Here is a 72,089-nt window from a genome sequence, read left to right as displayed (position 1 = left end):
CTTCTTCTTGAATTAATGTGCCACGCGAGTGGGTATGCGATGGGAATAGTGCTAGCACAGAAGAGAAAAACGATACTGCATCCCATCGCATATGCGAGTATGACTTTAAACCCTGCTCAGACTAACTACACCACCATAGAAAAAGAGTTGCTTGTAGTAACATTTGCATTGGAGAAATTCAGAGCATATTTGCTAGGAATAAAAATACTCATCCATACTAACCACTCGACGATAAAATATCTGATGACAAAGAAGGACGTGAAGCTGAGATTGATTAGATGGGTTCTCCTCCTCTAGGAATTCGATATGGAAATAATTGAGCGCAAGGGGACAGAGAACCAAGTTGCAAACCATTTATCTGGATTGGAAAATCTTGAGGTTGAAAGCAATCAATCAGAGGTGAGCGTAGTGTTCCCAGACGAGCAGCTATTTCAGATTGAAGAATTGTCATGATATGCAGACGTAGTAAATTATCTGGTTAGTGAGCAATTTCCCGAAGATTATACCGACCATAAAATGAGGAGGCTCAAACATGAATGCAAATATTATTATTGGGATTAGCCAAATCTGTATAAGAGGGGGTCAGACAAGATTATGCAACTGTGTGTATCAGATACTACTCATCAACGCATATTATCGCAATGTCATGATTCCCATATGGTGGACACTTTGAAAGGTAGTGAACCGCAGCGAATGTATTACAAAGTGGGTACTATTGGCCAACACTATTTAAGGATGGCAGAGACTACGTGATGAAGTGTGACCGGTGCCAACGCACGAGTAATATTTCATGGAAACATGTGATGCCCATGAACATCATTTTAGAACTGGAGTTGTTCGACGTCTAGGGCATTGATTTCATGGGACCATTCCCACCTTCTAATGGTCACAAGTATATTTTGTTAGCCGTCGACTACATGTCCAAGTGGGTAGAAGCAGTAACATGTGCCGCAAGCGATGCAGCAGCAGTCTCCAAGTTCCTGAAGAAAAATATTTTCACGCGTTTTGGCACTCCACGTGCCATAATAAGTGATGAAGGCTCCCATTTTGTCAATTACTCTGTCAAAAATCTGCTGCTGAAATATAATATCCTCCACAAAGTGGCCACTGCATACCATCCATAGATGAATGGTCAGACCGAAGTGTCCAACCGAGAAATTAAGTTTATATTGGAGAAGGTGGTAAAGCCTTCGCGAAAAGATTGAGCAACAAAGTTGGACGATGCGCTATGGGCATACCGGACTGCCTACAAAACACTGATAGGCATGTCTCTGTATGCGTTGGTATTCGGTAAAGCATGCCATTTACAACTGGAGCTGGAGTACAAAATGCTGTGGGTGGTGAAAAAGCTTAACTTCAACTTAAAAGCAGCAAGGGAAGCAAGAAAACTACAACTGGTCGAGCTTGATGAGTGGAGAATGCAAGTTTATGAAAATGCCAAAATATACAAAGAACGAGCAAAACATTGGCATGACAGCCGGCTATGTGGCAAAAATCTCCACATCAAACAAAAGGTCTTACTTTTCAATTCACGATTACGACTCTTTCCCAACAAGTTAAAGTCGTGCTGGTCCGGACCCTTTATAATTAAAGAAATATTCTTGCATGGTGTGGGGTGATTTTCATAGAGAAAATACCTCTGTAGACCTGAGAAATCCAAAATGATGGAAAATGGAGTGGCCGCTGTGCTGGCATGCAACAGAAAATCATATGGGGCGCAAGTCTTCTGGAGTATCCTTTTTCTTACCCATGATTCATGAAATCTCACTACTATGATGTTATTTCAATCATCGCATAGTTATCCTCATTTTACTTCTTTAAAAACAGAGAGAGAGAGAGAGAGAGAAATTTTTTTTGTTAACGTCGTTTTTTAATTATTTGACCCTCTCAATGTTTTCTTTGCCAATGATCGAGGTAAACGGTTACAGAGGCACTACACGAAGACAAAGCTACTTTATTTCATCACCGCAATACAAAGAAAGGAGATTGCCACAAAGTAGGATGAGTCAACAAATAATGCGGGCGACAACTGGTGGTTGTATTTTTCCTTGACTTTATTCCAAATTTTTCACTATCGCATCGCATTTTAATTTTGAAAATTTTATCACCGCATCCTCTTTGGCTACCGCAATCATTTAACATTGATCAATTTAGTAAGTCACCACCTGCTTTCTCTTTGCCAATTATGATTTCAATGATAAAACGCATGCTTCTATTTTTTCATATACACTAGAGTCAACGTAATTTTAGGACAGTCACCTCATGAAATATTTCTAGAAGTTAGTGGTTTGCTAGCTTTCTTTCAAATTGACCTTTTACGAAACTTCCTAAGAACATCGTGGGGGCAAGCCAAAACAAAGGCCAGGCACTTGGATCAGCGCAAGGTCACAAAAAGAATATCTAAACTACGCAAGGATAAAAATCATTTTGAAACACCCCAGTTGGAAAAAGTTGTGAAATAAATCATGTGATGTCCTGGAAACAAGTAAAGTCTTTTTGATGGTTAAACCTACGGTCCCTAAGTTTTAGAAATATTTTAGAAGAAACCAGAATAGAGATTAAGAATATTTTGGTTCATAAAATTTGGATAAGGCACCTTGAGAAATCTGGGTAAAGAAAAGGCGGCTGACTCTCTAAAGAAAATCTTTAGTTTAAGCTCGAGAACAAGCATTATTTTAAATTTGGGGGTATGATAACGGGCAGAAATACACGTTATTACAATGCAAAAATATGCAAAATCGTGTCCAAAAGTTATAAGTTGAGAATCTTGCAATTGTATGTGCCCATCGCATTAAAGCAGCTAATTTACTTGTTTTGTGCAGGAAAATACATTGGAGCAAAGCAAATTGCGAACCAAGGAATTCAGCGCCCGAGCGCAATAGAAGATTGCTACCATAAAGCTATGCGATCGTATGTGCTCGCGAAGATCTGCTCAAGAAGGTGGCCACATAAAGACGACGCATCAAGGTGAAAGCATAATAAATCATGATGGACGGAAAGCTAACGATGGTCGATCCGAATTAAGTTAACAAGCCGTCAATGACACACTGTAGCAAGTACACTCAACTTTTCAGTGATCATTAATCGGCGCATTAGACAGAAGATTTAATGACCTCCTATCATTGCAATCATTAGAGAGAAAAGCTTATTCACCGTGATCTTTATGAATACCGAAGGCCACTATCGATAAACAAGCTTAGCCATATAGATAGTTCACCATATAGAAGATAGTTAGCCATTGTTCATAGTTTTCTTACACTTAGAAGAAGGCAGAGGCGAGTGAAAAGAAGATGACGCCGAGAGATCACTATTGGGAAGCTCATAAGACTACTGGGAGGCGCTGCAAACGGAGAGAGGGCCGACACTTGCGAAAGCAAGAACATTCTTTTGGACATAGTAGAGTAAAAGATAGTGTAAAAGCCTCGGGAAGCAAGACATTGCTACTAGGCCTCTTATCCCTACTTTCCATTGTGGTTTTGAATTCTGACTTTAGTTATAAAATGGAGTTTGCATCTCAACATTTGTTCAATATCTTCACATTTCGCATGAGTAACTAAATTTCTGAATGGGTTGAGAAGTACTTAGCTAGCATGACTTGAGATCTTCACTTTATGCAATCATCGTTCTTTACAGATGCTCAGAACGGTGGTTTAAGGATAGAATCTAGGCTTGGGAGAGTCAGATTAGAACCGCATAAGCAAGAGATAGAAACTTAGGAATAAGTTTTATTTGCTATTAACGCATCGCATGCACCTTAGAGGTAGGATTTGATAGTATGTGGTCACCTTGTGTATGTGTGCATCATTCATCATCACATAGACAATAATAGAGACTTAGGAATAAGTCCTATCGACATCATCGTATACAACACATGCGTCCTAGAAATAAGAACTATGGCATTTGCGTTGGAAGATGATTTTCTGTTGTGTGTGTGTAGCATGATCGCATAGCTTGAACACAATCTTAGAAGTGTTAGCTAAATCCCTTCTCAATCCGTTCCCCGTATACTTATTATAACTTTCAATGTCATCAACTCTTTACTCAATTTCGTCGCTTAGAATTTATACTTAAAACAAAATACCAACCAAACTTATTTCATTTTCGCTACTGCAAAGGAATCAAAATTTACCAACGCACAATGTCTCAGTAGTCCCTGTGTTCAACCCTAGGCTTACCAGGAAACCTAGTAGGATTTATACTTGGATTTTACTAGGAAAACTTGCATGTGCAACGCATAATTCACCACCACGATTTCATACCATTATTTCATCACATTTACAGCTCATCAGTTCTCATTGAGAAAGAAGACCAAAGGTTGATCGTATCATATAGCCTAAGGTAAACGATCATTGGGATTTAGCTAAACGATAGTGTAGAAAAGTTATGCGTGATCATGTAGTATTTATTATACGATCATTTAGCATCATAAAGATTTTGGTCTATCGTGTAGCATTGGTTGCTCGATCGCATGGAAGCTAGAGGTAAATGATAACATAGAGCACTTGATGCTCATCGTTTAATAAAAGGCACGTGAACTAAACAATCGTGTAGTTAGCATGCTTCATCGCATAGTCACTGACTACACAATCATTTGGTATGCGATACCTCGCGCTTGCTCAGCAATCGATTAGACGATTCTGCTGCACCACATAGTTGTTGTTTAGTCGATCGCTTAAGGCTTGCGTTGTACGTTACGTGCTGCATGATCGCGTACCTCATGCTTCATCGCATAGCCAAGGTACACGATGGTTGCTATATGATCGTTTAACTCAGGAAGCATTAGTAAACGATTGCATAAAGTGTTTGCTCTTTCATATAGGTAATCACAAGGATTTTGGTACATGATCAAAGGAGATGCGGACTTCGATCGGACGGTTCAAGACCCAGTTCGCCTGCTTAAACTGGAATCTCTTTGTTATTTGTAGTAGTTAGCTTTGGTTTTGAGGATTTGAGGCTAATTATCCTGGTTCATCAACTTTTTCTTAATGTACATGTGATGTTTGTTGGTTTATATGCCATAGTGTATGACATATAGATTTGAAACCCATCTTAGGTTATGCAATTATTCATACATCATATATTATAAGTGTTATAATATAGTCTTTGGCATGATGACATTACAAGAGAGCATGCACATGCATAATGAAATATAAGAGTTATATTTACACATGCATTAAGCATATTCATGCATCATCTTTATATTATAAGAATTATAGTATAAGGGTGAATGGAAGCATGTTTGCTTGGTTCATTGCTTGGTTGTATAAATGTTATATGAAAGTAGCAATGAATGAACAATACATGGAGCATGACATATAGGCTTATTTGTAAAAGTTATGAATGCCTTGTATGTGTTTGCTTCGCATTGTGGATGGTTTTGGTTGTTTCTGTTATAAGCGTTATAATGGAAATTAGAACTAAAATCAATAAGAAAGAGTTGCATGTGGACTTAGGCGAACTCATGTTTTAAAAGGGTTTTAAAATTAGATTGAGATAGACTTAAGTTCAAGGTTCTAATGGGATTAGCAACCTAAGTTTAATATTTTAAATCCGTTTAATAGGATTAAATTGATTAGCATAAAAGATTAAAATTGTATTAAATCTATCCATAAGGGACCTTTTGTCTAAGGCGAGTTTTGTCTAGGCTGAAGTACCTAAGCTGATGGAAACAAAACACCCCTACCTGGGAACCTACCTGGAAAAGTGAATTAGATAGATTTGCTGCAAGCATGAGACAGTTGATCAAAGACTTTGTTAAAGAGTTTTAATGAATGATGATCAAAAGTTGTTCAACTTTCCATGGTAAAAGTTACTCTTGGGAAAACCTAAAAAGTCACTTAGTTAAAATTCTTAGCTGTGTTTTTTTCTAAGGAAACTAAACCCTAGGTTATAAAATACTCAGTGGGAGGAAGAGATATATATGATATGTCATTGATTCCACTCACGTTTCTCACTAAATGTTCATGCCGTGAGATTCATGCTTTGCCTCGTGGTGCCCTGGAAGCATCCCCCTTCGGATGGTGTTTGCATGAGTAAATATCAAGGTGGACGGAGAGAGTATTTATAGTAAGTGGGTGAAGGGTGTGTGCCAACACATCCTGTGGTCTCCTTCATTGGTTCGCACCATGAGATCATTTTTGCACTCCCTCGTGGCGCCCTAAGAGTGTTCCCCTTCGAATGGGTTTTGTGCAGTTGGTCAATATCAAGGTGAACTCCGAAAATGGATAGGGTCACTTTAGTTTTTGCCCCAATCGGATTTTTTCCCTTCGAATTGGCTGCATGGGCGGAACTCTAGGGCTTAAAATGACAGGTCACACTAATGGGAAATTGTTAAGTAAGTTAATAATTTCTTGACCAAATCAATGATGGTTAGTCATTATAGGAGCAAGAGTTGTTATGGTATTAATGGCTGGTTGAGAATGTCACAATTCAGAGGAAGGATAAATTGACCAGCCTTTGGCAACTTTGTCTTAAACCTTTAAAGCGTCATTACGAAACTAGATGTCATACAGGATTCATTTGAGTTTTGCTAAACCATATTGGATATTGTATATTTTTCAACGAGTATTTGCTTAAAACCTAAAGTAGGTCAATGTGTTTCTTTTTCAGAAACATGAATTTTTTTCTGTTAAATGCCTCTAGTTTGACCGATTACATACAGTGGAAAGAGTTTGTTAAAACTTATTTCATGGTACACAACCTCAAATTTGTCATGGTTGAGAAGTGTCCTCAAGTTTCAACCCTTGATGCACCACGAAATGTTCACAATGCATATGAAGTGTGGATGAAGGTTGATTCATTGGCCCGACTTCACATATTGTCTAGCATACCTGATGTTTTGGCCAAAAAGGTTGAGAACATGGTCATTGCACGTGAGATCATGCACTCATTACAAGAATTGTTTAAATGCCATTTCTTACTTTTTGAGCACAAAGGGATGGATGACAAAACCAGTAGTGTCAGTTCCCAACCTCTAGGAAGAGAAAACAAGTGTTGTTGACTCTATTAAAGTTCATCGACGAGGAGTGTTCTCTGAAATGGAACTTGAAGCTTATTTAGGTTCTGATACTGATCCCACTACACTCTAAAAGAGGAGGAAGTCTAAAGACAGTAAATATGATTTATTGGTCTTGAGACATGTTTGGTAGAGAATGGTAATTTTTCCTAGATACTTGATTCAGGTGCTACTAATCACGTCAATTATTTCTACCAAGGATTTAGTTCCTAGCAAACGTTGCCACAAGGAGAGATGACTCTTTGAGTCAGTACTGGTGAGGTTGTTTCAGTTGTTATTGTAGGCAGGCTAAAGTTATTTTTGGACAAGAAATGTTATCTATTACTGGATAATGTTTCTGTAGTTCCTCATATCAAGAGGAACTTAATCTCAGTTTCTTGTCTCATTCAACAAGGCTATACCGTCTCCATTTCTGAGAGTAAAGTATTTATTTTCAAGAATGGTATGGAGATTGATTTTGGTTCAATGGAAAATAACTTGTATGTACTAAGGCTGTTAGTCACAAAAGCCTTGCTTAATACTGAACTGTTCATTACGGCGACAACAACTAAAAGACTAAAGGTTTCTCCTAAGAAAAATGCCCATCTTTGACATCTAAGGTTAGGTCACATCAGCCCAATAGGATTGAGCAGTTGGTGAAATGTGGACTTCTAAAGAGTTTAAAAGAAAACTCATCGTCAGTATGTGAATCATGCCTTGAAGGAAAGACGACCAAACGACCTTTAACTGGAAAAGGTTATAGAGCCAAGAAAACCTTAGAGCTTATACATTCAGAACTCTATGGTCTGATGAGTGTTAAAGCTTGAGGTGGGTATGAATATTTCATCTCTTTCATATATGATTATTCAAGATACGAGTATCTATACCTAATGCAACATAGTCTGACGCTCTTGACAAGTTCAAGGAGTATAAGGCTGAAGTTGAAAACTTATTAGGTAAGAAGATAAAAACACTACGATCTGATCATGGTAGAGAGTATATGGACCTCCAATTCCATAACTATATAATAGAACATAGAATTACGTCCCAACTCTGGGCCCCAAGTACACCTTAGAAGAATGGTGTATCATAAAAGAGAAACAGAACCCTGTTGAACATGATTTGGTTTATGATGAGTTATGCTCATCTTTCAGACTCATTTTTTAGTTTTGCAGTAGAGACTACATGTTATATTCTGAACAACATTCCCTCGAAAAGTGTTTTTTAAACACCTTTTGAGTTGTGGAGAGGCCGTAAAGGCAATTTATGCCACTTTAAGATTTGGGGATGTCCGACCCATGTGATAGTGACTAACCCGAAGAAGTTCGAACTACGTTCAAAAGTTTTCCTCTTTGTAGGCTACCCAAAGGAAATGAGGGGTGGATACTTCTATGATCCGAGTAAGTATAAAGTGTTTGTTTCTACAAACGCTATCTTCTTGGAAGAAGACCACATCAGGGATCATAAACCACGAAGTAAGCTTGTTTTATGTGATACTTCTAGTTAGACTACTGAGGGTTCAATAAGAGTTGTTGAATAGGCTGATGGATCAAGAAGAGTAGTTAAGAATGCCTCGACGTAGTGGGAGGGTTATGAATGAAGGATCTCTTACCTAAAAGTTCCATGAGCGCGTTCGGATCGCTCCAATTTCACAGTGACCGAAATACACCAATATACATTCAAACGCACAGTTATGCAAACAGCAAGTCAATTAAAGGCATGCTTTGAACAAAAATAAACGAGGGAAAGGGTTGCCATACCAGTTGAAGACGTTCTTGAAACTTCGAAACTTAATGCAGCGAAAACCTCTACCCGATCAACCAACGCCCAACAAAAGTGTCGACTACAGTAGCAAACGAGGGAGGAGAAAGACCAGATCATGTAGGCAATAAGCATATGAGAGGGAAAAAGGTGCTATCGTATAGCACAATGCTTATCGTTTAGGATAAACTACATGATCGTGTAGGTTTTACTGAACGATCGTTTATGAAATGGTATACGATTGTTTAGCAAACTCGGCACACAATACGATCGTTTAGGGAAGCTATTCAATAGTGTAGGATTTAGTGTCTGATCGTTTAGGTGCGAGGTGGATGATTAGGCGCAGAGCGACTATCATATAGGCTTTCGATTTACTTAAGCGATCGTTTAGCAAACTTGGTTGTTTTTTTCTCTTTTAGATATCGAGGACAGTTCCTCTTCTAGTGTCCATCTTGGTTGCAGTGGAAACATTTTCCCTTAGCAACCTGTGGATGCCTCCTTAGGGCAACAGGTGGTGGGTTAGCAGGTGCCTTCCCTTTATCCTTACCACCCTTATTCATCCTCCCCTTTGCAGAGTTAGAAATAGAAGGTGCAGACTTCATTCTTGAGGTCGAACCTCTATGGAACGTCCTGGAGGATGAAGCAACATTTGCCTCACCCTTCTACCTCTCTTTAATTTTCAGTAAAGATTGGTAGGTCTGTAACTCATTGTGAAGAGTTGTAAGGTTTTTACTTTGTTAAGAATCACATTGCTAACAAAGTGCAGGAAGCTCTTCGACAATGAATGCAGTATTATGCTGCTGCCCTCATCGATGGTAGACCCATTCAACTTTACCACATTAAAGTGGACCATCGTGTTTAGCACATGTTCACGAACAGAGTTTCCTTCTTCCATTTTGGATTGAATATGTATTTAAGAGCCTCATGCATAAGCTGACCAGACGGTTGTCCAAGCATCCCCTATAGGGACTCCATGATCTCACGCGCTGAGACCATAGGCTCATGTTTCTAGGCCAAGACTTCAGAAAGACTTGCCAAGATGTAGGCTCGGGCTTTCTCATTCACCCATGTCTATCGCTCGTATGCCTCCCGAACATTTCAAGTGGCATTAGAAGCTGGAATAGGAGGACAAGCCTCCGTAAGAGCGAACATGAGAACCACAATGATCAAGATCGTTGTGATAATGTGTTTCCATGTTGCAAAATTATCTCAAGTAATTTTTCTGGCACTTAATAATGACAACGTGGCTGTTGTCATTTTGAAAACGTTGCTGAAAATACGAACAAAAATTCTATTAGATTTTACTAAACCACTTTTAAACCAATCAGTTTTGCAAAACAGTTTCAAGTACCCTAAGATATAGACTTCTATTTTGCAATGATTCCCCAGTGAAGTAGGACAAACATCACCTATGGGGTGATCAGTTGCCTCTTCGTTGGGATGAGACATTTTCAACCATTAGGAAGAACCAACTCTTGGAACTGAACCTAACAACCACCATTTTTCAGTCCAGAATCATTAAACTTTAACTATTCCGCATAAGTGTAACCTCTCACTTTCGGGCTAGAGTCCTGCCCTAATGAGCCCACAGTAGGGAAAAAGCAGATTAGGACAAGAGACTAAGTTACCTTATCCTCTTACAGGAGATCAAATAAAGAAATGTGCAAAACTGCCATCCTTTAGGGGGACACTCCCAGGGTGCCTCGAGGCGATGCACAGTAACTTTATTCAACCTAACGAGGGGACATGCCAAAGGTGCCGCGAGGCTGAGGGTAGATCTCACAGTGTGGACTATTTAGGAGAAACGTGAAAGGTTTAAATGAAGCATCTCATTCCCCAAGTACCTCCCACTAAATGTTCTACCTAGGGTTCATTAACCTAGACAATCTGTCTACTGATTTTAGTCTAAGTCGTCTTTTTAAACTCTGCTCATAAACAACGCTTGTTTATGAAATATGAACAAGTTCAAGTAGTCACATTTAAACACTTTAATGGACTATCCTTAACTTGCATGCATGCATCAAATTTATCTAATTCACCTTTCTAGGTAGGTTCCCAGGTAGAGGTGTTATGTTTCCGTCAACTTAAATACCCCAGCCTAGATAGAACCCACCTTAGACAAAAGGTCCCTTATAGATAGATTTGCTACACTTTAACCTTTTATAGCCAATTTAATCTTATTAAACTGATTAAAAGATTAATGCCTTAGGGTTGCTAATCGTATTAGTACCGTGATCTTAGGTCTATGTGATCCAAGTTTTAAACACTTTAAAATCATGAATTAAACATTAGTGAGCACGCATGTCTTTCTTATTTCTTTTAGTTCTAATTTTTCATTAACTTTTAAAAAGCAACAACTAAAAATATTACGCACAATGAGGCATTTATAACATTTATAAAGTAACCTATGTGTCATGCTTAATGCAATTTCTGGTCATTACTATATATAACTTTTATATAATGTGTAACAACCAAACAAACATGCTATCATTCACCCTTATACTATAACAATTATAATATAAAGATGATGCATGTCAATGCATTTTATGCATACATAAATATAACTCTTATATTATATGATGCATGAGCATGCTCTTACATAAATAAATCATGCTTATCTAAATTATAACAATTACAATAAAAAGATGATGCATGACCATTGCATAACCTAAGGTGGGATTTACTATATGTGCATACCATATGACATATAAAAAACATAGATCGCATGTAATAAATAAAGGATTAATAAACCGGGATGAGCCATTACAAAAATCGAAATGAAATAACCATATCTGTTACATTTTTCATTGAGCAAACCGGTTCACAGGCAAACAGGGTCTTGAACTGCCAAGAGTAGTAAATGCCATAGTAGACGATCGTCCAACGCTCACTAGACAATAGAAGCATAATTAAACGATCGCGTAGACGACGAGGAGGTTGCAAAACCTGATAATCTATGTGATCGCTTAGCGCAACGTTAAACGATTTACCTTACGTTACCAATCGATCAGTTAGGTAGTTACTAAGCGATGAAGCTTGCTAACCTAAACGATCTTCTAGTGCGCGCGTGCGTTAATCGATACGTGAGCATCTCATCATCGACACGACCCGATACTCTGCGATCGCATACCCAATCGTCAATATAATACGGTCAACTCTTGATCATATATCCCATCGTTTAATCGATGCGTTCAACAGCGATCGCGTACTCCATCGTCTTTACGATGCGATCAATAGTGATCGCATACCACATCTTTTGCATGATGCAATCAACCCTAGATCGCCTCCTTCCTTGAAGAACCGCAACACTTACACCAATCTTCTTCTTCGAACCACTCAAAACTTCAAACAAACTTTGAATACAAACTCGATAATGATTATTAATGCACAAAAACGCAGGGCCCTTTACAAACAATCGCAAATGTAAAAAGATTTAAATCAAATCGAGGCTTCCATCCACGAAAACATCCATTGATCCGCACATCCACAACAAATTTAACCATTAAACAGTGTAGAAATGCACCCATCATGAACGTAAATGTCATTTTGTTACAATATATGAAATCGGAGTATCAGAACCTGGCTCTGATACCAATTGAAGGATCTCTTACCGAACAGTTCCATGAGCGCATTCGAATCGCTCCAATTTCACAGTGACTGAAATTCAACAATACAAATGCACAATTATGCAAACAACCAGTCAATTAAAGGCATGCTTTGAACAAAAATAAACGAGGGAGAGAGTTGCCATACCAGTTGAAGACGTTCTTTTAAACTTCGGAACTCAATGCAATGGAAACCTCTACCTGATCAACCAACACCTAGCAGAAACGTCGATTACAGCAGCACAAACAATCGCACGAACACAAAAGTCGTGGGGACGACACCACCATAAAAGAGCCTCAGGTATTCTTGGAGTAAGAACCCAAATCGTGGTCTTTGGTGAATTTGGTAGAGGAAGGAGGAAGACCAGATCGTGTAGGCGATAAGAAAGTAGGAGGGAAAAAGGCATTATCATATAGCACGATGCTTATCGTTTAGGAGAAACTACATGATCGTGTAGGTTTTATTGAACGGTCGTTTAGGAAATGGTATACGATCATTTAGCAAACTTGGTACACAATACGATCGTTTAAGGAAGCTATTCAATTGTGTTGGACTTAGTGTGTGATCGTTTAGGCGTGAGGTGGAAAATCGTTTAAGCGCAGAGCGACTATCATATAGGCTCTCGATTTACTTAAGCGATCGTTTACGATTTCACCAACGCACTCCTTATATTTCTTCTCGGACGATCTTGACGAACGATTCAAAAAAATAAAACCAATTTGATTTTAATTCATCAGTTACAATAACCGACGCATTCCCACTAACCCATGCCCGAAAATGATTTTTGGCTTAATTAAAATATAATTAACTAATTAAAATATAATTAACTAATTAAAATATTAATAAATATAATCATATTATATTTTTACCCTATAGTTTGATATCACATATCTACTATAGTATTATCTCCTATACTTGATATAAATCATATTTCTATCTAATTTCCTCTAAAATTAATGTGTCTCATAAATTTAGCCAATTATATCATATATAATTAACCAGTCCAATTATATCATATATAATCGAACTTCCTCGTGTCAAATGGTAAATTAACCCAAACATTGATTCTCGACTTTATCCAAGCTATCCAAAGGACCTAATAAACCTATGGCTCGAAGCTCCAATGGTCCGTGAATAGCTGACTAAACTCTTTAGCCACGAGATCCACCATCTGTTAACTGTCAGGCATTCCACTAAAGACCAATAGTTGAACTCTTCTTAAGATAGATATATTTTTGTGTCCATCAGATATAACCAATCATAGTACGATGATCCTTCACAGATGCTCGTAAGTACAGCTGGGCCAAATTACCGTTTTTGCCCCTGTAGTTACATCTCACTCCTTAAGTACCACCGACTCCACTAATGAACAAAACAACATAGTCCAACTATGTGTGAACACCTCCCGGGCCAAGAGAAGATGTGTGGCGTCATATCGTTCAAGCCCTGGAATTAGATCTTAAGGGGAATGAGTGAATTCCATGTTGTGTAGCTGAGTTCCTAGCTCCCAAATCAGATGAATCCCCAAAATGGTAGGTTTGAATTGGCGACCTGGCCACTCGCACCCATATAAATTAAAGGACCGCTCTCAATCGCAGTAGTTCCCAACTCATTCAGAATTGAGATTATGTTACCTATGGTCATCATAATGAAGTGAAGTGTCTGTCATAAACGATGTTATATAAAAAGACGTAACACTTCGTGGTCAGGTCTTATACAAACTCTTTGTATAGGACGCCCCCGCTCACATGTCCGCAACACGAATGATCAGGATCAGACCATCTGTGACAAGTCACAACACTTGTGACCATTCCACAAAACGGGCCGCGTTACCAGGATAAGGTTTCCCTCCTATTTCCATATACTACAAACCATTTTGGTTATCACTCAAGACATGATCCACTTGTATGTCACCACATACATGCTTGAGTCACATGTAGATAATCAGGGATTTTATGTTTATCGATTTATGGTAAAGCAAATAAAACAAGTAACTGAGCAAAATACCAAATGTGAAGTAAATATCATATGTTATACAAACCAAACGTTTTTACAAACTGTTTACAAACTACGGAACACGAGACTTTAGGGCATTAACCCCAACAATGAACCCACTGAAACGTTACATGGGTTTGATTGAAGACCAGAACAACATTTCTATTAATGAGGCTGATGAATCCATTGGTTTGTAATCCAATTACTAAACTGAATCCCTCTTTGGCCAATGAGAGGGTGGGGCCCCTTGTTCAAGACCTAGATTGAGTACTTAAGAGAACAACTTTTTTTCTATCCTTAAATCGAGTAGGCGTGAATTCCTTATTGCACCCTATGTCCCCAGTTAACTACCTAGTCTTACCCCTGAAATGAGAGGCTTATTGAGTCGGCGCTATTGAGCCAACCTTCACCTATGTAAATCTAAGGATAATCTCGAATAAATAGAAGTTCATAGTTAGCTTAGGATTAAGATCGAGTTACCTAGGTTATCTAAGCGAAATAGTCAATCTTAAACAGTAAACAATGTTATAAAGTAAGAGTGACTTATTTCTTGATCCAATCTTACGCAAACTCATTGCATAGGACACCCCCACTCCACATGTCAATACATGAATGAATCAGGATCATTTCGTATGTAGAATCTTTACAACAACTTGTAACAACTACAGAGTGGGTCGCATCTGTTAGTGTTACCAGAATAAGGCATCCAACCTTATTTGTATACTATAGATCATTTTGACTATTTACTTGAATCTGATCCACTTTTATGTCTCCACATAAAGTTTTAGTATTCATATAATAATCATGGATCTTAGTTTATTGGATTTAGATTTTATAAGTGCAATTTATAGATTCAATAACAAATTTATTGAAGTAATTTCGAATAACATCTTTATTGATAATAAAATATGTTTAACTTTAAAAACGGTGAGTTTTAGGACATACAACCCAATAGTAAAATAGTTTACAATAGTAGAGGAAATATCAGCAATAGAGGAAATCTTTTGACCAAATCCATCAATCAAGGAAGAAATACCATTCTTAACCACTTGATGGGAAAAAAAAAAAAAGCAAAATTCTTATCCCTTAAAGATATCCATTCTACATGAGACTTCTAGCGTCGAGAGGTTTTCTCCCAACGAGTCCAGACCCAAAACAACTTACTAACCTCCTTGGCACTACAATGCAACTCAATCGAAGTGGTGTGTTTATTTTTCCCCCTTTTTTTTTGTAAATTGTCTAAATGATTTTCTATATTTATAAATTACATAAACCTTTCTATTCATATTTGAAGACTTTTATATGAAATGTTCATTCTACTATTTTAGCCTTTCATTTCCAACCATCTTTAGTGTGGACCCAATTTTTGTATTTATCTTTTGATGGTGACCAGAGAAAATCACAAATGTCTTCCACATTTTTCTAGATAAAGATGAAGGAACAGGGAAAAATTTCAAGTCGTATATCCTAATATTGAAACCTATGAAGCAAAGATACTTCATGTGAGGCAAAAAATCAGTCTGAAACCTTCCGTACTTCCTCCCTTTAATGAGTGACATGCATCACTCATATCTTTATTTATGTAACTTTTTACATGGGTCCACCTTACTTTTAAACCAACAATTTATTCTCTCATTGTTAATTTATATTATTTTTATATGAATCACCTTATTTTGATTAAAAAAGAAAGAAAACAATTGGAAGTTAATTAAAAGAGAGAAAACCAAACAAATCAAAATAAGGTGATGCATCTAAAAAAATAAAATTAAAAATGAGAGAGAAAATTGTTGGTTAAGAATAAAAGAGAAACAGTTGGTTTAAAAAGCAAAAGTAAAAAATTATATAAATAAAAATATACCATAGGGTCACACGTCATTCATTGAAGCAAGGAGGCAGGGAAGATTTCTCTATTACGGTAGAACTGAAAATTTTCTCCAAGGAATAGGGAAGATGAAAACGTAAAAATGAGTATAAATGAATGGTAATTAATGGTAATGGTTAGATCTATGAAGCACAGATACTTCACATGAGGCAAGGAATCCATATCAGATACGTATCAAATATCGATACTTCTAGATACTTCCCAGATATGTATCTGATATGCGATTTGACTTACATTTTTTTAAAGAAAAAAGACAAGCAACTCATCTAATCTTTCTCAATCTAAAACTAGGCAACCTATTTAAAAAGCTCACTACTCGAGTCATGTAATCTTCATCTTGATGGAATACGAGACATATGCAGCGGAATAAGGATCTAATTACACTCTAATTGCTTTTAATTAAAAGGAAAATAACATGCAACCCTACTTAATTAATTAGGATTTTTTTTTGAAGAAATTACCTTTGAAGCTCCCGAGACATTTTCATCTCCACCCGAACACGAACGGACCACTACTAGAGCTGACCTACTATCCTCTGGACTCAGAACCGGGTTGTGGGACCCGATGGATAAAGAACCGGAGAGAGAGAAAGAGATGGAATTAGAAGATAGATTTTGGATTGGATTTGGATTTTTATTTTTCAACCCAATTTTGAAAACTATTTTGGCAAAAGTGGCAAAAGGTTTTAATCTAAATTGAAAAGCCCATATTTACAGAAAAGGGCCATACAAAATTGCATGTAACAAATTTATAAAAATCCAACACCTAGAATCCGCTATCTAAGTGGGCTTAATGTCTCCATTATAAGCCAACACCTAGCCCACTATTTTTTTAGTGGAATTATCCAACAAAAGTTTGGATTTTTCCACTAACTTTAGTCAAAGGGCAAAATAGTCATTTTATCAAAGTCAAACTTTGACCAAAAAGTCAATATTTTGACTTTTTGTGATTTTTTCCATGTTGACTAAGTTTGATCTCCTGAGCATGAATCCGCATTCATTTTCTCGAAATTCAAATCACATTTGAATATAAGGTCGGTCAAAGTTTGACTTTTCAAAGTCAAAAGTTAACTCTTTGACTTTTTATATCTTTGATCATTTCCATTATTTCCGAGCTTCCGAACATGAACATATTCATATTCTTGGTATTTAAATCACATTAAATATTAAAGTTGTATATCTAAACTGAAAACCTGACCACTATATCACATATACTTGTCAGTTTCTCTCTCTTCAACTAATTCGAACAATTCAAATTATTCTATCATAATGTTATAAGTTTATTCCATATGAGCTAGTAGGGGAACCTAATGGACCTATAGATCATGGGCTCCAAGATCCGAGATTAACTGGCTAAAACTCTTTTAGACAGAGCTAATCAACATTCATTAACTAACAGGTCATTCCACTATAGTCCCATAGTTGCACTCCCCTCACTATAGATATATTTGTGTCCATTTGATATAACCATGATTAGTAAGCTAATCCTTCACAAGTTGTTTGTAATCTCGGCTGGGTCATAAAAATCGTTTTACCCCCAAGACTACATCTTGTTCCTTAAGTTCCACTAATCCTCTAATGAAGAATTGGTTTACAGTCCAACCTATAAATCGAACCCGTCTTGGGCCAGGGAGAGGGTGGGGCCCCTTATTTAAGACCTGGATTCAGTACTAAAGGGAACAACCTATCTACTATCCCTATAACGGGTAGGCGTTAATTCCGTCTTGCACTCTATGTTCCTAACTATCCACCTGATCTTACCCCTGAAATAGGAAGCTTATTGGGCCAGTGTTAATAAGTTGCCTTCACCTATGCAAATCTAAGAATAATTCTAAGTGAACAGAAGTTCAAAGTTAGCTCAGGATTAAGATTAAGTTATCTAGGTCATCAATTAACGAAATAGTCAGTTTTATACATAAAACGACATTTAGAACGTAAAAAGTGACTATTTCATGGTTCAGTCTTATGCAATCTCATTGCATAGGATGCCTCCACTCACATACCTCTATATCAACGATTCAGGATCACATCGTTTGTACTAACTACAAAGTGGGCCATAGTGTCCCCAGAACAAGGCGCCCAACCTTATCTCTATACTATAGACCATTTTTAGGCTATATACTCAAACTTGATCCATATTTTATGTCATCACATAAAGTTCAAGTCTACATTTAAATAGCCTCAGGACCTTAGTTTATTGGATTCAAGATTACAATTTCAATAACAATTTTATCGAAAAACAAAACAGAATATGCTTATTAATTTATAAACTACGAGTTTTAGGATATAAAATCCAACACATCTTCACATTTGAGTCCCTAAAAAGTCCACCAAAATATAAACCATTTGGATATCTTCGACAATTCAATGAAGAAATTCTTCATTTATCTTCATACTTCTCCCTCTAATCTTCTTCTTCTTCTTTGTAATATGAGTCACTTTTCTATTGCATTTTATTAACTATTGTACTTCAACATCTTAAATGTTGCTTTTTTGTATTATATTTCAATGTTTATATTCTATTTTGTGCTATGTTATTAACTTGTATGCTAAATTTATGTATATCCTAGATTTTTTTAAGAAAAAAATGTATCTTCAATGTATCAATGTCCTCATTCTTCAGAAATATATATATTAACAAATATATAAAAATGACGTATCCGTATCTTAGTTTTTTAGAAATTGACGAATGGCCATATCCGATCATATCCATATCGTCTAACCATATCTATGTCTGTGCTTTATAGGGTTAGTTGGTTTAACACTAAATTTCTTACTTCAAATTATATAATAATCATTAATTGTCTTTGGTTTCTTTTTTGAACTTTGACTTTAAGTTATGAGATTTTCTTTCGTTTTGTAATTTACTTATCTTTATATATTTACTTTGAGTCAAAAATATTTTTTGATCTTTCAAAAGTTTCAAAAATACTCAAACTAATAGTTTTTTTTTTTAATGGAAACTGCTAGTGTTTCATATAAAAAATACACTTAAACTAAAAAAAAATGTTAAAAAAGTACCTTTACTATTTCCATTTCTTTTTTAATGGAAACTGCTAGTGTTTCGTACATGAAAAAACACCTTAATACTCTTTTACTCTATTTCCATCTTTTTTTCTCTCATTTCTTATTTAATGACCTCTCTTCTTACTCCCTTTTTGTGAATAATAATAATAAATAAATAAAATTGTCTACTTCAATTACGAACAATGACAATAAGAAAAACAACAAGGGATCTTAAAACTTAAATAATTTAACAATGTCGCATTTTAGTAGTTGAGTATGTATTAATAATCAAATACACTTTTTCTATTTGGTTATTTATCATTTTAATATGTTTTAAAGGGATAGTTTGATTTTAAAATTTTGTGAGACTTTATTGGATTTTATATTTTAACTTAAAATTTTTGTTTTTATTTTGGTTACTGAGAAAATTCATATAAGAAGTGATCTAGTGGAAAAAAATGAGAGTATCGAAAAAATAAAACTATATTGTAACGATTATAAGGTTTTCAATCTTTTTAATTTGAGATCCTTAATCGAAAATATATGAAATCCATATCGTAATTGATTTATCTATATCCAAGATGCTAATTGCATCAACCCATCTTTTGTAACATTAGACACTCATCTATTCTAGAATTTGATTATGAAATAACTCATAAACTTGGATAGATAGTCGTGGAGTTAAAACAACCTCAAGCGAAGCCTTTCTACCACTAGCCAACCATGACTCTCTTCCATGTCAAGAAGCTCTTTGGATGGCCTATCAATTTTAAACCCATGCAGCAAGTTTGCTAGCGTAAAATGTATTATTTGAAGGGCGAATGAGATACCAGGGCACATTCTTCGACCAGTTCCAAATGGTATCAATTGAGGACTTTATCCCTTAACATCAATACACTTTTGGCTTGTTAAAAATCTTTCTAGTCGAAATTCACTGGCATGTTCCCAAATAAGTGGATCTTTTTGGAGCTTTTAAACATTAACAATGAGACGTGTTCCTCTTGGGATGTGGTAGCTAGAAATTGTGCAATCTTTTATAGATTCATGAGGAATTAAAAGTGGTCCAGCTAGATATAATTGTAGAGTTTCTTTCACAATAGTTTGGAGATATATTAGATTTTTTACGTCCGTCTCTTTCACTTGTCTTTCTCTTCCAATTTGTTCGTCTAATTCAAGTTGAGCCTTCTTCAATGCATCTTCGTTGTTGACAAGTAAAGAAAGAGTCCATATCATTGTAATTGATGTAGTGTCAAATCCGCCTAATATCATAGTCTGCATTAATTTCAACTAAAATGTTATCTATTTATATTCGATCTTTGAGACCGCCCATAAATCTAAGATGAATTGTCACAAAGTTTTAGGTCTTTTTTTTTTTGTTACGTATTTTTTTCGTATAAAATCAAACATTACTCTGTTTCTAATAATAATAATAATAAAAAAATCATTGAAATTTCAAGTTAAAATTCTATTTTAACGAAGAAACCCGACCACTCTTTAATTTTTCCTATTTGTACAAACTTGTTTTTTAACCAATTAATTTTACATTTTTGAAAATGATGATGGTCTTCTTACCACATCTTTACCGTATAGTTTTATCTTTTTAACCATTTACTAAATACTTTTAGCCAAATTTCAAGATAAAAACAAGTCTTGAAAAATTATTTTTTTTTTAGTATTCAAAAATAAGCTTTATTGTGTAAAATACTCACTAAAATGTAGACAACAAATACACATGGAAATTAATATGTGGAATATGTGAAATTAATATGTGGAATATACTTCTCAAATTCCTTCTTTTGATCACAAAATCGTCCTACCCTATTATAATGTATGAACTTCTTAAATTCTTTTCATTGTAATTACAAAAAAACCTTCCTACTCTTTTTCTTAATGTGAAAAAAAATAATTTTCACCTCAAACTTATCTATTGTATTAATTTTAACGATCAAATTATACCTCCGGATAAATATTATAATTTTAACTATAAACTTTAAGAAAATCTAAAATTATACCTCTAAATATCATTAAAAAAAAATTCCTTATGCAGTTAATGAACTATAAAACATATGTACAATATAAGAAATCAATAATTTGTCGGAAAACGACATCAGAGCTAACTTTTTTTCTAAAAAAAATGTTATGAATTTTAGCAATTACTTTCCACCCTTATTGGACTCTCCGTTCTTCCTTGTTAATATTTGCAAAAATTGAAATATAGGACCTCCAAAAGAACGGGTCATACAAGAAAAAAAATTACACACATAAAATCGAATTCAAAAAATCGGTAAAGCAGTTGCTAAGATTCTCCGACAACGGTACCAATTTATTAGCTTGAATCTGTTGTTGCCTACCAACCATTATTAAGCAAATAGTGATTATACTTTCACCAGATCTACAACTTATACTACAATGTAGTAAAAGCAGTAAGCATGGAGTCGAACCTTAGGGAATCTCTAGCCTATTTATTAATCCGAACAGTAACCAAGGGGAGTTTTGTTGTTGATTTGTTACAATGAAATTTAAAAGCATGAATTTAAAAGTGGAATTTAACTTGATTTAAAAGAATCTAGTTTAGGGATTAGGAATCCTCTTGATTTCTTGGTTAGTCTTTGATCTTTAGTTATATGAAATACTTACTAATTATTATCTTAGCTCATTCACACTACAAGCCTAGAAATGCATGCCTTAGTTTCATGATTAATTCCTTCATAAACCTAGATGGTTCAATTACATGGGTTCGATAGCGTCCATATCAATCAAGCATCTACATTATAGAAAAGTAATCTAGCTAAGTTGAATTAACAAGTCGGAAATATCTAGGTTATTAATTCAATGGTTCTTGAAATTTACTAATCATGAGTGTTGGGAAAAGATTATCCTAGATAACCTAAATCATACACTAGAAGCCTTTAACCTTGCTCTTTTGAGATTAAAAACACCTAGCATGTTAAAAATCCCTAGCAATCAAAGAATTAGAGAGAATTTGCCAAAAATTCATAACTTCAATGCATGAAAGTTGAATTATCATTCAAGAACGAAAGTTACAGCAAGCATTCATCAAAGAATTGAAAATTAAAGTCTCGCCACTAAGAAATTAGGATTCAATCTAAACCTAAACAAGAAAGACTTAGCCTTGCATTCTTACAAGAATCTTCAAGAATATTACAAGTGAATTAAATGAAAGAGAGAAAACGATGAAGAACTAAGACAAAGATCTAAAAGTTTGGTGAAAATCGAGCGAAATCTTCCTATTCTTCTTTTTGATGAAAAATGAACTTTTTCTTTTATAATTAGGGGTAGCGTTGCAATGCTCAATGCAGCAGAGCAATGCTGCTATCAAAGCATAGACCTCGAGGATAAAGGTAGCATTATTTTGCATTGGGCAAGCGTGCATGCTAAGCTTCATTTTTTCCGTCAATATTCGTAAGGTAGCTATGCTATAGTGTGGCGGAATTGCAGCTATTGCCTTCACATTTGCGTAAGGGGATGGTAGCAATGCTCCAATGCGTAGCTACTGCTGTCCTCCAGCTTAGAGTTGTGCTCTCCCAATTGTTGCAATGCTTGATCAGAGGGCATTTTGGTAATAAGCTCTAATTTAACTCTTTTAAGTCTCATTTTTGTTTCAAATGACTTTGACTTTTTTATCCTTTAATTGTTCAATACCTACAAAACGGGATGATAAACATGTACAATTCACAAACAAACCTAAATTAAGCTAATAATTATAGTACTTTTATGGTGCTATCATCCATTCCCTTCCAAAATCTCTATTCCTACAATTTAGACAAATAAAAAGCACTGACGAATAAAACTAAGCAAGAAAACTAACGTATTATATGCTCAGGAAACCTCATCATGAGTGCTTTTCACCGTTAAAATATTTTGTTTATAATCTTTTTTATACATTCTAAAATTGGAAATAGTGATATCATAATTAAAATAAGTGTACTTCAACTGGTCACATTGTATATGAACTTCGACGTAAATATCAAGTTAATAGTAGAACTTTTTTTTAAAATAAAAGGAGTAGTTTTTTTCTTTTAAGTACAATAATTATGAGATGGGAATTCAACCTCCAATCTCTAAGAGGTAAATTCATGTCAATTACACTTACTTGAATAGTTTATATATCGATAATTAATTGATATCTAAAAATTAAAAAATAGAAAACCTTTGTGGTAACTATTTTAATTTTTTACAAACACTCCTGAAGCACACATCCTATCATTAGAGCTAGTGCCATCGATGTGTTGGGTTAACACTATTTTATCAAACTATGAAATTATTTCGAAATATTGATGAAATATATATAAAGGATTATCGATATTCATGAATATTTATAGAAAATTTCTAATACAAAAATGCCTAGGACAAGCATTTATAATATTATTTACAGAAAATAACTGCAATACATGCTTGTTAGGGGAAAAAAAAAAAAAAAAAGGCCTTTGTTCTTTTACGCCTTTTGTATTATTAGTATGTATATATTTTAAACATATATAAAGAATAATAATCAAACTTCCGACTTCAAAATTGACATTACATCCTATTTGAGCTATGCTTATTTTGTATTTTTTCTTTCGTATTAATATTTGGGCACTTTTTTCTTTAGGCCATTCAACAACGTATTATAAGTGGAAAGTTCAATCAACAACTTTTGAAGTGATAATTTATATATATATATATATATATATATTATCTACTAAACCATTTCTTATAGTATTCCATCCTCGTAATTAACATGCTAATTAAATTAAGTTTGTAGAAAATAACAAGTTTTTTTAAGCGGTCTTTTATTCGGGTTTTTGGAAATTTAAAGGTCCAATGGCATTGTCGTAATTATTGAACAGTGGCATTTTTGTAATATCTCTTTTCTTCTCCACTTAGGGTAGAAAATCGTGACCTTTGTGGACTGGAAAAAAGGAAGCCGCCTGAAGCAAAGAAACGCAGCTGCTGAACTGCAAAGAAGAGGGAGCCGCCTAGGGGTTTCGTCTGGTGAGCCGTAACCACTGAAGTCCACGTGCCGCCTGAAGAAAAACGTATGTCGTTGTCCGTGGGTTACGGGATCCGAGTGGGCGAGCATCCGCGAGGTGGCGTGCATGTCCGGTGAGCGAGGTCGACGGCAAGGGCGTGGGTTTCGCGCTGGTTCTTGCGTGGAGCGGCAGCAGTGAGAGATACGCGCGGGCCTGCATGTGATTCGCCGGTCAGAGGCGATAGCACATTATTTTTGGGTTGTTCTTTGCAGCGGGTTGTTCTCAGTTATTAGAGGCGACGTTGTGTACAGATCTCTCGGTATCAATGGATACTAAAATTACAGATTGGTGATTTCGTTGATTATCTGTAATTTGTAAAACTCCGTTATTGCTCATTAATAAATTAATTCAAGTTGGTTCTCAAAGTGGATGTAGACCAAACTGGTCGAACCACTATATATCTTGGTGTTCTTTACTACTTTCGATTTATTTCTACTGATTGTTTGCGTTCTGTTTGGCCATCTAAGTTAGGTTTAGAAACTCTCACAAGTTGTATCAGAGCTTCAGTTGATCTAAAAAGGTTGTGTGGTAGTGTGTGCTGGCATATTCTGTGTTCAGGGATAGTTTTTGTTGGAATTAATTTGACAGATGGCTTCGATGTCTACACGGTTCGAAGTTGTTAAATTTGATGGGAAAGGTGATTTCGGGTTATAAAGAAAAAAATATTAAGGCTATTATGGTACAACAAAAGGTAGCCAAAATCTTAGACGAAGATAACCTTCCACCAACAATTACAGAAGCTGAAAAAAGGGATATGGATGAGATGGCCTATTCAACAATAATTCTATATTTGTTAGATGGAGTGCTTAGGCTAGTAGATGAGGCCACTACTACAGTGGAGTTGTGGAAGAAACTAGAAAGTCTTTATTTGACTAAGTCCTTGCCAAATAAATTATATCTAAAAGAGAAATTCTTTGGATATAAGATGGACTCAAGTAAAGGCTTAGAAGAGAACCTAGATGAATTCCAGAAGATTATAGTTGATCTCAATAACATCGGTGAGAAGATGTCGGATGAAAATAAAGCAGTTATTCTTCTGAATTCTTTGCCAGAATCGTATTGAGAAGTTAAGGCAACTATTAAATATGGACGGGATTCATTGTCCATGGATATAGTGTTGGATGCCTTGAGAACGAGAAATCTCGAGATTAAAAAGGAGAGAGTTACTCATGGCCAGAGGCAGAAATGAGAAAAAGAAGGAAAAGGAAAAGAGTCGAGATCTAGGTCAAAAGCAAAAGGGAAAAGTAAAAAGTGTTTCCTATGTCATAAAGAAAGATACTTTAGAAAAAATTGCGTTTTGAATAAGAGCAACGAAGTATCAAGTAGCAAGCATACAGGGGATTCTAGTGCAGCAAATATTACTTAATTTCTCTGGACGAATTAGATAGAGCAGGTTATTCTTATAAATCTGAGAATGCAGTTCTGAAGGTTATCAAGGGTTCTTTGGTTAAGCTGAAGGGGACCTTGAGGAATGGCCTTTATGTGTTGAAGGGTACTACAGTTTCAGGTAGTGCTGCTATTGCATCTGGGAAAGAAACAGATAAATCTATGTTATGGCATAACAGATTGGCTCATGTGAGTGGAAGAGGTTTGCAAGCTCTTTCACAACAAGGTTTGCTTAGAGGAGTTAAAGACATTGAACTCCCATTTTGTGAACATTGCATAATGGGAAAGTCTACCAGAGTGAAGTTTGGGAAAGGGAAGAATTCTATCAAAGAAATTTTGGATTATATTCATTCATATTTGTGGGGTCCTACAAAGTTACATTCTATGGGAGGTTCGAGATACTTTATGTCGATCATTGATGACTTTTCAAGAAAGGTATGGATGTATCCACTGAAACAGAAGGATGAAGCTTTTAGGAAATTTCTTGAATAGAAAAATCAGGTTGAGAACCAGACATGTAGGGAGGTAAAGTATTTGAGGACAGATAATGGTTTGGAATTTATGAATCACAAATTTGATCAAATTTGATAAATTTTGCAAATCTGAGGGAATTACGAGGCATTTCACTGTTACGTACACTCCACAACAAAATGGTTTAGTTGAGAGGTTCAATAGAATAATTATGGAGCATACAAGATGTCTCTTGACAAATGCTTCATTACCCTTGAAATTTTGAGGGGAAGCTGCCCAAACAGCCTGTTATCTTATTAATAGGAGTCCGTCTTCCGCTTTAGGTCTAAAGACTCCTCAAGAGATATGGACAGGAAAAGCTCCAAGCTTGGATCATCTCAGAGTGTTTGGATGTTCAGCTTATGCTCATGTCAAGGAAGGGAAGCGGAATAAGAGGGCACTGAAATGTATGTTTATTGGCTATCCTCAGGGTGTTAAAGGATATAAACTTTGGTGCTTGGAAGAGGGCATAAATAAATGTATTATCAGTAGAGATGTGACATTTAATGAAACAGAGATGCCATTTCGTGTCAAAGAGTAGCAGAAATAGCATACAGTTGGTCAGGTTCAGGCAGAGGTTAGAATTGATTCTAAAGCACAACCATCAGTTACTTTAGGTGATTCCAGAGATCAGTCATCCAGTTCTGATGGTAGACAGCCTCAACTACAAAGGACTTTGATTGATGAGGGAGCTTTTGGTGAAGAAAGCTCAAGTAGCAGTGACCTACAAATCTATCAGCATACACATGACAGGCCTCAGCAAGTGAGGCAAGATCCTACGAGGTATGGTTATGCTGATTTAGTTGCTTATGCTCTTCCTTGTGCAGTTAACAGTATTCAAAACAGAGCCTCTTACTTTTGAGGAGACTATTGTATCTGATTCGAAGGAACAGTGGAAGGATGTTATGGAAGCAGAGTTGTTCTCGTTGCAGAAGAATCAAACATGGTCATTGGTTCCAAAACCTCCTAATCAGAAACTCATTCAGTCAAAATTTATTTATAAAATCAAGTCAGGTACAGGAGGTGACAGCAAGCCTAGGTATAAGGCTAGACTGGTAGCCAAGGGCTACACTCAAAAGGAGGGAGTTGACTTTCATAAGATTTTCTCTCTGGAGGTGAGGCATTCGTCCATTCGATTAATTTTATCTATTGCTGTTCACTTTGATATGTTTGTTGAACACATGGATGTCACCACAGCTTTCCTTCATGGTGAATTGGAGGAAGTGATCTACATGGCTCAACCTAAGGGCTATGAGGTGAAAGGAAAGGAAGACATGGTTTGTCATCTTCACAGGTCCATCTATGGATTGAAGCAATCGTCGAGACAATGGTATATCAGGTTTGACACCTTTATTTTGAAGCAGGGATTTCATAGGAGCTCACATGATGCCTGCGTGTACTGGAAACTATCTCAGAAAGGTACATATACTTATCTACTTCTATATGTAGATGATATGATTCTGGTATCTAAGGATTCTGAAATCTATGATCTCAAGAAATGATTGAGTAGTGAATTTGAGATAAAAGACTTAGGTGAACTGAAAAGGATCCTAGGCATGGATGTGAAAAGAGATAAGGAGAAAGGTTTGTTAACCATTTCGCAAGAGAGTTATGTGCATAAACTGCTTGAGAAGTATAATATCTCGTTGTAAGGCAGTTTTGACACCCTTAGCATCTCATTTTAGACTTTCTTCATCTCAGTGTCCTGTTATTGAACAAAAAGGGTTAGAGATGGCTAATATTCCCCATTGTAATGTTGTTAGAAGTATTATGTATTTGATGATTTGTACTAGGCCTGACTTGGGATATGCTATGAATATGATAAGTAGGTTTATGTCAAATCCTGGGCTCAATGAAAAAAGCAAAAACATGCGCAACTACATCAAAAACCTCTATTCCTGAAGTAAACTCTAGTCCAAAAGTGCTCACTCATTGAGCCCCAGTAAGGTAATCAGTCGGTGCCGGTGTCAGTGTTAGATAATCAATTAATTACGCACTGTTAGAGGGGATCGAAGGAGACGTTAGGAGCATTGAAATGCAGTTAAATGGGTACTTCGATATTTGAAAGGTAGTGTCAGTGTATCATTGTGTTTTAGCAGGGATTGTGATAAATTAGCACTGTTAGAAGGCTTCACAGATGCAAATTATGTTGTAGACCTTGACAAAAGAATGTCTCTATGAGGTCACATTTTTCGTTTGTTTGGTAATGTGGTCAGTTGGAAGGTTACCCTACAGTCAGTTGTTGCTTTGTCTACTACTGAGTTAGAGTATATTTCAGTGGGTGAAGCTGTGAAAGAGGCAATGTGGTTGAAAAGGATAGTTGGTGAGTTGTTGTCGCAGGAGTTCATTCCTATCGTCCGTTGTGATAGCCAGAGTGTTATTCATCTTGCGAAGAATCCATCTTATCACGAACGGTCTAAGCATATCGATGTCAAATTTCATTTTATCAGAGAAGTTGTGGACCAGAAAGATGTTGAACTGGTCAAAGTTCATACAGTTGAGAATTTATCAAATATGTTAACAAAGGTTATTCTACCCCATAGGTTCAAATACCTATTAGATGGGCTGAATATTAAATCTTGATGATAGGAAGATTGGAGAATCAGCTTGATACTTAAATATTCTTGTTATGAGGGAGATTTGTAGAAAATAACAAGTTTTTTTAAGTGGTCTTTTATTGGGGTTTTTGGAAATTTAAAGGCCCAATGACATTATCATAATTATTGAGTAGTGGTATTTTTGTATATCTCTTTTCTTCTCCACTTAGGGTAGAAAATCGTGACCTTTGTGGGCTGGAAAAAAGGAAACCGCTTGAAGCAAAGAAACGCAGCTGCTAAACTGTAGAGAAGAGGGAGCCGCCTAGGGATTTCGTCTGGTGAGCTGGAACCACTAAAGTCCACGTGCCGCCAGAAGCAAAACGTCCACCGCTGTCCTTGGGTGATGGGGTCTAACGTGGGCGAGCGTCCGCACGGTGGCGTAGGTGTCCAGCGAGATTGATTTCCGTCCGGCGAGGGCGTGGGTTTCACGCTGGTTCTTCCGTGGAACGGCAGCAGTGAGAGATACGCATGGGCCTGCGCGTGATTCGCCGGTCAAAGGCGATAGCACACTATTTTTGGGTTGTTCTTTGCAACGGGTTGTTCTCAGTTATCAGAGGCGATGTTATGTGCGGATCTCTCGGTATCAGTGGATACTAAAATTACAGATTGGTGATTTCATTGATTATCTGTAATTTATAAAACTCCTTTATTGCTCATTAATAAATTAATTCAAGCTGGTTCTCAAAGTGGATATAGACCAAACTGGTCAAACCACTATATATCTTGGTGTTCTTTACTGCTTTCGATTTATTTCTGCTGATTGTTTGCATTCTGTTTGGCCATTTAAATTAGGTTCAGAAATTCTCACAAAGTTTTTTTAATGATTTATTCTATTTACAAAGAGATAGAATTGCAATAGAGAAAAGGGGACTTTGCAGCCTGAAACCAAGGGACAACCAAAATAGGATTCGAGGAGTTATTAATATAATTGTAAGTTTGATAACTCACGTTTTAATTATATTACATATCAAAAAAGTATATAATTTCTAGTACTTTTTGTGTTTTAGATAAATCTAAATATGTCACGGGGTGTCAATTATAGTAGGAAGTATGGCTTTTTCTGTGTCTAAATGGGTCTCCTTGTTTACAAATATATAAGTATTTTTATAGAAATTTAGCTTTTAGTGGACCCAATTTTTGCTTTTATCTGCTGGTTGTGTCCCACAATAGTAAAAAGTCCAATTTTTTATTTTATTTTATTATATATATATATATATATTTGTAAGATAGCAATGTTGAAAAGACTAAAGAAAACCAGAAACGTTATAAAGAATAACATCATTAGCATCCAATTCATCCTCTAAACCTAAAGTCGAACATGTCTTTTGGCTATTATCAATAAAAACAAATTAAAAAGAAAAAAAAAATTTATGGATGAGATTGGCGAAAATGAAATTGTGTAAAGTACGATTACAAAATGAAAATGTGTAAATTACGATTAGAAAATGAATGATGAAAAGATCTTCAATTGACATAAAATAGACATTTTTAAGGTTAAATTCTCCCACTCTAAATTGTTGTGGATTAAAAAAAGATTATGGAAGAATATCTTAAATTTAATTAATAGGACTTCTTCAAAGTGGAGATCAAGGTAAACATATAACAAAAGTATATAATAATGTGTTAATTAGTTGGACTATACTTAAAGTTTGTAGGTTGGTCGACATAAGATAAATAGTAATGAATTGTTAATATTAACTGTTTCTTTTCATAATTTGTAGGTCGATGGACATAAGATAAATAGTAGTGGATTGTTAATATTAATTGTTTCTTTTCATAGTTAGAAAGTGAGAAAATAATGAAGAAACAAGTTAAAAATGATTATCATAGATATCAAAACTATAGGTCAAGAACATACGGCATACATTATTACGTATGCAACACTACCCACTATATGTGGTGTCTAGCTTATGAGATAAGACCAATGAAACACATACACAGATACGATTATACGATACGGATACGATCAAATATGGCGATTCGTCAATTTCTAAAAATTAAGATACGGATACGTCTAAGGATACGTAATTTTTTTAATATATATATTTCTAAAAACTGGGGATATTGACACGTTGAAGATAGATTTTCTTTTTCTTAAAAAAAATATAGGATATATATAAATTTAGGATACAAGTTGACAACAATAGCACAAAATATAATACAAATACTGAAATACAATACAAGAAAAGCTACATCTAAGATGTTTAAGTACAATAGTTAATAAAATGCAATAGAAAAGTGACTCAAATTACAAAAAAGAAGAAGATTAGAGGGAGAAATAAGAAGATAGACGAAGAACTTTCTCATTGAATTGTTGAAGATATCCAAATGGTTTATATTTTGGTGCACTTTGTGGGGACTCAAATGTGAAGATGAAGATTAGATAATTCTAGGGTTTGGTCTTTTATTTATTTTTTCTTTTTAGTTTTGGACTTGAGTGGTAAGCTTTTTAAATAGGTTGTCTAGTTTTAGATTGAGAAAGATTAGATGAGTTGTTTGTATTTTTTCTTTAAAAAAAAAGTACGTGTAGAAATAGGTACGTCAAATCACATGTCAGATACGTATCTGGAAAGTATCTAAAAGTATCGGTATTCGATACATGTCTGATACGAATTCTTTCTCTCACATGAAGTATCTGTGCTTCATAAGATAAGACTATATAAACTAAAGCCCCGTTTTGTAACTATTTGATTTTTTGCTTTTTTGTTTTTTTATAAAAAATTAAGTTTTAGATACTATTTTCACCTCCAAATTTCTTCCTTTATTATCTACTTTTTATCAATTGTTTAAACAATATACCAAAATTTGAAAACTATAAAAAGTAGTTTTTAAAAATTTATTTGTTGTTTTTAAAATTTGATTAAGAATTCAACTCTTTTACTCAAGAAAGAGGCAAATCATTGTAAAAAATGAGAAGAAATTAACTTAATTTTTAAACAAAAAATCCAAAACGAAATAATTACTAAACGGGACTTCAATTTTTTAAAACTAAATTATCTTTTAGAAACTTAGTTTTGTCTTGAAATTTTACTATGAAAGTAAATATACAAAGTCCTAAGTAAAATCTTTCTTTCGAAAATAATAGCCTAGTTGGATACACTAACAAACCAAATTCTAGAACATATATATCTCTTCAACCCTCCTATGTTGTACCAAATCAATCCTTAGCCGCCTCTTCGATATTTGATCAATGTGTTTGGAGATGTTCCAACCCATGACTGTCTTGAACCATGTGATGCCTCATTAGTTCTTCAATTCTATTATAGCCTCTTCCATATTTCTTCAACTATGTGGACTCCTTTTAGGCCTGATATTTTTCATTGAATAAATTAAAACTAAATCAAAAGTAATGTTTCAGATTGAATATTTTATGTGTATCTAATGGTGGAGCCATAAATTTTATATAGGGGCACTATATGCACAAGTCTAACAAAAAAAAATATCTATAACTGAATGTAAAAAAAAAAAAGTATTGATAACTTCATAAATTAATTAATTTAGTACATTAAATTGCCCTCTACAAGTTTTCATGTTTTGAAATCGATGTTTGATAACTTCACTATCTAACTTATCAAATACATTCTTTTCAATATAGGCTATAAAACGTATTCATCCATTGATCTCTCGTCCGATTACACAACCGAATCTACGCAATATGCATAGTAGAAAATGTTCTCTCTACAGTAGCTATGACAACCGTAAAATCAACCCCAAGGTGAGTATTTTGTAAACTAATGAATAGATCTTGTCCTTATTTGTCAGGATCATTTTTACTGCAAGATCACATATGCTTTTTAACTCAACAAACTCAATTCGAATGCATATCAATAATATAATTTTGAAGTTGATCTTCAAGCATAAATTACTTAATTGTTGAAAAGTCTCCTAGGTGAAATTGAGCAAGTTGATTAAGTTTTTTTTCTATCAAAAGAAAATTAATTACCCAGATTTAGACATGTCACACAGAGAAGCAATTAAGTATTTGTTTCAGTTAAATGATTATTAATTTAGCTCTTGAAATTGCATATCATAGAAAACTGCAACGTGATAATTATGTAAATTTGTAATTGGTTGAGATTTTCGCCTTTGTCATCCTCGAATTAGGAATATGTCATCCATTTTAAGAACTTTAATATCATGGCTATGAAAAAAATCATAAATCATACTCAACAACGAATCTCAATCATACTTTTTTCTACAATATTTCTTTACAAAATTTGACTAAATTCATTGCATTCACAATATCATTTTTCTTTGTAATGCTTGGGACAAGTCATTTGTGATTCCCAAGATAATTTTCATAAAATGTATATAACAAACAAAGCTAAAAGATAAGATCAAACTTATTAGAATATTCGCATCATATTTTTGTTCTGAATTTGATCCACCTTGCACAATTTTCTCAAGTACATCAACTACTAAAGTGAACATTGTAATACAACTCGTTGTAGTATATCCAGATGAGTGACAACAAATAATCCTCTAGCTTGAACTCTGAAATTAATTTTAAAAACTTGTACGTATAATGTGAATGTAAAAATAATATGGAAATAAATGAAAATATATAGAACATAATGTGAATATAAAAATTATGTATAAAAAATAAATGATACCTTTTTAATAGAATGTTAAAAAGTGAATTTTAAAAGACAAAGAGAGTTCCTAAACTGTCTCTGTTGCCGATAAAAAAAAAGTATTGTTTGTTATTTATTTACTAAAAAAGGAACATTATATTTTAAATGGCACATTGTTTGTCTTACTTTTCTTTATTAGAATTTAGATGAGTTAGACTTTAAAACTAAACAGGAGTTCATAGTTAACTTAAGATTAATATCGAGTTACCTAGGCAATCTATTCGAAACTGTCAGGCTTAAACAGTAAATAGCGTTATAAAGTAAGAGTGACTTATTTCTTGGTCCGATCTTATGCAAACTCATTGTATAAGACGCCCACACTTATGTCTCTACATGAACAATTCAGGATCACATCGTTTGTACTATCTACAAAGCGGGCCGCATCCGATAGTATTACCATAATAAGGTACCTAACCTTATTCATATACTATAGACCTTTTTGGCTATTTACTCGAACTTGATCCATCTTTATGTCTCCACATAAAGTTCAAGTATTCATGTAATAGCCATGGATCTTAGATTATTGGATTTAGTCATTATAAGTACAATTTACATATTCAACAACTTTTTAATCGAATAAATGTCAACAACATCTTTATTGATAATAGAATATGTTTAACAATACAAACTGCGAATTTTAGGACGTACAACCCAACACACTTCAACAGACTATCGAAGGGAAAAACAACTGTTGAAGATTAACCTAAGAACCCTATTCATTGTTGGAGTTTGCATTGTTCCGACCCCTATGATGAGGCCCTCCGAAGGGATGGTCGCTCTAGGACAACACGCAGGTGAATCACATGAATCTCACGGTGCAACTTAATAGAGGAGACTATGGGATACGTTGACACGCGTCGCTCTCCCACTTACTATGAATACTTTCCCCATCACCTTATTGTTGACCCATGCAAACACTCTCCGAAGGGAAGTCGCTCCCAGAATGACACGAAGTCGAACATGGATCTCACGGTGTGAACTTTTGGGACCGTGAGAGCTTAAAATTTTAATATATCATATATACCTACTTCTTTCTGCTAAAGTATTCTAATATTTTATTAGGACTTTATTAAACTTAGTTAAAAACCCAGCCAAAGAATTTATCTAAGTCCTTTAAATTTGCTAAATATAACATTTATATTGAATAATTTAACAATACTTGATTTCATTTCTTAAACTCCTTTAATAAAATCAATTAGCTATTGCATGCTTATAAAATATTTTCTTAATTCACCTTCCAGGTCGGTTCCCAAGTAGAGGTGTTCCATTTCCGTCAGCTTAAATACCCCTTCCTAGACAGAACTTTCCTTAGACAAAGGTCTCTTATGGGCAATTATTTTATAAATTTAATCTTTTATTGAAATTCATTTTAATCCTACAAATTAAAAAGATTAACCTATTTCTAATCTTATTAAAAATAACATAAGTCAATTTTAAACAATTTAAAAAATTGACTTAAGTATGCATGAATTCTAAATTATAGAATTTAATCTATTTTGTTAATACTATAACTTTCTATAAATTAATGAACTATTAAGTCTATAAACAGATTAAGCATTCACATATATCATTTCACATTTATTAGAACAATTTTAATATGTAGTATAATGCATGGACATGTTTAGGCTAATCATACATCACTAACATAACTCTTATATTATGATGCATGAGCATGCTAATTTAATCATTCACTTAAAACATAACTCTTTATATTATGATGTATGTACATGTTTATCCTAAGGTGAATATTTTTTAATCCATATGACATACAATATGTAATATGAATTCAAAAAAAAAAAAATTAAAATATATATCCAATGGATAATTAAATTAAATAGGAAAAGTTGGACCGATTTTGGCACCCTAATGAAAAATTAATTAATTAAATCAATATACCTATTATATTAATTTAATTAATCAATGTAGAAATAAAATTGCAATAAATTAGGTCAAAAAGCTTCAACCATCATAAGCCCTCGTGTGTGCCGCATTGAGTCTGTCCATCCTGGAGCATCGTAACGCTTCGACTACAACGCTTCCCCTTTTTATTGTAGCATTGCAATGCTGTGATAGTAGCGTCACGACGCTGTGCGGCAAATTGCTACAATTCTCCTCATTTTTGGCTCCAAACTTGCCTCAAACACTTGTATTTGAACCTAATCTCTTCAACAACCATTGCTCTATCAATCGACATGGATTTACAGACTCGAAGCAAGAATTAAAACATCTAAATATACAATGGGTCCTTACAATTTAATCAAATTAATAAGTAATCTTGGAAAAAAATCGAAAACATCCAATTTTGCAAACCAACATTCAAACATTCATAATGCAGAATATTAAACTCACCTCTAAACGATTTTGTTTTCCAAAAATATGAAGAACTAGGATGTAAGGAATTGGCTTTGGTACCAATTGAAGGGACCGTGATTGGATCTCATTTCAATAGAAGCGTCTCTCGAGAGATCTTCTTACATCCCGCGATTCGATTTTTACAATAAAAAAATCGTTGCACTAGACGGAATCAATAAACACGTAAACTAGCATGCTTTTAGAGAAAAGGGTTGTCATGAACAAGCCTTTCCAAGGTTCTCCAAGGTTCCAACAAATAGATCTCTAAATGGTCTTGACCATGAACAACTTCTTGAGCAATCTCGAACACTACTACGAAAGTTATCTTGTTATTCTCTGGGATTCTAATAGAAGGATGGGTGGTATCCAATTATTGGGAGAGGGAAATGAGAAGAGGGTTTTGGAGAAATAAGAGGATTTATGGCTTAGAGAAAATTCTGCACAACAATACTAGGGGAATTGTTTTTTGTTAGAGTTTATATGCAATGAGAAATTTTTATTCAGTGAATACCCAAAGGGCCATGGAGAGGTCTTTATATAGAAAAGGGTCAAGTCCTTTTCCTAATATATTTTCTTTTCTGTAATTAATTAAATAACATATATTTAATTAATTAGTGCATTTAATTGAATAATATTTATTTAATTAATGAGCCCGATTAAATAACAATTATTTAATTTGCACAATTAAATAACACTTATTTAATTTTAATTTGCACAATAATTAAATAACCACTTATACATTAAACCCAATTTAATGTATACATTTAATTGTCATATACATCTCATGTATATGTGCAAGACCTCTCTATTAATTAATTCTTTGTGAATCTAATTCATTTGAATTAATTAATTTGAATCTTATTCAAATAATATTCTCCAATTTAATAATAGATCATATCCATAACTAATTATATATCAATCTCATTAATATATAGCTTCTTGAAATTAATTTGAACAAATCAAATTATCCCCTTTAAGTACCCTCTAGTGAGCTAGCGAGGGAACCTGGTGGACCTATAGATCAGAAGCTCCAAATATATGAGATTAATTGGTTAAACTCATTAACCAAGTTTAATCAATATTCGTTAACTGTGGGTACACTCTATTAAAGTCCCATAGCTGCACTCTTCTCACTACAAATGTATTTTTGTGTCCACAGATATAGACAAATACCAGCAAGTTAGTCCTACATGAGTGTTCGTAACTCCAACTAGGTCAAATTACCGTTTTACCTTGGGTTACCTCTGGCTTCTTAAGTACCAATTCTCCTCTAATGAACAATCTGTTTATGGTCCAACCAATAAACATAAATTCCTCTCATGCCAATCAGAGGGTAGGGCCATTTATTCAAATCGCGGAGACACTACTTAAGGGAACACTCATCTACTTTCCCTTAAGGAGAGAATCGTGAATTTCATCTTGTATTATTATGTTCCCATCTCCTTACTCGATCTTGTCCATAAAATAGTAGGCATATTGGGTCGGCGAACTGGACACCCTCACCCATACAAATCAAAGGACAAACCTTTGTGAACAGAAGTTCATAATATACTCAGGATTAAGACTAAGTTGCCTAGGTCATCCTATTGAAATAGGAACCAAACTAGTCAACGATGTTATATCTAGTGGTTACTATTTCACAGTCCAGTCTTATGCAAACTCATTGTATAGGATACCCTCACTCGCGTGCCACTGATAACGGGTAGAAATACACGTTATTACAATGCAAATAAGTAAAACAATGAGAGAATACGACGGTAAAAATAAACAATATCATGTCCAAAAGCGCAAAACTGAAGAAATTGCGATCGCATGCCCCCATCGCATAAAAGCAGTTAATTTACTTATTTTGTGCAGGAAAAATACGTTGGCACAAGTAAAATTGCGATCCAAGGAATTAGGCGTCCACACGCTTGAAAGATTGCGATCGCAAAGTCATGCGATTGTATGCGATTGTGAGAGGTTGCTCAAGAAGGTGGCCAAGACTGCGCATCAAGATGACAGCATAATAAATCATGATGGGACGGAAAGCTGATGACGGTCGAATCTAAATTTAGTTGACAAGCCGTTAAAGCCACACTGTAGTAAGTACACTCAACTTTCGGTGACCATTAATCGGCGCATCAGAGCAGGAGATTTAATGACCGCCCATCATTGCAATCATTAGAAAGAAAGGCTACTTCACCTTGAGCTCTAGAAATAACGAAGGCCACCATTGTAACAGGGGTTAATAGATGATATATAGATCATATACAAGTCAGAGGGTCGTTAGTTCGCTCATGTACATACTCATACTTAGATTTAGAGGACGAAGATGAGCTAGGAGACGAAGAAGCCGATAGATCATTCCCGGACAGATCGAGAGACTGCTAGAAAGCACTACAATGAGAGAGGGCCAACACTTGCGAGAGCAAGAATATTCATCTGGAAAGAGTTGGAGGCCAGAAGACAGTGTAAAAGGCAACGGGAAGCAAGATATTGCTTACCGTGCTTCTTACCTTTAAATTTCATTGCTATTTTTTACTCAGCACTTTACTTAGAAAATGAAAATCTCATTTCAATCTATGTTCAATCTCTCTACACTTCGCATGAGTAGCTAAATTCCCGAATGGGTTAAGAAGTACTTAGCTGGCATGACCTAAGATTTACATTTTATGCGATCATCTTGTCTTATGTATGCATCATTTACCCTTTAAAGATACTTGAGAGAGTAGTCTAAAGATAGAATCTAGACTTGAGAGAGTCAGATTAGAATCTAGGCTTGAGAGAGTAAGATTAGAATCGCATAAGCATGAAATAGAAACTTAGACATAAGTTCTATCGCTATTTACACATCGCATGTACCCTAGAAATAGGACGTGATAGTATGCAGTCACCTTGTTTTATGTGTGCATCATGCATCATCGCATAGACAAGAATAGAGGCTTAAACATAAGTCTTATCGAATTTTTCATATACATCGCATGTATCCTAGAAATAGGAATTATGGCATTTGCATTGAGAGATGACATGTTGTTGTTTGTGTGTAGCATGATCGCATAACTTGTACGTAATCTTATGAAGTGTTAGCTAAACCCCTTCTCAACCCATTCATCGCATACTCATTGTACATCTCAATTTCATCAACTCTTCATTCGAACTTCGTCGCATAGGACATTTTCTTAATCAAAATACCGTCCAACTTATTTGTTCTCACCATCACAAGAGAATCAAAGTCGTTGTCGCATATTTACTCAGTAGTCCCTGTGTTCAACCCTGGACTTACTAGGAAACCTAGTGAGGCTTATACTTGGGACTTATTAGGAAAACTTTCATCGCATAATACATACCATCGCAAACTCATACCATATCTGTCATAATTCACAACGCATCAAGTTTTTTACGCCGTTGTCGGGGACTACGGTAGTATATATAGTGCTAACAGTAAACCTTTTGATTTTCTTTGTAGCTTTCGACCTCTATGCACTGCCATTCCTTTGGTAAGGGAAGAAACAGCCATCGCATGAGCGAAGGACACGCTTCTGAGCCCAACTATGACCTAGAGATCGAAAGAACGTTTCGAAGAAGACAATGAAAAAACCTCCAACATAAACAAGAAAGAAATCCCATAATGGTGGAAAAACCGGAAGAAAGAGCCGCAAACGCAAACAACATCATGGCAAACCCCAATTTCCTGGCAAACGACCGCAATAAACCCATCTGGGACTATGCGTCACCTAACCTATATGATTTCTCCCCAAGAATTATGAGGTCAGCTTTAGACGAATTGAGGTTTGAGATAAAGCCGGTTATGTTACGGATGATTCAGACAGCTGGACAGTTTGGTGGAAGGCATGGCGAGGATCCGCATGCCCATCTCCGGAGTTTTATTGAAATCTGTAACACTTTTGTGTTCCCAAACATCTCTGCTAAAGAAGTTCGACTCACGCTTTTCCCATTTTCGTTATGCGATCAAGTAGAAAATGGGCATATTCTCTTGAACAAGAGGAGATAACTTCGTGAGAACAAGTTGTCGAGAAGTTCATGAAGAAATACTTCCCTCCTACAGAGAATGTAAGAATGAGGAAGTTAATTACGAATTTTGAATAGGAAATAGACGAATCGCTCAGCGACGCGTGGGCGAGGTTTAAAAGATTAGTGCGAAATTGTCCGCACAATGGATTACCAGACTGTCTACAAATGGATATCTTCTACCATGGCTTGAATCTTGCATCGCAGACGGCTGCCAATACAGCGGCAGCTGGTGGCCTGCTTGACAAAACTTATGATGAGGCGAAGAATATCCTTGATCGCATATCAAAGAATCATGAATATTAGTAGGAAAGCGATCAACGAATAAAACTTTGAGAAAGTAACGCAAATAATGGTGACATCGCATCTTTGCAGAATCAAATGAATGCGATGATTAATCTGTTACAGGGCATCGCAATCAATAACCCTGGAACGCAAATAGGGTAGGTCAACGCAATTGAATAGACGAGCATGAGTTGTGCTACTTGTGGAGAATCGCATCCGATTGAAAAATGTCCAAGGAACCCATAGTCCGTATACTTTGTAAAGAACAACCCTTTCTCTAATATATATAACCCCAGGTGGAGAAACCACCCCAATTTCGCTTGGAAAAATAACCACAACAGAGTTATCAACCTATGGCGCAAAAAGAAGAACCGCTAGGATTTTTTCAGCGAACGAACGATCAACCGCAACATCAAGCCAGTAGCTGGCAAGCACCTCCGCCATCATCCTCTCTGAAGAACCTATTAAAATAATACATTGAAAAGAATGAGATGGTCCTCCAGAACCAGGTGACTTCCATCCGCAATTTAGAGATCCAAATAGGACAGATTGTGGGAGAGCTGAAAAATAGACCGCAAGGGACTCTGCCGAGCTCAACTAAGCTCCCTCGCAACCAGGGGAATATAGGGAAAGAAAAATGCCTAGCAGTCTTCTTGCTAAGTAAAAAGACGAAAGAGGAAGAAAGAAAAGAGCCTAGTAAGACCAATCCAAATGAGATGGAATCCAAGAACCCGTTGATAAAAGATGAATCAGAAGAGCCCGAGACGATGAAACCGGAAGTTGCATCCACCTCCAAGCCTCTAGAACACGAAACAGAGAAGGTACAGTTACCACCATTCCTACAAAGATTGAAAAAGAAGCAGAATGATGAAGGAAAGGTCACTACGGTGGCAGTAACGCAAAGATCAAACACTATAATCCCATCGAAGATGCGCGACCCAGGAAGCTTTACGATACCCTGCTCAATTAGAGGGGTTTACATCGGTCAAGCAATATGCGATCTTGGGGCGAGTATGCCACTTTCAGTCTTCAAACAATTGAATGTGGGAAAACTAACACCCACGACGGAGACTCTCCAGCTTGCGGATAGGTCCCTAGTACGCCCTGAGGGAAAGTTGAAAGATGTCTTGATCACAATTGATAAATTCATTCTACCAACAGACTTCATCATTCTAGATCATGAAGTGGACGAAGATGTGCCTATCATATTGGGACAACCATTTCTATCTACTGGTCGTGCTCGAATTGATGTGCACAGAGGAGAGATCATGATGAGCATCAACAGGAAGAAGCTCGGGATTGAAGCAATCAAGATCCTAGAGGATCAAGAAAATGAGAGAAAACCTCAGTGGACCTAAGGAATCCTGACTAAAGAAGAAACGAGTGGTCCCTGCATTGATATGTGATACAAACTCATCAGGAATGCAAATTTTTTGAAGTAGCCTAATGATATCTTTCTTTCACGAACTTACCTCACTTTTTGTATAACCATCTCTTTAAAAATATCAACTATGTCTTTCATACTTTTACCCTCTTAATATTTAGTAATGATTCTTATGAACGATTGCGGTAGAGCTACGCGATAACATCAAATACACGACCAGTTCGATCAGCCCATCGCAATCGAGGAATCAACCCACCGCAAGCAAGGATGCAATCACATATGATACGGGCAATAGAGCAAGTTTGAGGGTTATATCTTTCTTTGACTCTTTTATTCCAAATTTTGCAACTTCTCGCATCTCATTTTATCATTGCTAAATTTTATTATCGCATCCTCTTTAGTTTGTCGAAATCATTGAAATTTGATTACTTTATTTATTCACCGCATTCTTCCTCGTAGCAATTATGACTTCAATGATGAAATTCATGCCTTTATTTCTTACCACATGTACTAGAGTTAACTTAATTTCAGGACAATCAATTCATGAAACATTTCTAAAAGTTAGCGGTCTATCAGCTTTTTTACTAAACTTCCTAAGAGCATCGCATGAGTTATTTTGTCTATCAGCAATGAGGACATTATTGTGTATAAATTTGGGGGTGCTAGTATTTATTTTCAACCTTGCTACTTTTAGAATTTCATTTCAAAAAAAAAATCATAACTTTGAGATTGGATCCCATTCGTAGTTGGATGTCCGCATGACACCCATGGGGGCAAGCCAATACGAAGGTAGAAATTGTGATCAACGCATAAATGAAGTGATCGCAACTCCGCTGCCAAATAAAATGGGCATGACTTTAGACTGAGAAGGAACGCCTTGCTCGTAGTTGAATGCTCGTATGACACCCGTGGGGCCAAGCCAAAGTGAAGGCTAGGCACTTGGATTAGTGCAAGATCACAAACAGAATATCTAAACCGCGCAAGGATAAAAATCATTTGGAAACACCCCGATTGGAGAAAGTTTTGAAATATATCATGCGATGTCCAGGAAACGAGTAAAGTTGTTTTTTTTAAGGTTAAACTTGCAGTCCCTAGGTATTAGAAATATTTTAGGAAAATATCAGGATACAAATTAAAGAAGGTGTTGGTTCATGAAATTTGAATAAGGCACCTTGAGAAATCTAGATAGTGTAAAAGCAGTTTATTTTTTAAAGAAAATCTTTAGTTTATGCTTGAGGACAAGTATTGTTTTAAATTTAGGGGTATGATAACGGGTAGAAATACACATTATTACAGCGCGAATAAGTAAACCAATAAGAGAATACGATGGTAAAAATAAACAATATCATGTCCAAAAGCGCAAAACTGAAGAAATTGCGATCGCATGCGCCCATCGCATAAAAGCAGTTAATTTACTTATTTTGTGCAGGAAAAATGCGTTGGCACAAATAAAATTGCGATCCAAGGAATTAGGCGTCCACACGCTTGAAAGATTGTGATTGCAAAGTCATGCGATCGTATGCGATCGTGAGAGGTTGCTCAAGAAGGTAGTCGCATAAAAACTGCGCATCAAAGTGACAACATAATAACTCATGATGGGACGAAAAACTGATGACGGTCGAATTCGAATTTAGTTGATAAGCCATTAAAGCCACACTGTAGCAAGTACACTCAACTTTCGGTGATCATTAATCAGTACAACATAGCAGGAGATTTAATGACCGTCTATCATTGCAATCATTAGAGGGAAAGGCTGTTTCATCTTGAGCTCTATGAATACCGAAGGCCACCATTGTAACATGGGTTAACAGATGATATAGATCATATAAAAGTCAGAGAGCCGTTAGTTCGTTCACATACATACTCATACTTAGATTTAGAGGACGGAGACGAGCTAGGAGACGAAGAAACCGATAGATCATTCCCAGACAGATCGAAAGACTGCTAGAAAGTGCTATAAGGAGAGATGGCCAACATTTGTGAGAGCAAGAATATTCATCTGGACAGAGTTGGAGTGAAAAAGGTAGTATAAAAGGCCACGGGAAGCAAGATATTGCTTACTGGGCTTTTTACCTCTAAATTCCATTGCTATTTTGTGCTCAACACTTTACTCAGAAAATGGATCTCTCCACACGTCGCATGAGTAGCTAAATTCCCGAATGGGTTGAGAAGTACTTAACTGGCATGACCTAAGATTTACATTTCATGCGATCTTCTTGTCTTATGTATACGTTATTCACCCTTTAGAGATACTTGAGAGAGTAGTATAAAGATAGAATCTAGACTTGAGAGGGTCATATTAGAATCTAGACTTGAGAGAGTTAGATTAGAACCGCATAAGTAAGAAATAGAAACTTAGACATAAGTTCTATCGCTATTTACACATCGCATGCACCCTAGAAATAGGACATGATAGTATGCGGTCACCTTGTTTTATGTGTGCATCATGCATCATCGTATAGACAAGAATAGAGGCTTAGACATAAGTCCTATCGACTTTTTCATATACATCGCATGCATCCTAGAAATAGGAATTATGGCATTTGTATTGACAGATGACATGCTGTTGTTTGTGTGTAGCATGATCGCATAACTTGTACGTAATCTTATGAAGTGTTAGCTAAACCCCTTCTCAACCCTTTCATCGCATACTCATTGTACTTCTTGATTTCATCAACTCTTCATTCGAACTCCGTCGCATAGGAAATTTTCTTAATCAAAACACCGTCCAATTTATTTGTTCTCACCACCGCAGGAGAATGAAAGTCACTGTTGCATATTTACTCAGTAGTCCCTGTGTTCATGCTTTTGTATTTGGATGTCTTGTAATTAAATTTAGGGGTGTTAGGTTTCCTTTTGTATTTTCACTTCATGCTTTTGTATGCATTAACAATATTATGAATTCAATGTATTTATCTCCTTTATGGGTGCAGTATCAATATTTTTCTCCTTGCATTTGTACTGAGTATTCCTTTATGTGGACTTTATTACTCATTTATCTTGTGTCCTGTCTTGAAACCTCGATGATCACACCAATGTTCAATAACTCAAAGGTCTTTATGATAAGCGTTAGAATTATATGTTTAAAAACTTCTCACAGTAGAACATATCTTTGATTTTTCATGTGTGCAAGCTTCATCTCAAACCTCTTTTTGAAATTTTTTCTATGGCATTCTTATAGTTCTCTAACAGGAATGAGGGTCTTGTTATCCTCCAAAATTTTGTTGAAATATTGTATACTTTCAGTGACAATGTAATATGTTGTTGAAATTCATAATATTCAGAGGCGTTGATTAAAACATCACTGATGGTTTTAGTGATGGGGACGTAAACTTTGTCACTAATAATGATATTCTGTAACTTGGTTTTTAACGTGTTGCCATAAATTATCTTTGAGCAACAAAAATTATCTGAGCCACTAAAGTTTTGTCATTGAAAATCAATTTTCTTGTAATTCCATTTTCACTAAAAAATATATATATATATGTTTGGCCATTTTTCAAAAATATCATTTTATTTTGGCCATTTTTTCAATTGCCCCATAAAAATATGTCATGGCTTCCCCATCGTACTCACTACTACAAAAATTGGATTACTTGACGTTTTTCCAATGTCAAGTAAAGGGTATACTTGACGCTTATAAAAGCGTCGAGTATTCAACTATCAAATATAGTATGATAACTTGACTCCGAAAAAATGCCAAGACAAATATTTCTTGATACAATTTTCGTGTCAAGAAAGATAATACACGTGATATTGGTGGTATGTCAAGTTTATTGATTCTTGACATTGATTACGTATCATATATGATAACTCTTGACGTATTTTATTTGTCAAGTATATGCCTTTGTTTTTTTTTTCTCAAATTAAATGTCCCAATTGATATTCTCATTTTCTGCCATGTATTTCAACAATACAATTACAACAACTAAATAAACATTATACATTTAAGATCTATCAACTCAATATATTCACTAAAAATTCCATATGTTCAACTATGACCTTTCATATGAATACTCCTTACAAATTACAACAATATTTCTCTTTCACATGTACATACACAAAATAAAATCTCAACTATTGCTTTTGTATACAAAACTCAACTTTTAACAAATGCAAAAGTGACAAATTGTTTAAAAGTAACCTCTCAACAAGGTACATTATTTAATCTATACATTGAGCTTTGAAGTCTAAAAATCGATAACTAAGGGCCAGACATATCATGTTTAAGCAAGTCAAACTACAAAATAAAATAAAGGGTGATAACATCAAATTTCAAAATATAAAAATAAGTGTTAAGATACAATAATGACAAAAAGTCACGCACAAGAAAAAAATGTACATGATTGGCTTAGTTTATGCAATGGAAAAATATCATACTCGAGAGTTAAAAAATATCTACAAATTAAAGTTAGTGACTTACTGGGATTTCATTCATTCTCTTTTGACCATATCCAGCCTCAGGAGGAACAATTACCTTTTGTTGCAAAACAAAGGAAGATGGGAGAGATTTTAGAAAATATAATAAAGAGGAAGAAGATTATCAAAAAATCAAGCATATGCTAAAATTTAAAATATAAGAATGCAGATACCTTTCGCGCAACTTTCACAACTTTCACAACTTATCTTATCTACAAGCAATAAAAAATAGAGAATATGGAAAGCTCAATCTTATCTACAAAATTTTATTCAAAACTACAACAAAGTAATCCAATCTTATCTACAAAATTTCATTAAAAACTACAGAATATTAGAAGCCCAATTCTTCAAAATTTCATTCACCAAAATAACCGATTAACTCCAAATAGGTTACCCAAAGTGTGGCTTGATTCGAATGTCACTTCAAAACTACAACAAAGTAATCCAACCTACAAAAAGTTCAATAATAATGGTTACAAAACGCAAATTCCAGCAACTATGTAACAATTTCAAAAGAGTTTCAAGGCCTTAATACCTATCAAAACATCCAAACATTGTTAACTTTGTTGGACAGTGGCTCCAATCCCTTAAAATCTTTGAAATGAACATAAAAAATTGAAAATAACTCAATTATTAGACCAATACTTCAAAGGGTAACAAAGAACTATTAATACTAAGCTCTAAACTTACCAAAACCTTGCCAAGATCGATCTCAAACCTATTGGACAGCAACTCAACTCCTTCCAACACTTCAAAATCAATATCATCATCAAACATTCAAACAAGCAAATCATTACAAAAGATGCTACAAAATGTAACCCAAATCACAGATTCATTCCAATACATCTAAAACACTTACCTGAAGTGTTTGCTCAAATCGACGCTTCACTCAAGCCTCGACCAACTAGCCTAAAAAGAAAAATAAAAGAGGCACAAGAATACTCATAAAATATAAGAAGCTCTTACTTGACAGAGGCAGCACGACTGTACAGCAAATCCGGTGTAGGACTGACCGGATCTGGTGGAGGACTAACCGAATCCGACGTGAGGACTGGCCAGATTTGGTGTGAGGCAAGGCTGGGTGACTGGTGCAGATCCGGTGGAGGACTGACCGGTGGGCGCTATATGGTGGTTGACCAGTGGGCGTCTAGCATGGATCCAATGGCATCTGGTGTTGATCCAGTAGGTATTTAAGATTCACCAAGAAAACCCATACAAGACACCAAAAACTTACCCAAAACGCCGATTCTGGAAAGCGATGATGTCGACGGCAGGTCTAAAATTGGGCGGCGGTAAGATAGAACCACACAATGAGTGATCTGAAAGAGAAATATTAGACGGAGATGGTGAGATTGGCAGTGATGGGTGCACATGGAAGCCGAACCAATGGTGCTCGCAATCGATCGCGCATTGGAGGTGCGATGCAGAGGAGTGATGGGTTACAGGAAAGAGACAAAATCAGTGCAAAGGAGGGTCGTTCGTTGGAGTGATGGCTAAAATCGACGGTAATAGGCTGGGTTACGGGAAGGAGACGAAATGTAGAAGAGGGAGAGAGACAGTTATCGTGAGGGGGATTGTAGCATGAGAAGGAGAATGAGGGGGATTTTCTAATTTGATAACTGTTTTTATTTATTTAAAATAATAAGTTAATTATTTTTTATATTTTATTTGATAATTTTGGTAAGAGGGAAACCAAATTTGACAGAAAAATGAAAATGGGGAGGGAGGAAAATAAAAAATAAAGATTAAAAAAAAAAATTTATATTTTACTTGACATGAAAAATATGTAAGAGCTTCTTATACTTGACACGAAAAACGTGTCAAGCAAGACCTTATATTACTTGACACGAAAAACATGTCAAATAATAACGTGAAAATATCCGAAACATTCTGTCAATCTCTGCTTTTTTTTAACTCTTTTACTTGACATTTTCTTTCCTAAAAGGTCATTACTTGACATTTTTTTCCAAAGAAATGTCAAGTAATTAAAAACTACACGTGTCAAGTAATGTAGATTTTGTAGTAGTGACTATCGAGATTCTTGTCCATCTCTCTTTCGGCTTAAGAAGGCAGTGGTGAGAATGAGGCTTTCTTTTCTTCTAAGAGATTCAATTTTCATATTCGACTATGATCCTCTTTCGGCAGTACAGAATTTCTGCCTCAACGAGTCTCCGACAACTCAACCTCGACTCCTGAATGGTGGCTTAAGGAAGCAAGGAGGCTCACGAAACATAGTAACATCATGCGACAAATAGCTAGATATACAATAAGAAAACTCAACTAAAAAGAATACGGACGGGATATTTTCCTAAGGGAATACAGAAGATAAAAACGTAAAAATGAGTGAAAATGAAGGCTAATTAATGGTATAGATTAGATGGTTTAACACTAGTTTTCTTACTTCAAATTATATAATAATCATTAGTTGTCTTTGGTTTTCTTTTCGAGCCTTGTCTTTAAGGTGTGAGATTTTCTTTTCTTTCGTAATTTATCTAGCGTTATATATTTTGTACTTTTGTGTCAATTTTGTTTTTTTTTTTTTTTTTTTTTTTTTTTTTTTTTTTTTACTTTCAAAAAGTTCAAAATTACTCTTATACTTCAAAAATACTTTTACTATTAATTTATGAAAACTATTAGAATATGAACAAACACCATTAATATTCTATTACTCTATTTTCTATCTTTTTACTCTCATCTGTAATTTAATAGTCTCATTTTACTCTGATTTTTGTATATTTGAAAATAATAATAAATTAATAAATAAAATTGTCCACTTGAATTAGGGTGTATAAACTACATGAACAAGAAAAAGAAAAATGGAAGCCCCAAGGGATCATAAAACTTAAATATTATAACAATGTTGTATGTTGGTGGTTGAGTATGTATTACTAGTCAAATACATTTTTTTTTCTATTTGGTTTTTTACCGTTTTAAAAGGATAAAATTTGATTTTAGATTTTGTAAGGCTTTGTGGGATTTTATGTTTTAACATAAAGTTTTGGTTTTTATTTTGAGTACCGGAAAAATTCGTGTAAAAGCTGATCAAACAGGAGAAGAATGTACGTATCTAGAAAATAAAATTAGATTGTAAAGATTGTAACGTTTCTCCAATTTTTCAATTTGAGATCCTCAATAGAAAAAATATACTGAATTGATATATTTAATAGACTTGTTTGTCCAAGATACATCAAAATTATTGAACCATCTTTTGTAAGTCACATTTGTACCTTTGAAATAGTTTCACACACCTGTTCTAGAATTAGTTTGCAAAATTACTCATAAACTTGGGCGGGTAGTCGTGGAGTTAAAACAACTTCAAGTGGAGCTTTTCTATCACTGGCCAACCCTTGACTTTCTTCCATATCAAGGAGTTCTTCTGATGGTCTATCAATTTTAAACCCATGTAGCAAGTTTGCTAGCGTAAGATGCATTATGTTAAGGGAAAATGAGATGGCAGGACATATCCTTCGACCATTTCCAAATGGTATCAATTGAGGGCTTTGTCCTCTAACATCAATATACTTTTGGCTTGTTAAAAATCTTTCTGGTCGAAATTCACAGGCATGCTCCCAAATAAGTGGATCTTTTTGGAGTTTTTGAGCATTAATAACGAGACGTATCCCTCTTGGGATGTGGTAGCCAGAAATTGTGCAATCTTCTGTAGATTCACGAGGGACTAAAAGAGGTCCAGGTGGATGTAGTCGTAGAGTTTCCTTCACAATAGCTTGAATATATAATAGATTTTTTACATCTGACTCTTTCACTTGTCTTTCTCTTCCAATTTGTTTGTCTAATTCAAGTTGAGCCTTCTTCAATGCATCTTCATTGTTGAGAAGTAAAGAAAGAGCCCATGTCATTGTAACTGACATAGTATCAAATCCACCTAATATCAAATTCTGCATTGATTTGAATAAAAGTTACTTATTTATATTCGATCTATGAGACCATCCATAAATTTAGGATGAATTGTCACAAAGTTTTAAGTGCTATTTGGTTAAATAGTCTATTTTAATTTATTTTTTTTTGAATAATATCAAATTTTACTCTGTTTTAAATAATAATAAAAAAAAATCCTTAAAATTTAAAGTTAAAATTCTATTTTAATAAAGAAATCCCACAACTCTTTAATCTTAGACTTGTTTGTTAGTCATTTAGTTTTAGATTTATATGTTTTAAAATGATGTTTGGTTTTCTTACAACTTCAGTACCCATATAGTTGTACCTTTCCTAACTATGCACTTAAGTACTTTATCAAAATTTCAAAATAAAAATTAGTTTTGAAAAGTATTTTTTTAGTATTCAAAATGAGCTTTATTTTCAAAACACTTACTCGAATGTAGACAAATTAACAAGGAAATAAGTACGTGGAATTAGTATTTATAATTTTAATTTTTAAAAAACCAAATGATTATAAAAAAAACATACACTTCTCAAATTTCTCAAATTCCTTCGTTTGATTGCAAAATCTTCCAATTCTCTTATAATCTAAAAATTTCTTAAATCCTTTCCATTTTTTATCACCAAAAGCCTTCCTATTGTTTTTTTTCTTTTAATGTGGAAAAAAAAAATTAATTTTCAACCCAAACTTATCTATTTTTGTTAATTTTAACGTCAATGAAGATTTTTACAAGGTTATGTTACTATCTAAAAGTGGCTATAGGAGAGAAACATTTGATGTCCCTTTTTGTCCCTTTCAATTGATGGTCATTGAAATATTTTACGTACTTTCACAGTTAAGTAATTAAAAAAAAAAAAAAAAACTCATTTTATCTCTAATATCTTACTCTACATTAAATAAGGGGAAAAGCAATTCTAAAAATCACATTTTATTCTCTAATCTTTAATTCACAAAAAATAAAAATAAAAAAACACATTTTTATCTTTAATAATCTAAGAGAAAAAATTATCTGGATTTTTTTTTTTTTTTGAATATTGGCTTTCATCTACGTATGAAATTAAAAATATAATCAAATTATTAAAAAAAAACAAAACTATGTGAGAGATGATTATCACGAAATTTTTAAAAATAATAAAAATTAATTATTTTGGTTTATTTTAAAGTTTAATGTAATTAAATTATCCAAAAATCAAAATGAATGATTTTTTTTAAAGGTATTATAATTAAACTATGGATTGGGAGAATCAAATCTGTGACCTCAAATTCAATAGTACGAGTACTATGTCAGATGAGTTATACACTTTATCATGAAATTAAAAAAAATCATGGTTTAAATCAAAGTTTGAAATAAAGAAGATAATCAAATAATCAAAATTAAAATTAAAAAAAAGAGATAATTATAAAAATGTTTTTTTTAAAAAAATAGTATAAAATTAAGAGATAATAAATAATACAAATTCCAGTATCAAACACATATTTTTAACCAAGTAACTACGAATTTAAAAATAATAATACTATTATTTTTTATTTGAATTGAAGTTTAAAATTAGAAAGATAATCAAATAAAATAAATTTCTTTTACGAAGCATTATTACAAAATATTTTAATTTATATATTCTTTTATATATGTTTAATTTATATAATCTTATATATTACATTTTATACTCAATTAAAATAACTATTATTTTTCTTCACCCAACTTCCAAAATTTTTATAAATTTTTTATCATGACTTATTTAAAAAATAAAACTCTCTTACTCATAAATTAAACGTAGTATCAAATTAGTATATTAAATTAAGTACACAAGTTAGTGAAAATTGAAACGATCATGGTAAAATGTGCAAGAGTTTAAATTTGGTAAAATTGAAAGTTGAGGACAAAATTAAAACAACGGATCTATTCAAGGTAAAAAAGATCTTTTTAATTTCTATACTTTTCAAATTTAATTCTAATTTCTAAGTTTCCATTTGGTAACTATTTTATTTTTTGTTTTTGATTTTAAAATTAAGCATATGGACATTGTTTCCATCTCATATTTCATTCTTTGTTATTTACTTTTCACCAATTGTTTACAAAATCAAGCCAATTTTTTAGAACTAAAAAAAATTATTTTTAAAAAGTTGTTTTTATTTTTAAAAAGTTGTTTTTATTTTTAAAAGTTTGCTAAGAATTAAATTATTGTACCTTCTAAAGATGAAAATCGTTGAAAAAAATGTGGATAAAATAAACTTAATTTAAAAAAAAAAAACAAAAAAACCCAATAATTATCCAAGAAACCTAAACAACATGTCAAAATTAATTTAGGGATATCAAATTTTTAAATAATTATTTAATTCCAACTTGACAAGTTGATACAGAATTAAATATGTAAATGTCATTTCAGACATTGATTTTTGATCCCACGGACAGGGGGTTAAATAAAAAATTTCAAAATAAGTGATGTCAAAATGATTTATTGAAATGAAGTTTTTATACAAGAGGGCATTAAAACAAAATAATTGAATCTTTTTCAAAAAGGAAAAAAATCAAAATAATTGAAAATCATAGTAGATAGAATATGGCCAAAAAAAAGTGGAGGAAATTACTAAAATGGTAACCTTGTATGGGATTAAAGAGGTCTAGTTTACTTTTAACTAATCTTATTGTATGTCCAAAAAACATTTGTAAATTGTTATATAGGGGTGAGCAAAGAAATTCGAAAAATAAAAAGCCACATGACCGAAATCGGCCAAACCGAGTGAGGGCAAACGAATTTGTAATAGTGTTGATTGATAGTCGATTTGAACTTTTACAAATCGATAAGTCGATTGAACAGCCAAGAAAACAATAAAATTTCAACTACTACAAAAAAAAATAAAAGTTTATATATGATGAACTAAAAGATTACTTCTTTAATTAGCTATAGTTAGTTTGTTAGTTTTGACTTTAACTATAGTTAGTTTGTTAGGATTTGAGTTTTGACTTTAACTATAGTCAGTTTGCTAGGATTTGATGTAACTAGAAGATTTACTTCTTTAATTAGCTTAGTTAGTTTTGAACAAACTTGTAATCCTCCTCTATAAATAAAGCCTCTTCTCTCATTTTGAGAGGAGATTCATTGATTCAAAATATTAGACTCTTGATTCACACCAAAAATTGGTATCATAGCACTTCAAGATTTGGGAACCGATGGCGGGAAGGAAAGCCCATCAACCAATCGAAGGAGATGTTCACGGGCAAGAACAAGAGGTGGAAGATACTCCCACCCTCTCTCCAAGAACCTCAACTTCAACCCGACGCTTGCTGTTCGTTGAGAACTCATTGGAGAGAATTTATGGCACCTTAACAAACCTTCATTCAAAGGTTTGACTTTGTGATCAAACACCAATCAGACAAGGAGAATAAAGTAGCTGATGCTCTAAGTCGAAAGAATTCTCTCCTTACTATCTTAACTACCAAAGTAACTGCTTTCTCTCATCTCCCATGCTTATATAAAGAAGATGTTGATTTTGCTGAGATATGGTATAATTGCACCATCTTTATAAAGACTAATGATTTTCATATAGTGGATAGTTTCTTATTCGAGGGAGAGCAATTGTGTATTCCACACACTTTCCTTCGAGAAGCACTTCTAAAAGAAGCACACTCGGGAGGATTGGCTGGATATTTTTGTCAAAACAAAACTTTTGAACTAGTGACTGCTCATTTTTATTGGCCACAAATTCGGAAGGATACAAATAACTTTTTTAAGAGATGTTTTATTTGTCAAAAGCAAAAGGCACAAGCACTAATGCGGGTCTATATTCACCATTACCTATTCCAATAATTATTTGGGAAGACTTATCAGCTGACTTTGTACTTGGTCTTCCAAAAACCCAACGAGGATATGATGCAGTAATGGTGATAGTGGACCGTTTCAGTAAAATGACTCACTTTCTTGCTTGCAAAAAGATAAATGATGCAGTTTATATAGCCAATCTCTTCTTTGAAGAGATTGTTCGACTTCATGGAGTGCCCAAGTCCATTGTATCTAATAGGGATGTCAAATTCCTTAGCCATTTTTGGTGTACACTATGGAAGAAGTTTGATACAACATTGAAATTTAGCACTACCTCACACCCTCAAACTGATGGGCAGACAGAAGTTACAAACAGAACATTGGGAAATCTTATACGTTGTCTAAGTAACTCAAAACTGAAACAATGGGATTTGTCCCTTGCCCAAGCATAATTTACCTTTAATAATATGAAAAATAGATCAATAGGAAGATGCCCCTTTGAAGTTGTATACACTAAAACTCTAAGACTAACTTTTGACCTTGCTAACTTGCCTTCTGTAGTGGATGTTAGTATTGAGGTTGAAAGTATGGCTGAAAGAATTCAAAAGCTTCATGAAGAAGTCCATGATCATTTGGAGAAGACTACCTTGTCTTACAAAGAATCTAGAGATAAGTCTAGAAGAGAAGTTAATTTTGAGATGGGAGACCTAGTAATGATCAACCTATGCAAAGCTCGATTTCCTACCGGTACGTACAACAAATTGAAAGATAGACAACTTGGACCATTTCAAGTATTAGAGAAATATGGCACCAATGCATACAACATTGAATTACCAACAGATTTGCACATCAATCCAGTATTCAACTTGCCTCGCGGATGAGTCCAATCTTGAGGGAGTGGATTTGATGTAACTAGAAGATTTACTTCTTTAATTAGCTATAGTTAGTTTGTTAGTTTTGACTTTAACTATAGTTAGTTTGTTAAGATTTGAGTTTTGACTTTAACTATAGTCAGTTTGTTAGGATTTGATTTAATAGAAGATTTACTTCTTTAATTAGCTTTAGTTAGTTTGTTAGTTTTGAACAAACTTGTAATCCTCCTCTATAAATAAAGTCTTGGTTCACACCAATATCTCAAGATATTTGTTTTATAGTTATATATTATATTTTAGTTTAATGTAATTAGTATATATTATTAATAGTTATTATTTAAAATGGAAAAGGCATGCTTTATAGGTAATGATATTACTTTTTTTTTTTTTAAAAAAAAAAAAAACATTATTTTCAATTTTTTCCATTAGCATTATTTTACCCTTTTTCTTCTTCTTTTCTTTTCTCTCCCTCATTTCTCTTTCATTCTTTTTTTTTTCTCCTTTTCTTCTTTTTCAACCAATCTTTATTATTATTATTATTATTATTATTATACTATTTATTTATTATTATTATTTTTTTTGCATTTTCTATTCTTTGTTCTTCTCTTCTCTTACCTTTTATTGTGTACTCTTAAGTTTTTACTTGCTTTTGGATTTTTCTTCGTTTTTTTTTTCTACTAGGTCGTTGGAGATCAAAACTAAAAAAGTCGACCTACCCCACCAAAAACTCGGTTGTTTCGTGTTACAAAGTTCATCAAAATCGACGAACATCGACTCACACAAACCGAAACGTCGGTGGTCAACAACAGTCGAGCCAAAATTAAAAATCGAGAATATGAAATAGTTTTTTAAGATATTGATTTCATTGGAAATATTCATGCCTCACTTTTACAAAAATATATATTTGATCAATGTCGAAGTTAAAAAGTATTTAAAAAAATTATAAAAACAAGTTGTTAAAATATATATAAATTATTGAATAAACATTTCACTTTTTCATATGAACAAAAACACTTATTAATTATAGGGCAAATATCAATTTATACTTCTAAACTTTAGTTGTATCAATTTAAACTCTAAATTAATAATTGTATCAGTTTGAACGCTAAACTTTAGGAAATTATCAATTTAAATCCTGAACATTCATAAATGTATCAATTTAAACCTTTCATTATATTATATTGGTTAAACATAGTGTGAGACTTGTAATTTTAACCATTAAACTTCTAAACTTACATAAGTTTAATTGAAAGAATAAAATGTTTTGCATAATATTTTTCAAACTAAATCTAAAGAAAGAAACAAATCGATATACTTATGAAAATTCGTGATTTAAATTGGTACAATTATTAGTTTGAGGTTAAAATTGATGTAATTCACAAAGCTCATGCGTATAAATTGATATTTGCCCTGAATTATATTATATTCATATAATATAATATATTATGATAATTAGAGCATTTAAATAATATGCACTTTACCAAGCATGTTGCTTTAATGATTGTATCAGCATCGTAGCTGAAATGTCCTCCATGATCTTCTTCAACAGCAGAAATCATTACATCCATGAAGTCTTGTTCTTCCATCTCCCCTTTATTGCAATAATATTTCCTCTCTCGATGTTGTTGGAGGAATTTATGGAGGGTCTCGTCTAATATTTGGGCAGTCTTGTTCATGGCTTTCTCATGTCTTCCTATGTCCAACCAACTCAAAAATGGAAACGATTCTGAAGGAATGAATTTTCCAAAGAATTTCAAGAAATCCTTCAACGCCTTTCGACACTTTTCGCTGCCAACATGGTCGTCGAAGGCCGTGGCAAATCGCTTTCCAATCACCATCTTGAAGATGGTGTCAAGGGTTACGTCTACGAACCGCTTCTTCATTTCCACCACAACTTTCTCACTTTTCTTATTGTTTTGGTGGCAGTATAACTCATACAGTTCCTTCATCCAGCAATGAACCTCAGATGCTCTAACTCGTTCGAGTTGCTTGACGCGTTTGTTTGTGAAGAGTCCAAGGGTGGCTAGTTTGCGTATATAGCGCCAGTATGGATTGTATGGGCTGAACCCCACCATGGCATAGTCATAGGCAAGAAGCTTTGACGCAAGCAGCTTTGGACGAGACGCAAATATTCTATCGTTTGTGATAAAACACTCTGCTGCTATTTCCCAATTGCTCACAATCAATGCCTTCTTTCTACCGAACCTAAACGTGAATATTGGTCCATACGCATCTGCCATTTTGGCCAACGTTATGTGAATTGGCTCCTTTGTACTGAGTAGATGGAGGTGGCCAATCACCGGCCAAGTGCCACCAGCTTCCGGTGGGAGTCTCTTCCGTTTATCGAAAGATCTCCGGTGCATAATGAACATGGCATAGAAAAAGAAGACAAGGGCGAAGATTATTCCGGTTACGGCGTGAGTTTGTTCCATTTCTGGTTCTCTAATAATGTTTCCAAGTTTTCAGGGTTTGGAGAATTGAAAAGTGTTTGTTTATATAAGAAGTCATATAGCTTTATGGACTACAAAATGAAATTAAATGGAGTTTGTTCTCTCCATTCTTTTATATATATGCACACATGTTCATTTTAATCGGATAAAATTTTACTCTCTGCAATAATTCATCTTGAATTATAGGGACTAAATAGAAACAAAATGTATAACTCAAGAGGCAACAATATAACTTTGTAAAACCTAAGAACCAAGTAGATAAATTTAAAATTCAAAGATAAAGAGTGAAAATGTTTAAAATATAAAGAACTAGACAGAGTTAGAAAGGGCAAAAACTGGTACTTAAATAAGAAATTTTGAAAAAAAGAAAGTATGTGTACTCATATATTTTGAATAAGAAATGTATATAGTCTTGGTCAAAAATAACTCTTTTAGTTATTTTTAATATTTTTAAGATATATTTTTATCATTAATATCTATTTACATAGCATCCTTAAGACCCACATTTATTTTATACGGTAGTGTGCTATAAGACCCACATTCGTCTTATACGGTAGTATGTTATATTGGTAACTCAATTTTGTGAAATTTTGTTTAAAAAAAATGGAGATAAATAAGAAAAAAGAATTTTGGAAGTTTGAGGTTGGAGAATTATTATTATTATTATTATTATTATTATTATATAATAGAAAAGGAAATAAGATGGAAAAAAATAAGAAAAGAAAATTATAAACGAGAGTTTGCATATATTGGAAAAGAAACCATTTTGAAAAAGAAAAATAAAAGTTTGGCCATTTCTTTTGAAAGAAAAGACAATAAAAGAAAAGACAAGGAATGGATGAGGGCAAGCCACGTTGATACAAGAAAGAGAGAGATACAAAAATAAAAGTTTGGCCATTTCTTCGTAAAAATATTGTTATTAAAATTAAAAAAATAATAATAAGAGAGAATTCTGGAGGAGAGAGGAAAAAGGAAAAAAATAGAAAAGAAAGAAAAGAAGAAGAAAAGAAAAACGAAAAGGAGAGAGAGCTCGAAAGGGGAAAGTTGAAACTCGTCGAAAACTCGCTGGAGGAGAAGGATAACGCCGGAGACTCACCGGAGAAGAGAGATAACACCGGAAAAAGGATGGAGGAGGTTGTTAGGCAAGAACTTTGACCTTTGTAAAGCTCTTTATCTCTTTAAAGTTTGGAGAATATGAAAAGCATACAAGTCTGGGACACACGTCGGGTTTTATATTTGGGACAATTGCAACTTTAATAATAAAATACATTGAAATTTTGAAGCTTGTCCTTAGTTTATGGTTTTTTTTTTTTTTTTTTCAGATATAACAAATCTCACCCCTGCAGTCATGATTTAGTGACTCTCATCTAGAATTTGATTGCTATTTGATTTCTATGTGGTTGTTGTGTGAAATTAATTTTATAAAATTTATAATATTTTCAATTTTTAAAATCAAATTGATTTTTAAAATTATTTGATGAAAAATTAAAAATTTGGAAAATCAATACAAAATGGAAATATGGATTTTTCCATTAAATCATCAACTAGCTCACACAAAATCCATTTTCATTTGGCTTCAATAACTCGAAACATGAGCTACATCTCATGCAGTCATCTTCTTTGCATAAAAAACCATAATAAATAAAGAAGATTGGAGTGGAATTGAGGCATGCATCTACAGAAAAATTCGGGTTGAAGAAATTGTTCTTCAAGTGGGTTGTAGCAGTGAGCTTTTCTCAAAGTTCCTTTCATTCAAGCTAATTTTGAGTCCCACAACTCATTTTAAAGCTCCAAGAGATTATGGGGAAGATCTTGAGATGATTCACATCAAGATTTAGAGAAGATTACAGTTGAGAATCAAGATCTCAAGGAGTTCTACAAAGGTACAAACCCTCTTGTGATTGACGAGCTTGCTTTAGTTACTGCCAAAATTAATGTATTAGAGTGCTTAATGATCATTGTTGCTTCCGCTTCATGCTGATATACTTTACATCTATGTCTCCAGCTATCTATCTAGTCTTACCTCTGAAATAGAAGTTTATTGAGCCGGCGCTGTTGAGCCAACCCTCACCTATGCAAATCTACGGATAATCCCGAATAAACCGGAGTTCATAGTTAGCTCAGAATTAAGATCAAGTTACCTCGGTCATCACTTTGAAATAGTCAGTCTTAAACAATAAACAACATTATAAAGTAAGCATGACTTATTTCGTGGTCCGATCTTGTACAAGCTCATTGCACAAGACACCCTCACTGCTTATGTCATGACATGTACGAACTAGAATCTCCATAAAGATATCCTTTTAAGTCAATCAGTGATTAAAGAAAGACATGCGGTCTATTTTAATGTGCTAGGTGGCAATGTAACTTTTTATGTTTTCATTTATATATAGTTTTCGGTTTTTTTTTTTAGTTCATTTTTTCCTTTTTGATTCCTTTTCATTTAAGTCGCAATATTGTCTTTTCTTTCTTTCTACGTACTCTTTTAACAATATTAATTTGTTTTTAAATTCATAACTTCTTGTTTTTATTATTTTTCTTGATGTATACAATATCATTTATTTTCAATTATTCACTTGAAAAGTCGAAATGTAAAATAATGAGATGAGAAAGTATACTTCATAACTTAAAAAGTGGTATTTAGGACTTCATGATCGATTTCTTTTTTGTTTTATAGTTTTTATTTATCTTCTTATTTTCTTTTTTTTTTTTCATCTACACAGTTATTTATTGTCAACCATAGTGTTAAATTTCATCGACATGTGTCAATATTTCTACGAAATTTTTAGGTTTCCACATGTTCGATATCAACACAAGGAGTGAAAATTTAAATATCGATTTTTTTTGTTTTTATAATTTTTCTAGAAATATCCATCAAAATCGATATTTACATCAACTTTTCGTAAAATTAAGACCTTAATGTTGCAATCAACATCAATATTTTAAATCTTGTTGTCAACTAATCATTTAAAGATTGAGAGTTGTGTTTCACAACATTTAAAAAGTAAAAACAAAATTGTAAAAAAAATATGTAAAAACAAAAAAACAAAAAGCTAAGATTGACATGTAGCACAATTAAAATGGGTCACGTTTTTGCTAGCAAGGGTTAGGTGAGTTTTGACTTTTAAATGTATGAAACCAAAATTATGAAGTAGTTCAAAGAAGTTATCAACATCCACATACTATGATGAGACACCGAGCTGTAACACCCTATTTAAATCATTTTTCTTCAATTACGTAAGGGTTTGGTAATTCAATAGATTCTACCTATAGTTTTAAGTATTCATTAATAAATTTTTTATTATGATTTAATTTTGTTGAAATATTTCAAAGGGTAGAATTATTTATGAAAGAGTTGCAAATATAGACATTAGACCTAAAGTATTAGTAGACATAACATAATGTAAAAAAAATTACAAATATGACCAATTTAAATAATCTATCAGTGATAGATCATATTATTGGTAGGAGTTTATCAATGATAGACCATATCACTGATAAGAGTCTATCAACAATAGAAGTCTATCGCTGATAGACATGTCTATATTTGCAATTTTTTTTAAATGATGTTATATGCTTGGTTATTATTCCTAAAAATGCTACCAACTGCAATTACTTTTTTCTTAAAGAAAGAAACAAAATAATACTTGCAAATTATTATGACACAAAAGTTATATATAAAAGCTAAAAATTAAAAATATCAATTCAAACAGATAAGGATTAGACATCTCTTACTTTTTCTTTGAAAATTTGGTCACTCCGACTACTACTGTCCTGACCGACATTGGTCTGCCATCAAAGCTACTACTACCCTCTCTACCAACGACCATCTCCACCTTTGCCACCTCAACACCGACAACCTCAGTCGTGTCTTCTTGTGCCTTTTAAGAGACTACGATCACGCGAGATTTGCCCTAAAGGTGGTGGATAAAAGCGTGGATTTTTGTTGAAAGGACAAAATTGGAATATACACTTAACGAAAATAGAAGAAAATTAAAATTTAAATATTTTTCCATATTTACTAATTTTCAAACACTGAATGTACGCTTGCAATTAAAGATTTTGTATTTCTCACCCATTACAAATTCTCATATTCTAAGTCATTTCTTCATCTTTCCAGCATTGGTCTTGAGTATTTGGGCCTTGTGAAGAATGGTCAGGCCAACAATTTGTGGTATCAGAACATCTAAACATCATCAAGGTCAATATTCTTATCAAAATTCTCAAGAAATCAAAACTCGATACTCATTCAGATAAAAAATGGTTGTTGCAATGTATGAGATTGAGAAGTTTGATGGGAATGATGATTTTGGTCTAGGGAAGGCAAAAATCAAAGCCATTCTTGGACAACAGAGAGCACACAAGGCTTTTTTGGATCCATCAACTTTGTCATCCACTATATCAGTAAAAGAAAGAGAAGACGTGGAGCTTACAACATATGGGACTTTAGTTTTGAATCTCAATGACAATATTTTGAGGCAAGTAATTGATCAAGACAAGATCTACAGGATGTGGGTCAAGTTGGAAGGTCTTTTTGCAACCAAGGATTTCCTCAATAAGATGTATCTAAGGGAGAAGTTCTTCACGCTCAAGATGGATTCTGCCAAGCCTCTTTCAGATAATTTGGATGAGTTAAAGAGGATAGTCTCAAAGTTTAAGAGCCTTGGTGAGAAAATTGGCGACGAGAATGAGGCTTTATGCTATTAAACTCTCTACCCGAAGCCTATATGGAGGTGAAGAGTGCCCTGAAATATGGTAGAGAATCATTTACCACTGATGCCATCATTTCAGTATTAAGAATTAGAGAGTTAAAGCTTCAGTCAGTCAAGAAGGAGTAGCCTACTGCAGAGGGGCTGTTTGCCAAGGGGAAGAACAAGTAGAATCAGTCTAAGGGGAATAAAAACAAGTCAGATGAAGAGAACAAACCTAAAACCAAGCTGAGATGCAACTACTGCAAAAAGAAAAGTCATTTGATGAGAGATTGCTACAATATGAAAAGGTAAAACCAAGAAAAGGAGAGGATCAGAAGGGAAAACAACCAGAAGCTTCAGTGGTTGAAGGTTCCTACTTTTATTTCGATGTTTTAGCCTCCACTAGAAACTAAACCAACCAAATTAGTCCTCTTCGGAAACATGACTAGGTACTTGACTCGGGTTGTACCTATCACATGACACCTTTCAGACCTTGGTTTAATACTTACAAGGAAATAGATGGAAATCTGTGTAGATTGGAAACAATGAAGCCTGCATGATCAAAGGGGTTGGATCAGTGTCCTTGAAGCTAAAGGATGGATCAATCAAGCTTCTAAGAAATATGAGACATGTACCTTCGCTCAAGAGAAACTTGGGATCTTTGGGCATGTTGGACTCCATTGGGTGCGAATGCAGAGGAAAAGGTGGAGTTCTTGAGGTGATCAAGGATTCTAAGATTGTGATGGTTGGTGAGAAGGTCAATGACCATAATATCGTGAGAAGAGTAGAGATGATGACATGTGCCTACACGGTTTCAACTATAAAGGCTGACTTGTGGAGACTATCCCATATTAGTGAAAAAATGATGCAAGCACTGTCCAAGCAAGGAATTCTGTCCAAAGGTATCAGTGAGCACCTTTCCTTCTGTGAACACTACATTTTAGGTAAAGCAACAAGGAAAAGTTTCACAAAATGGCTCAAGGTATTTTCTAATCTTTAGTGGCTAAAGGTATTTTCTAATCTTTAGTGGCTCAAGGTATTTTCTAATCTTTATAGATGATTTTTCTAGGAAGAGTTGGATATACTTTCTTAAAACTAAGGACCAAGTTTTTGGAAATTTTAAAGAATGGAAAGCCATGATAGAAAATCAAACATCTAAAAGTTTAAAAGACTTTAGAACCAATAATGGGCTAGAGTTTTGCAATGAACACTTTAATAAATTTTGTAGTGAGAATGGTATAACTAGGCATAGAACAGTGGGGTATACACCTCAACAAAATGGGGTTGCTAAGAGGTTAAATAAAACCATAATGGAAAGGGTTAGGTGTCTGCTCTCTGATGCTATCATAGGAAAAAATTATTAGGCAGAAGCTGCAGCATATACAGTGTATACCTTGAATAGGTGCCTTCACACATCTTTAGAGTTGCTTACCCTGAGGAAAAGTGGACTAATCATCCTCTTAACCTAGATAACCTCAAGGTCTTTGGATGTGTAGGGTTTGTACACAAAAATAAGGGAAAGTTAAGGGCCAGAGCAGTCAAGTCCATGTTTGTAGGCTTTACAGAGGTTGTCAAGGTGTTTAAAATCTGGCATCCGGTTGAGAGGAAGTTCATAGTGAGTAGAGACATCGCCTTTAGGGAAGAGATGTTTACACAAAAGGAGAAAAAGTTGAGGATGAAGGAGAGTCATCCAACACAAGAATTGAGGTCAAGTTACCAACTGAGCAGCTAATTGAGTCTAGCCAAACTAGGGACATAGGAGAAACTGAGGAAAATGTAGGGGAACGTGAGGAGACAGCATGTGACCAACCTGATTTAAGCTAGTATGTCTTATCTAGGGATAGACAAAGGAGAACTATCACACCTCCAGCTAGATATACTGAAATGAATTATATGAATCTGGTTTTAAATGTTGTGGTAGCTCTTAACTAACCAAGAATCAATTACCTTTGAGGAAGCAACAAGTTGTGCTAATGCGAGGGATTGAATTGAAGCAATGAATGAGGAGGTGCATTCACTAAAAGTGAATGACACATGGTCTTTAGTTCCTCTACCAAAGGGTTACAAACCTATTGCCTCTAAATGGATTTTCAAACTTAAAGAAGGAGTATCCTGTGATCAAAAGCCTAGGTATAAAGCTAGATTAGTTGCAAAATGGTTCACTCAAAGGGAAGGAATAAACTATTATGAGATTTTCTCTCCTGCTGTAAAACAGACTTCCATAAGATTTATTCTATCCTTAGTTGCTCAAAATAATCTAGAATTGTATCGACTAGATTTAAAAAACTACTTTTCTTCATGGGCATCTAGAGGAGACAATCTATATGACGCAACCTAAAGGATTTGAAGTTAAAGGAAAAGAAAATCTCTTTTGCTTACTCAACAAGTCTATATATGGGTAAAACAATCATCTAGGTGCTGGTATAAGAGATACAATGATTATATTTCTAGCATCGAGTTCAAAAGAAGTTCATTTGACATATGTGTTTATGTAAATACAGGTTCTTACAAGGACAAGGTTTACCTGCTCATATATGTAGATGACATGTTGCCGGCAGGTAGGTCCAAAGGAGATCTAACCCATGTTAAAAAACTCTTAAAAAGAGAGTTTGATATGAAGGACATAGGAGAAGAAAGCAAGATCCTAGGAATAGAGATCCAAAGGAACAATGAGAAGTCTGTTCTAAGCATCAATCAGTCCACTTACTTTGAGAAGATCCTTAAAAGGTTCAACATGAATTATGCTAAACTTATGAGCTTACCTATTGCTCAGCACTTTAAGCTTTCCTTAACTAACTCTCCTAAGGATTCTAACCAAGAACATCAGAAATAGATGGTTGTCATACCCTATAGTCAAGAACTCGGAAGCCTAATATATTTAATGATTTCTATTAGACTTGATCTCTCATATTTAGCTAGCTTAGTAAGTAGATATATGTCTAATCCTTGTAAGAGACACTGGGAGGCTATTAAATGGATCTGAAGGTACCTGGTTTGCTCTAAAATATCAAAATTAGTCTACCAAAGGTTAGTTGAACAAAACCTAAAGTTTTATGGATATGTGAATGTTGACTATGCCAATGATTTGGACAAAAGGAGTTCCTTAACAAGCCACTTTTTCCTTTTTGGTTCGAATCTAACCAGTTGGAAAGCATCACTATAGCCTATAGTAACCTTATCTACAACAGAAGCTGAATATATGGCTTCAACGAAGCAATCAAAAAAGCATTGTAGCTCAAAGGATTGCTGAAAGACTTTAGAATAGATCAAACAGTAGTGAAACTCTACTCTGATAACCAAAGTGCTATCCATTTATCCCAAAATCCACAATTCCACATTAGAACTAAGCAGATTGATATCAAGTATCATTTCATTATAGATAAAATTGAGATAGGGGAGGTAGAAATTTTAAAGGTTCATACTTCAGAAAATGCAGTTAACATGTTAACAAAACCTGTTTCAAAGTTTAAATTGTTTAAATGTTTAGAACAGGTTGGCTTTGAGCTTCTAGACACAGGGTAGATAAACCGGTCAAAATTACGAAGATCAGAAGATTGCAAGGCATTGGAGTAAAGGTGGAGAATTTGAAGAAGCTTTTTGACTCAACTACCTCAGTTTTTTGTTTGTTTATAACTAACTTTGTAAATGGCCAGTTGGTATACTCTATAAATACCACTGATTTTAAATTCAAATAAGAGAGTTATCATCATTTTCCTTAGTTTTCTATAAACAAAAAAATCTGTACACAATCTTCATCAGTAAAAGAATCCAAATCTTCTAGTGGACGTAGGTAATCTTGTCGAAACACATAAACACTAAGCCTCCATCTTCTTGCCTTATCTTTCTTGTTCATACGAGTGTTTTCTTTACTGCAAATCGCGAGCCATTCAATTATCTTTCAAATTGCATCAAGTAATCTGATTATCGAGTCAATCGTGCATCGATTCTACATTATCGAGTAGCTTCGAGTGCGTCATTTTCATCTTCGAGTCGCACCAAGATCGTTCAAGAATCGTCGAGTATGATCGAGTATTGGTTCTATTCCATAGGAATTGTTATCAGATTTCAGTCTAATCATGGTCATAACCATTGGACTACTGTTAAAAACATTCTCAAGTATCTTCAGAGAATGAGAGATTATATGCTCATGTATGGTCCTAAGGATCTGATCCTTACTGGATACACTGATTCTGACTTTCAAACCGATATTGATTTGAGGAAATCAACTTTGGGGTCAGTATTCACTCTAAACGGAGGAGCAGTTATGTGGAGGAGCATCAAGTAGAGTTGTATTGCAGACTCCACAATGGAAGTTGAGTACGTAGCTACAAGCAAAGCAGCAAAAGAAATAGTATGACTCAGAAAGTTTCTGACATATCTGGAAGTAGTTCCTAACATGCACTTGCTTGCCACTCTCTATTGTGATAACAGTGGATCAGTTGCAAATTCAAAGGAACCACGAAGCCATAAAAGAGGAAAGCATATCGAACGAAAGTACCATCTCATCAGGGAGATTGTACATAGAGGAGACGTCAATGTCACTCAGATTGCTTCCCAAGACAACTTAGTTGATCCATTTATGAAGGCTTTTTCGGCTAAAGTATTCAAGGGTCACCTAGTAGGACTAGGTCTATGAGTTTTGCATCACTAGGGCAAGTGGGAGAATTTATGGGTATTATAATGCCCTAGTTTATTGTATTTGTACATTTTATTCTCTCCATGTAAACTCAACATTGTATATATTTGTATATTAATCCACTAGGGTTTTATGTGGAGACATAAGATTGAATCGGGTTCGAGTAAATAGTCAAAATGATCTATGGTACATGAATGAGGTTGGGTACCTTATTCTGGTAACACCATTGGATACGGCCTACTTTGTAGTTGTTACAAAGAGTTATAAAGTGCTACATACGATGTGATCCTAAATCGTACATGTTATGACATGATGAGTGGGGGTGTCCTATGCAATGAGTTTGCATAAGACCAGAACCAAAAAATTAAGTTACTCTTACTTTATAACGTTGTTTACTGTTTAAAGACTGACTATTTCACCTAGATGACCTAGGTAACTCGATCTTAATCTGGAGCTAACTATGAACTCCTGTTCATTCAAGATTGCCACTAGATTTGCATAGTTGAAGGTTGGCTAAACAGCGCCAGCTCAATAAGACTCCCATTTCAGGGGTAAGACTGGATAAATAACTGGGGACATAAGGTGCAAGACGGAGTTCACGCCTACCCGATTTAGGGATAGGAGAAAGGTTGTTCTCTCAAGTACTGAATCCAAGTCTTGAACAAGGGGCCTCGCCCTCTCACTAGGCTAAGAGAGTTTGGTTTAGTGATTAGATCATAAACCAGTTATTCGTTAGAGAATCAGTAGGGACTTGAGGAATAAGACGTAATCTCGAGGATAAAACAGATATTTGACCCAGCCGTTATTACGGACAACCTGTGAAGGGTCGACTTGCTGATTATGGTTAAATCATGTGGACATAATATATCTATAGTGAGGGGAGTGCAACTATGGGCTTTAGTGGAATGACCCATTAGTTAACAAATGGGGATTAATTTGGTCTAATGAGTTTAGCCAATTAATCTCAGATCGTTGGAGCTCATGATCTGTAGGTCCGCGAGGTCCCCCTACTAGCTCGTAACGGACTAGCTCTAGAATAGTGTGATAAGTTAATTTGAAACGTTCAAATTAGAATTAAGGGAATTAGTAGTTATATGAGATATAATTATATGTTTAATTTTAGAATTAAATGGAATAGGAGAATTTAGATATTTAAATATGATTTAAATATATAAAGATTGTTATGTGTTAAAATTAATTTAATATTTGATATTAAATTAATTAAGTTTTATTTAATAATTAATTTATGATGTTATGTGTCTGAAGATACTTATTAAATAAAACTTTACTAATTTAAACATGTATATTGCCTATTTTACCATCGCTTTCTCTCATTGTTTTACTAATTTGAGCTATAATAACTTGTATTTCTACCAGTTATCACACCCGCAAATTTAAAACAATGCTTGTCCTCAAGCATAAACTAAGATTTTCTTTAAAGATTCAACCTCCTTTACCCTACATAGACTTCTCAAGGTGCCTTATTTAAATTTCATGAAGCAATGCCTTCTTAATTTCTATCCTGATCTCTTCCTAAAATTTTTCTAATCTTTAGGGACTGCAAGCTTAACCTTCAAAAAACTTTACTCGTTCCAGGATATTGCATGATTTATTTCAAACTTTCTCAAACCGAGGCTTTTAAGTGATTTTGACCCTTGCGTGATTCAGATATTCGTTTTGTTATCTTGCGCTGATCCGAGTGCCCAACCTTCATTTTGGCTTGCCCCCACGGGTGTCATGCAGACATCCAACTATGACAAGGTGCTCTATCTCAGTCAAAACTCATGCCCATCTCTTTATTTGGCAGCGGAGTTACGATCACTTGGTTTCTGCGTTGATCTCGATTCACACCTTCGTTTTGGCTTGCCCCCATGGGTGTCATGCGGACATCCAACTACGAGCAGGATCCGATCTCAACGTTATATAATAATTTTTTTTTTCGAATTTCTAAAAGTAACAAGGTTGAAAATAAAATTACTAGCACGCCCAAATTTAACACACAACAATGTCCTCATTGCCGAGAGACGAAATACCTCATGCGATGGACTTAGGAAATTTCGTAAAAATAGTTTTGAAGGAAAGCTGGTAGATCGTTAAATTTTAGAAATGTTTCATGAATTGACTGTCCTGAAATTAATCTGACTCTAGTACATGCGGTAAGAAACAAAGGCATAAATTTCATCATTGAAGTCATAATTAGCAAGGGGTGAATGCAGCGACCAAATAAAGCAATAAAAAATTAAAGATTGAGTGACACTAAAGACGATGCGATAGTAGAATTCCACAATATTAAATTGAAGTGCGAGAAGTGCAAAATTAAAATAAGATGAGGTCAGAAAGGACATAACCCGCAAATTTGCTTTGTCGCTCGCATCATTTTTGATCGAATCCGTTCCTGCGATGGGCTAATCGAACTTGTCGCGTGTTTGAGGTTATCGCATTGCTTCATTGCAATCATTTACTACTATCAATGTGATAAATATCAAGAGGATAAAAGGTATGAAAGAAAGAGTTGGCAATTATAAAGAGTAGTAATCATGCAAGAATTAAGATAGACTCATGATAGAAAAATAAAAAGAAGGATACTAAAAAAAAGGATATACTTCGTCCCTGATGAATGTGTGTCGCTTATCAACAAAGGGACTACATGTTTCTTCTTCATTCTGGCTTCCTTAGGTCTACGGAGGTTTTCTCGCGTTGGAAATCTCCTCCATGATACATCTTGACTCTTTGTCCATTTACCTTAAATGTGTTGGTCCCATTTTCATTTGTAAATTCTATCTCTCAATGTAGTAATACTTTCTTAATTTGAATGGTCCGGACCAACGCGATTTCAATTTTCCTGGAAAGAGTCGTAGCTTAGAATTGAATAGTGAGACCTTCTGACTTGCTTGGAGATTCTTTTCACATAGACGCTTGTCATGCCAACACTTCATGCGTTCTTTGTAAATTTTGGCATTTTCATACACCTGTAGTCTCCATTCGTCTAGCTCGAGTAACTGAAGTTTTCCCTCTTCCCTTACAGCCTTCAGATCAAAGTTAAGCTTCTTCACACCCCACAGCGCCTTATGCTCTAATTCCAATGGTAGATGACAAGCCTTCCCAAACACCAACGCATACATTGACATGCCTATGGGTGTTTTATAGGCAGTCCTATATGCCTACAATGCATCGTCAAGCTTCATGGCCCAATCCTTCCGCGATGGATTCACCACCTTCTTTAAAATCGACTTGATTTCTCTGTTAGAAACCTCGAGTTGTTCGTTTGTCTGGGGGTGATATGCGGTTGCAATCTTATGGTGGACATTGTATTTGATCAGCAGTTTGTAAATGATACGATTCACAAAGTGGATCCCTTCGTCACTTATTATGGCACGTGGAGTGCCAAAACGAGTGAAGATGTTTCTCTGTAAGAACTTGGAGACTGTTGCCGCATCGTTTGCAACACATGAAACCGTTTCAATCCATTGGAAACATAGTCGGCGGCCAACAGAATGTATTTATGACCATATGATGATGGAAATGGTCCCATGAAATCTATACCCCAGACATCGAATAGTTCACTTCCAATATGATGTTCATTGGCATCACATTTTTTTTTTGAAATGTTCCAGTGCATTGGAACTTATCACATTTTATGGAATATTCTCATGCGTCCTTAAATAGAGTTGGCCAGTAATACCCGCTTTGCAAAATTTTTGCCGCTATGCGTTGTCCCCCGAAATGCTCTCCATAGGGTGATTCATGACATTGAAAAAGTATGCGCTGAAAAGCAGTCTCTGGAACACAGAGTCTCAATATCTGGTCTGGTTCCCTTTTGTAAAGATTTGGCTCATCCCAGTAGTAGGATTTTCATTCATGAATGAGCTGCTTCTTTTGATGGGACATGTAATTTTCTGGAAATTGTTTGCAGACCAAGAAGTTGACAATATATGCATACCAGGGTAGTTTCAACCTTAAGCAACTGTTCGTTAGGGAATTATGCGTTCATCTCCGCTGGATGCGATCCACTTCGGATTCTCTAACCTCGATAAATGGTCAGCGACCTGGTTCTTTATTCCCTCACGGTCGATTCTCTCTATATTAAATTCTTGGTGTAGGAGAACCCATCAGATTAGTCTCGGCTTCGCATATTTTTTTATCATTAAATATCTTATCGCCGAGTGGTCGGTATGGACTATAACTTTTTATGCCAACAAGTAAGGTCTGGATTTTTCAATCGAAAAGATTACTGTAAAAAGCTCCTTCTCTGTGATGGTGTAGTTCGCCTGTGTGGAGTTCAATGTTCTGTTAGTATATGCGATGGGGTGTAACATTATCTTTACTTTTTGTGCCAAAACTTCCTGCATCGCATATCCACTGGCATCGTACATCAACTCGAATAGCTTTGTCCAATCGGGTGCGATCAAAATAGCCGCTGTAGTCAATGCGTCTTTCAGTGCTTTGAATGCGTTGAGGTAGTGTGAATCAAAGTCAAAAGGTCTATCAACTTCTAGCAACACATTCAACGGTCGAGCTATTTTGGAGAAGTCCTTCACAAATTGTCTGTAGAACTCCACGTGTCCTAAGAAACTCCTTAAAGCTTTCACATTTGTTGGAGGTGGAAGTTTTTTAATGGCTTCAATTTTTGCTTTATCCACCTCTAGTCCATCCTTTGAAACCTTGTGCCCAAGCACAATTTCTTCTTTAACCATGAAATGACACTTTTCCTAATTCAGCACCAGATTAGTCTCTTTGCATCTTTTCAGTATCCTCCCCAAATTTTTCAGACAAATTTCATATGTTTGCCCATAGACCGAGAAATCGTCCATAAAGATTTCAACTAAGTATTCAAGGTACTTAGAGAAGCTTGCTACCATACACCTTTGAAACATGTTGGGCGCATTGCATAATCCAAAAGGCATGCAACGAAAGGCGAACGTTCCATATGGACAAGTGAATGTGGTCTTTACTTGATCCTCTGGTGCGATCATAATCTGGTTATAGCCTATATACCCATCAAGGAAACAAAAATAGTCATTCTCTGCTAGTTGGTCGAGAGTTTGATCAATGAAAGGTAAAGGGAAATGATCTTTCTTTGTCGCCGTGTTGAACTTCCTGTAATCTATACAAATCCGCCAACTAGTGATGGTCCTCATGGGGATCAACTCATTGTTTGCGTTCGAGACTACTGTCATTGCATCCTTCTTGGGAACGCATTGCACGGGGCTAACCCACATGCTATCAGCGATAGAGTATATAATGTCAGCATCTAACTATTTAATGGTTTCTTTTTTAACAACCTCTTTCATTGTAGGGTTCAGTCTGCATTGAGGTTCTATCGAGCCTTTCTAGTTTTCTTCAAGCTAGATGCAATGCATGCAGTACGTCGGGCTGATACCTCTGATATCTGCAAGCGTCCATCCGATTTCTTTAATATATTTTTTCAGAATACTGAGAAGTGCATTTGCAAGGTTTCATTCTGGCCAAGGAAAACATACTTCAAGTGATTTGGTAGAGTTTTCAGCTCCAGAGTAGGTGGTTGCTCTAAGGAGGGTTTCTGTGTTTTTATTTCTTCATTCAAATTCAACTTTTCTTCATTATTCACTGTCTCTGTTATTGCATGGCAGGTTTATAAGGATGTTGTCGCATCCTCTCTTTCTTTATTTTCTTCCTCGTACTCTAAATCTTCAACGTAAGTGTGTTCATCGTCGGAATCTGATAAGCCTTCATCTTCTGGGAATTTCATTGCCTTGATAATATTAAACCGTAACTTCTTTCCATTGATGCTCATTGTGATTTCTCCCTTGTGCACATCTATTTGAGCACGACCAGTAGACAAGAATAGTCGTCCCAATATGATTGGTACATCTTTATTCGCTTCATAATCTAGAATGATGAAGTTTGCAGGTAGAATGAATTTTTCGATTGTCACTAAGACATCCTTCAAT

General features: G+C 34.6%; 1 protein-coding gene and 1 long non-coding RNA gene across 2 annotated transcripts; both read right to left on the bottom strand.

Moving 5' to 3' along the window:
* Nucleotides 1-45,567: 45,567 nt before the first annotated feature.
* LOC120087099 (uncharacterized) lies at nucleotides 45,568-48,386 on the bottom strand. Its single transcript, XR_005484428.2, has 3 exons — nucleotides 46,545-48,386; nucleotides 46,390-46,448; nucleotides 45,568-46,303 (listed from the first exon to the last, which is right to left on the bottom strand). It is a non-coding gene; the product is annotated as an uncharacterized LOC120087099 (long non-coding RNA).
* A 601-nt stretch (nucleotides 48,387-48,987) lies between these two features.
* On the bottom strand, nucleotides 48,988-58,035 carry LOC120086977 (cytochrome P450 CYP82D47-like). The gene is made up of 2 exons (XM_039043811.2): nucleotides 55,864-58,035; nucleotides 48,988-49,750 (listed from the first exon to the last, which is right to left on the bottom strand). Exons 1-2 carry the CDS (start codon nucleotides 56,812-56,814, stop codon nucleotides 49,127-49,129), a joined length of 1,575 nt encoding a protein of 524 aa, XP_038899739.1. The 5' UTR covers nucleotides 56,815-58,035; the 3' UTR covers nucleotides 48,988-49,126.
* Between the last annotated feature and the right edge of the window lie 14,054 nt (nucleotides 58,036-72,089).

This window comes from Benincasa hispida, chromosome 9, assembly GCF_027475165.1.
Source record: "Benincasa hispida cultivar pf3 chromosome 9, pf3_genome.v1.1, whole genome shotgun sequence".
In the NCBI taxonomy this organism is placed as follows: domain Eukaryota; kingdom Viridiplantae; phylum Streptophyta; class Magnoliopsida; order Cucurbitales; family Cucurbitaceae; genus Benincasa; species Benincasa hispida.
Note: the sequence above shows the minus strand (reverse complement) of the source record. Positions and strands in the feature narration are given on the sequence as shown.

What these genes read in the sequence shown, in the direction of transcription:
- LOC120086977 (XM_039043811.2), bottom strand. Translation starts at nt 56,814, where the DNA reads ATGGAACAAACTCACGCCGTAACCGGAATAATCTTCGCCCTTGTCTTC. An exon ending in TCATTAAAGCAACATGCTTG is followed by an intron (nt 49,751 to 55,863) that starts GTAAAGTGCATA and finishes AAATCAATGCAG; the next exon opens with AATTTGATATTAGGTGGATT.